Source organism: Carex rostrata, chromosome 31 (assembly GCF_964058835.1).
Source record: "Carex rostrata chromosome 31, lpCarRost1.2, whole genome shotgun sequence".
Classification (NCBI taxonomy): domain Eukaryota; kingdom Viridiplantae; phylum Streptophyta; class Magnoliopsida; order Poales; family Cyperaceae; genus Carex; species Carex rostrata.
The window spans coordinates 2,645,578-2,717,666 of record NC_135948.1 but is presented as its reverse complement, the minus strand read 5'-3'; the positions used below and the strand labels follow the sequence as shown (position 1 = coordinate 2,717,666).

The 72,089-nt window shown below is 34.3% G+C and overlaps 5 protein-coding genes and 1 pseudogene across 9 annotated transcripts in view; 3 read left to right on the top strand and 3 right to left on the bottom strand.

Moving 5' to 3' along the window:
• Positions 1-13,026: 13,026 nt before the first annotated feature.
• On the top strand, positions 13,027-22,134 carry LOC144547554 (alcohol dehydrogenase-like 4). Its single transcript, XM_078296230.1, has 10 exons — positions 13,027-13,231; positions 13,332-13,468; positions 13,565-13,614; positions 15,407-15,750; positions 19,155-19,237; positions 19,754-19,829; positions 20,236-20,297; positions 21,385-21,480; positions 21,604-21,765; positions 21,875-22,134. The coding sequence occupies exons 1-10, from the start codon at positions 13,183-13,185 to the stop codon at positions 21,989-21,991; spliced, it is 1,176 nt and encodes a 391-aa protein (XP_078152356.1). The 5' UTR covers positions 13,027-13,182; the 3' UTR covers positions 21,992-22,134.
• A 749-nt stretch (positions 22,135-22,883) lies between these two features.
• LOC144547451 (26.7 kDa heat shock protein, chloroplastic-like) lies at positions 22,884-24,055 on the top strand. Its single transcript, XM_078296104.1, has 2 exons — positions 22,884-23,219; positions 23,380-24,055. Exons 1-2 carry the CDS (start codon positions 22,970-22,972, stop codon positions 23,811-23,813), a joined length of 684 nt encoding a protein of 227 aa, XP_078152230.1. The 5' UTR covers positions 22,884-22,969; the 3' UTR covers positions 23,814-24,055.
• A 6,371-nt stretch (positions 24,056-30,426) lies between these two features.
• LOC144547332 (Galactose mutarotase-like superfamily protein) lies at positions 30,427-36,380 on the top strand. Of its 2 annotated transcripts, XM_078295952.1 has the most exons (6): positions 30,460-30,677; positions 30,811-30,860; positions 31,178-31,304; positions 31,432-31,536; positions 31,673-32,279; positions 36,233-36,380. In XM_078295952.1, exons 1-6 carry the CDS (start codon positions 30,581-30,583, stop codon positions 36,261-36,263), a joined length of 1,017 nt encoding a protein of 338 aa, XP_078152078.1. In that variant the 5' UTR covers positions 30,460-30,580; the 3' UTR covers positions 36,264-36,380. The 2 variants fall into 2 exon arrangements, with proteins under 2 accessions (XP_078152079.1, XP_078152078.1); XM_078295953.1 differs by lacking the exon at positions 36,233-36,380 and having other exon boundaries at positions 30,427-30,677; positions 31,673-32,434.
• LOC144547331 (UDP-glycosyltransferase 73C5-like) lies at positions 32,595-34,886 on the bottom strand (annotated as a pseudogene). The gene is made up of 2 exons (XR_013509070.1): positions 34,277-34,886; positions 32,595-33,720 (listed from the first exon to the last, which is right to left on the bottom strand). The product of XR_013509070.1 is annotated as a UDP-glycosyltransferase 73C5-like (transcript).
• A 1,300-nt stretch (positions 36,381-37,680) lies between the features above and the next one.
• Positions 37,681-40,422, bottom strand: LOC144547330 (UDP-glycosyltransferase 73C4-like). Its single transcript, XM_078295951.1, has 2 exons — positions 39,733-40,422; positions 37,681-38,852 (listed from the first exon to the last, which is right to left on the bottom strand). The coding sequence occupies exons 1-2, from the start codon at positions 40,215-40,217 to the stop codon at positions 37,856-37,858; spliced, it is 1,482 nt and encodes a 493-aa protein (XP_078152077.1). The 5' UTR covers positions 40,218-40,422; the 3' UTR covers positions 37,681-37,855.
• A 29,305-nt stretch (positions 40,423-69,727) lies between these two features.
• Positions 69,728-72,089, bottom strand: part of LOC144547536 (UDP-glycosyltransferase 73C3-like) — a 4,527-nt gene continuing 2,165 nt past the window's right edge. For 2 of the 3 annotated variants that reach the window (XM_078296208.1, XM_078296207.1), the window contains exons 2-3: positions 71,467-72,016; positions 69,728-70,834 (exon numbers count right to left, since the gene is read on the bottom strand). In XM_078296208.1, the coding sequence (XP_078152334.1) occupies positions 69,820-70,834; positions 71,467-71,945 (1,494 nt within the window). In that variant the 5' untranslated portion in view covers positions 71,946-72,016 and the 3' untranslated portion in view covers positions 69,728-69,819. Of the gene's footprint in view, positions 70,835-71,466; positions 72,017-72,083 lie in introns of all 3 variants that reach the window. The other variant, XM_078296206.1, reaches the window with a different exon arrangement.

Sequence of the window (72,089 nt, the reverse complement as noted above, 5' to 3'; positions counted from 1 at the left end):
TGATTTGATGAGTTTTAGAGTTAAGCTCACCAAAACTTTGATGAGCTTAAGAGCACCCTAGTTCTACTCCTATTTTATTATAATTTTGGAAATTAGTTCTTCAAAAAACTGTGGAATATAAAATATCAGTGATTGTCAAAATTAAATTAAAAAAATAGTAGTAAAAAGTTTAAAAAAAATTGATCTCCAAACAAAATTTAATATGAAAATCAGGTTGAGGATTTGAATTAATTTTTTGGACTTCAAAATAAAACACTCTCTTTACTTCAAGGTCACTTTCAATTATCTCGTCAATTGTGCGCTGGAGAAAGAAACTAAAAAAGCAGTTCAAATTGAAAGCCCAATCAGAAGAATTTATATATTCTTTGATTTTCTTTATTGAAAGAAAAGAACACGCATAATCTATTTCTGTTGAGTTGTTTTTTTAATGTTGTTACGTTACAAATTTGTCATCAACTTTTTTGTAGCATTATTTCTATTACAAATTTACAATAAAACCTCAAATCTTGATTTTTTTTACCATTAATCATTTGACATTGTCTGTCACATGAAACACTACAAAATTTCTGTTATATATATTTTTTGGGGTAAAAAAAAAATAATCTTAGTCGTTTGATTGATATGATGCGTGTGTCTTGAAACATATTGAATGACATATAGGATAAGGGCGTGTTCGGCTGCACATTTCCATCTGGGAATTACGTGGGTTTGGAATTGATGGGTTGAAATTTCTAACTGGGCGTTCGGCGACCCATTTTAGTCCCCGGAAATTCCGAATGGAACACCCCACTCGTTCCCTTCTCTTTGTAAAATTCTGGGATAAAAAACGCGAACTCCAACTTCATTTTTTTTTTCCCAATCTCTCTCTCTCCTGCTGGGACCCACGTCACCCAATTTTTATTTCATTTCCTGCCTCACCTCACCCACGTGGCTCTCTCATGTCTCTTCCATTTAACAGATCCATTTTCATGTATATATAAGACGAGAGGGGACCAATTCATTTCAATTGTGGGACTAATGAAATTGTCCGGACCGGCCTTGTCTATTTTTTTAATTACATATTTTAAATTATTGGTTGTTTATAAACATTTAATTTTTTAAAATGTTTCTAATTGTTGTTTTCTTATTTTTTAATAAATATTTTACAGATTTATTTGTTTTCTAATTTTTGTAATTACATATTTTTAAATATTTGTTTGTTTATAAATTTTTTTTTTAAATGTTTTTAAAAGTTTATTTTTTTGTAAATGTTTTTAATTACATATTTTAAATATTTGTTTTTTTTCTAATTTTTGTAATTACATAATTTAAATGTTTATTTTTTGTAAATGTTTTTAATTACATATTTTAAATGTTTGTTTGTTTTCTAATTTTTGTAATTACATAATTTAAATGTTTATTTTTTTGTGAAAGTTTTTTTTGTAAATGTTTTTAATTACATATTTTAAATATTTTTTGTAAAAGTTTTTTGTACCATTCTAGTAATATTTTTATTAGAAATGGTTCATTTTTTTAATATTATTATTTAATCAATTTTATTTAATTTCATTAATATAATTTAAAAAAAAATTATGTTTACCATTGGTTAACATCAATACAAAACAGAACGCTATACTATTCAAAAACAATAATTAAATAAAAAATTATTTATAACTAAATTAAACTAAACCAATTAAATAAATATACATATTTTAAAATAAATAGAACTTTCCCACAATTAATCCCATGATACAAACGAACACTCATTTTCTCATATTCCCATAATTAATCCCGTGCATTCCGTACCCGTGGGTTCCCACTTTTTCAAAAGTGAATTCCTATTCCCATTCCCATTCCCATTCCGTAATCCCGTGACATCCGAACACGCCCTAATTGTACGAGGACATTGAGTATTGCAGAAGCTTTAATTCTTTATCACTAATTTTATAGAGTATAGATTATTATTTAAACTCTTATATTAATTATTATTTAGCAATTAATGATGCGTTTATGATGGAATATTAAAGCCACTCTTTATTGGAGATATCCATGTAAACACACACACATATATATAGAGGAGGGTTCAAATGCACCCAAATGCACCATATCTTTCAAATCCTTTTTCTCCGTTTTCAAAGTCCGAATAGCCAATCCGAACCGTTAGATGCGATCTATATATTAAGATGTGTTTGAAGACCAAATTTTACATTTTTTAGAATTTTTTTACTATTTATTAAGCCACTTTGAAAATCGCTGATTTTACATTTTCTGGACCATTAGATCAGCGACTTTTCAAAGTGGCTTAATAAATAGTAAAAAAATTCCAAAAAATGTAAAATTTGGTCTCCAAGCACATCTTAATATATAGATCGCATCTAACGGTTCGGATTGACTATTCGGACTTTGAAAACGGAGAAAAAGGATAGGGTGCATTTGGGTGCATTTGAACCCTCCTCATATATATATATATATATATATAGAGTTAGGCTGGGGTGCTATGGATAGCATAGTGGCCTCTATGCTACGGCTCAATATTTGAGTTTTCAAAATCCAAACGGTCGATCCGAACCGTTCATCTTATTCTCCATATTAATATCTGCTTGGAGACCAAATTTTACATTTTTCTGAATTTTTTTACTATTTATTAAGTATTTTACAAAATTGTTGATCCAACGGTGGCTGCACAAAACAGTAAAACCGTTGGATTAGCGATTTTCAAAGTAGCTTAATAAATAGTAAAAAAAGAAAATTATAAAATTTGGTCTCCAAGCAGTTATTAATATGGAGATAAAGATGAACGGTTCGGATCGACCGTTTGGATTTTGAAAACTCGAATATTGAGCCGTAGCATAGAGGCCACTATGCTATCCATAGCACCCCAGCCTAACTCTCTCTCTCTATATATATATATATATAAGGAGGGTTCAAATGCACCCAAATTTTTGTGCACCCAAATGCACCCTATCTTTCAAATCCTTTTTCTCCGTTTTCAAAGTCCGAATAGTCAATCCGAACCATTAGATGCGATATATATATATTAAGATGTGCTTGGAGACCAAATTTTACATTTTTTGAAATTTTTTTACTATTTATTAAGCCACTTTGAAAATCACTGATTTTACATTTTCTGGATCATTGGATCAGCGATTTTTCAAAGTGGCTTAATAAATAGTAAAAAAATTCCAAAAAATGTAAAATTTGGTCTCCAAGCACATCTTAATATATAGATCACATTTAACGGATCGAATTGACTATTCAGACTTTGAAAACAGAGAAAAAGAATAAGGTGCATTTGGACCCTCCTCTCTCTCTCTCTCTATATATATATATATAGAGGTGGGCTACGGTGAGTTGCGAAGTAAAGCGACTATTTTACTTCACGCTCATATTTTACGATTTTAAAGTTCAAAATGTCGATCCGAACCGTTCATCTTGTTCTCCATATTAAAATGTGCTTGGAAACCAAATTTTATATTTTTTGGAATTTTTTTTTACTATTTATTAACCAATTTTGAAAGTCGCTGATCTGATGGTTCAGAAAATTTTACTGTTTTTTTACTGTTCACAGCAAAACAGCAATTTTCAAAAATGCTTAATAAATAGTAAAAAAATTCCAAAAAATGTAAAATTTGGTCTCCAAGCACATTTCAATATGGATTAAATATCTAACGGTTCGGATCGGTCGTTTGGACTTTCAAAATAAAAATACGGCATGAAGTAGAAACGCGTTTTACTTCGCAACTCACCGTAGCCCATCTCATATATATATATATATATATTGAATGTGAACATTTTTAAGTCTTTTGTAAATAGATAGTTAGGGGTGTGAACCAGATTAAGTGGAAATATTTTTATATCCTTATCCATTACATTAACGGAAAAAAAAAACTTTATCTTTATCGTATTTGATAAGCTTAATGAAAAAAAATCTTATCCGAATATGTAATGTTAAGAAATTTGCTGCTCTTAAAGTATATGTGTGTGTGTGTGGACATACTCTCTTATTTTGTATCTCTGAAAGAGCTTTTAGGAAATTCTATAGAAAAATCACATACACAATATATTTGAGAGTGTAAATAAATAAATAAATAAATATGTACGAAAGAAATCTAATGGAACGATCTCTGATGAGGAGAAACACTTCAATTGTGAAACAATGAAATTAATTTTGATATTTGAGTTTCTATATTTTGGAGAACTTTCGAACTAGGATGTAAATTGGTACAAAACGGATTAAATGCATGGAAACATTTTCATATTCATATTCATTATTATGTTAATAAAAAGATTTTTTTGTATATTTATACCTGATAAATTAAATAAAAATCTTTATTTATATTTATATTTATCTTATCAAATAAAATACAAATCGAGTAAATAAATTCTATTGACACTCCTAATCCGAACACATCGATTGAGAAAAGACAAAAGGAAACAAAAAATGCACGTCTCCCCACGATCGGTGACAATTATACTAATGAGTGACAATTATACTAATGAATGTGTTGCGTATTTCGAATATTTTCAACGTTGCTTTCTTTTTAATTTATGATATCCTTAATGATGAATTGACTCGAGAATTAATCAATGAAAATGCCTTTAGCAGCCGTTTGACTTTATATATCTATATTTTATATGAGTAAGGCTGGGGTGCTATGGATAGCATAGAGGGCTACGGTGCTACAACTCAATATTCAAGTTTTCAAAATCCTAACGGTCGATCCGAACCGTTCATCTTGTTCTCCATATTAATATGTGTTCGGAGACCAAGTTTTAAATTTTTTGAAAATTTTTTACTATTTTTTTAGATAGGTAGAAAATCAAATATCTGAATGGTGCAGAATTTTTTAGATCAAAAATAGTAAAAAAATTCCAAAAAATTTAAAATTTGGTCTCCAAACACATATTAATATGGAGAACAAGATGAACGGTTCGGATCGACCGTTAGAATTTTGAAAACTCGAATATTGAGCCGTAGCACCGTAGCCCTCTATACTATCCATAGCACCCAAGCCTTGTTCATTTTATACTAGTATCATACCCGTGCGTTGCAACGGAGACATATTATAAGAAACAAATATATCAATGAAAATAATAATTATCTAAAAATTAAAACACATGTTAATAGAAAATTTATATGATTATGTATTTTTAATTAACTTTAATCGTGATCTTTGATAACAATTTGATGATGTGATTATTTTTTTATTTTTAAGTACCAATGATATCAAATAATAGCTCGATTCAAATCTAATATCAAATATCATATAACAATTCAATATCAACATATAATATGATATCAAAAAACATAAATAAAAAGTGTTATCGTGTGTATGTATAGGATACACACACACACACACACATATTATAAGAAAAATATATATTTACACACACGTTCCAATTTATATTCTTCTTTGTTTCCAATTTAGAACACACACACACACATTGATATATTATATATCGGAAATATATTCTAAATTGCCCACACCAATATGTATAGAAACAAAGAAAGAGAAATAAGGAAATAAAAAAAAATGATTTCCATTGTGATCCGTATAGAAACGAAGAAGTAAGGAAATAATAAATAAGAAAATGGAAGGTGGAGTCTTCTCAATTGAAGAGGAGAAATATGGAAACAAAAAAAATAAGGAAATGGATAAATATATTGCTAAATTTCAGAATTTATTCAATTTTAATTGTAACATATCGTGTGACAATATATGTGGTGAGTATGTTTTTAACTAAATGTAGACTTCTATACATAAAACAGATGCATTTAATCAAAAGAAGACAAAATATGTAATTGGAGAGCTGAGATCAAATCCGAAGTTTCATCTCTCAATCGTAGCCGTTGGCGGATCGGACACCTAACGTGCTTAATAATAGAATAGAGATAATATAACTAGAGTGAGTCTATGGTACTATGCATATTACGATTTGGCACCGTGCTACGGCTCTATATTTGAGTTTTCAAATCCTAATGGTCGATCCGAACCGTTCATCTTGTTCTCCATATTAATATGTGTTTGGAGACCAAATTTTGCATTTTTTGAAATTTTTTTACTATTTTTTTAGATTTATTGAAAATCACTGTTTTTGGATGGTCCAGAATTTTCAGATCAAGTGATTTTCTAAATATCTAAGAAAATAGTAAAAAAATTTCAAAAAATTTAAAATTTGGTCTCCAAACACATATTAATATGGAGAACAAGATAAACGGTTTGGATCGACCGTTAGGATTTGAAAACTCAAATATAAAGCCGTAACACGATAACAAACCCGTGATATGCATAATACCATAGACTCACTCATATAACTATATAAGGTCATGCACGGGCCCAGATAATGTAATTAATTTCTTTCTTTTGTTTTTGATGTCAGGCTCAGAATTATAACTCTGTGGATATTTTGTCATGTGGCCTGTGACACCTGTCGTCTCTCAGATTTTACCAAGGATAAATAGTGAAAATGACAGACTAAGACCCGTTAAAACAGTTGACTTCAAATGATATATATATGAGATGAACTTGTTGTTCGTACAATAATCTTTTACGTCTATTTGACTAATTTGCAAAAACATACAATTATTGAATTTTACGATTTCTTCTATTTTTGAGAATATGTAGGTCCAAGAAGAGTAAGAACTGCTGTATAATATGCTTGGACTGAAGAAATCACGAAGATTTTTATCAAGAATACTAATTGTAAAATCAAAAGCTTGGTAAAGTATATATGAGGTTGATTAAATTGAGATAAAACGTTATGAACGTTTTCAAAACGTTGGTAACGTTTTATAATGATCAGAAGCTTCAAAAGAATCAAGTTATAACGTTATAACGATTATACAACCGTTGTAACGTTTTACAAACGTTATAACGGTTCACAAACGTTGTAACGTTTAACAGATACAGAACAACTGAAGAACTGCTGTTCAGTTCAAGTTATAACGTTATAACGATTATACAACCGTTGTAACGTTTTACAAACGTTATAACGGTTCACAAACGTTGTAACGTTTAACAGATACAGAACAACTGAAGAACTGCTGTTCAGTACAAACTATAAACGTTGTAACGTTTATAAATCGTTATAACGGTTTGGAAACGTTGTAACGGTTATAAAACGTTATGTAACGTTTTACTAAGCCGTCAGAGAATTAAAACCCTAAAACGCATTTGAATAAAACGTTAGTAACGTTTTACAAAACGTTGGTAACGTTTTATATCAAACAGCTCATTTTTGAGCTGCCACTATAAATAGACTGAGAGGATCACTTTTCAATATATCTCAGCCGACCCTAATTAATTCAAAAGTGATTTTCTGAGAGCTTAGCCTACTCCATTGTTGTGAGAGCTTAAAACTTCAAAATCTCTCAAGCAACCTCAAACCTACTTCACTAATCTTGTTATAGATTAGGTTAGAGTGATCTATTGAGTGTTTCTCTTGTGTTCCTAGACAATCGAGACCTTGTTCTCATCTCTTTGAGTTGGCCGTTTGACCTCCCGCTTGGTGTGTAAGGGCTCAACGGTTCACAAGTTGTAATCCTTTCGTATTGGGTAATAGGAAGGCGCATCTCACAAGGTTGCGAAGCCCCGGAGACGTAGGCCTTTGTTTTGCCGAACTCCGTTATCACCCCGCGTGTCAAATTTCTCTAAACTCATATCTTTACTTTCAATTGCAATTTAATTTCAGTTTTTGAGCAATTAGAGGTGCCCCTAAGGGCAACAGAACTGAGTTGTGAACTAAGAATTTTGTTTTACTTTATGTTTATATTTTTGTTTTTAAATATTAAATAGTCGTTTCGAACTGCTTAATATGACATCTATATTGAAAGTGCTTGAAGACTAAATTTTATATATTTTGAAAAACTTTTACTATTTTTTTTAAGGGATCGACTAACTATCTCCCAATCAATTTTCTCCATTCATCTCCAGTCAATAACTACATATGGGGACCGCTCATTAAGATACATATGCACGCAAGTGTTAATATATAATATATCAAGTATTCATATATAAGATACTAAGTATTTCAAAAAAAAATCTGAACACATCACACACTCATCTTTTACATGTTTTTAGAGGTGGATTTATTTTTCTCCGTTCAATCTCGCCAATATATCAGACGATCTGTGAGGAAATTTGTGAATCTAAAACTACGAACATCTTTTATGCAATTATCTCTTTCAAATGAGATCCATGATGATATACTTTTGAGTTGTTCGTCGCGCAAGTATTCATATCTCATAATGCAAGTATTCATACCTTGTTTAAATACCTTGTCGTGTAAGTATTCATATCTCGTCGAGCAAGTATTCATGCCTCATTGTGCAAGTATTCATGCCTCATTGTGCAAGTATTCATACCTCGTAATACAAGTGTAAATAATTCATGTCTGAAGTGTTTGTACATAACATATTTTATCATTTTTTTTTTCAATATGCCACTGGATGAAGTCTGAAAATATTAATACCAAGTATTGTAAGTATTCATACCTCGTCATAAAAGTATTTATACCTCGTAATGCGAGTGTAAATAATTTGTCTAAAGTGTTTGTACCTAACATATTTTATCAAAAAAAAAATTTATATGTTACTGGATGATGTATGAAAATATTAATATCAAGTATTGTACATCGTCATGCAAATGTAAATAATTCATATGTCAAGTGTTGTACCTAATATATTATATGAAATTTTAATTTTGTTTCAATATGTCACAAGTATTCATACCTCGTCGTGCGAGTAATAATAACTCGTAATCCAAGTGTAAATATTCTATGCGATTCGGAATTTTAATTCCAGGCCGCAAATATTCCGTACGGTTTGGACATTTTTATAAATTTTTGTAAAACCTGGTTATTTTTAATAAAATATTTATTTAAATGGGTAAAAATAAAAATCACGGTAATAAGCTGGTCTGATGCGACTCAAATCCGATATTTATCTGAATTCTGAACCAAAAAATAATCCGAATCTGACTAAATCCGATTCAAATATAACCCCACCTTACCATTTTTCAAGTCTACCAAACATGTTCTAACGCTAGCTGCAATGAACTAGAAATAGAAAAATTATATATAATTTTACAAATGAATTGTAACCCGCTACAAAGACCGCCACAATGTGGGAACTAAATCCTTGGCTGTCTTAGTTTATTTAATTTTCATGATTCTTGGATGTACCATATTAGCCATATTACAGATATTGAGAAAATTCCAGCTTAAACCACCAAGGAACCAATACGAAGAAAACTTGCAGGAAATGAGGCTAAATTGGGGTAAACACATCAAGTGGCCTGAGCTTTCTGGCCTCATATTTCAGGCATGATGTGTTATCTTATTTATTTTTAGAAATATTTGCAGCACAGTTCATACACTGATCAGTCCCTGCATTTTTTTTTTTTTTTTGAGAAATTGAAAGCCTTCCTACCGACAGTCAATATTGAACAAATTAAGGTAATAGTGTTTGTTTATACTTGTAGTAACAGTCAGCTATTGTTTAAAAGTTTTGATATTATAAAAAAATAAATATCCATTCAAAAGGTTTTTGACTTTAGGTGGTTCTTCAATATCTAAAAAGTGAAGCAAAAATCACAGGAGCGTTATTCTCAGTGCTTCAAATTTCACAAGGACTAGCTTCTTTTATTTTTTTTTTCCTCAAAGGATGATCATATGAGACAAGCCATAAATTTTATAAGATGAGGTAAAATTAAACTTATGATTACACGCATTTTTTTTTTAAAAGCTATACAATAAAAAAATTATAAATTTTTTTTGAATCAGCGTGGCAAGTGCCTTCCCTGTTACGATATGACTTCGCCCAACCTAATAATCTATTATATTGTCATTATTTTGGGGTTCACAAATCTAAAAAATATTATCATATAGCTAGAAAGCAATCATACCTAGAGTGTCATGAAAAAAATAATTAAAGTCGTATAAAATTTATTATTATAGTTACTTAGTCTCTTTCCTGTATTATTATTATTTATTTCTTTTGCGTATTTAATTTGGAATATTTTAGTAAGAATCCTACTAACACAGAATATAAAAAATACATGTTCTAATCCCACAAGGCTCTCATCCAATACTAAACTAAAGCCCAGAGTAGGCTGAATTGACGAATAAAACAAAACCTTTCCAGTCCATTTTCAAAGTCTCCTTCAATAAACTAAGGCCCATGTGATCACCCTCTTCTGTTATGTTATTATCCTGTTGCAACCAATTAATGTTACGTGGGAGAAATACAGAGGCTAAAAATATTAAAACATATCAAAGATATAAAATTTGTTTTGTTCACCGACTGCCAAGAGCAAGTTGCTCAGTGACACGGTAAGTCTCTGTTACCTAGATTTTTTTTTTTGTTGAGATTTGTTGACTAGAAATCAAGTAACAAATATGATAAGTTGGAGCTCCAATAATATATTTCTTTTTTTAGGAGAAAACTCCCTTAGGCTTGCCATTAATTAAACTAAAAGTTTCACATCCAATTACAAATCGAGCCTGTCTCATATTTGTGGTAAACACATGTACTAGAAAAAATCCCCTGATCTAAAATGTAAGCTATAACTTAACATCTCCAAACAAAGGGTAAGTACTCCTCATTAAGATCTCTTGAAAAATGGCAGCAGACGAAACTCGGATTCTTCTTAACAAGAGTTCAGCATTTGAAAGTTTCATCAAAGGCCTTCCAATCAGTTCCTAGTGTAGCCTGATACTCCATGCATGCCCTTGCCAGTGACTGATTAGCGGTAAGGAAGGTACATGAAATGATTTCGGATTTCAGCACATAGGACATACCTGCGAGCAGCGCCTTGTGCCTCCACCTGAAACGCATAACACGCTTCTGATTTGGCAGAACCATAAACCACCAATTCCATCACCTTTGAAAAAACGAAACCGGTTCGGCCCTGCTCTGCGCATGTATTCTGTGGCCCCGCTCTGCGCATTTAAAACCCCATCCTGCATCCCTTTTCCAGGGAGCGCATTTGCCAGTAAAGTTTCAGTCTTGATGGAGCTCCAGTAATTCTTTCTGGTAAAAGAAGAAAAATGATTTTATATAAGAATACGGTTACGGTACTATACACAGTGAATTAATTTGTATTATGGATTGAAACAATCGATTTGAACTGTTCAAATGATATTTATATTAAAATGTACTTATAAATCAAAATTTACAGTTTTTATAATTTCTTTTATTATCTTTTTAGATAAGTAGAAAATTATTTATGGAAATCATTCAAAAGTTCTATACCTATATAAAAAAAAATAGTAAAAGAATTCAAAAATATATAAAAATTAGTATGCAAGTACAGTTTTATATGAAAATTATGTTGAATGATTCATAATATCAACTATTTGAATTTTGACAACGAAAATAGTGATCTATAGTACAGATTAATTCGCACTATGCATAGTACCATAGCCCCACTCTTAACATTATATAAATTAATTATATCTTTTTTAGCCCTGCAGTCTCTTATACAAAGGATAACATTTTAACTGTCAATAACATTAGTCGGGGTTCTATAAACTAATTAGTTGTATTACGACATAGAAGATCCAAGACACTAGATATTTGGAAGGATTGATCAGAAAAGATCTCATATCTGGGCGCTATTAATTTTTATGGCTCTACCAGGCATATACCTACTAATGATTTGATTCTCCTATTTTCTTCCTTTTCTGGTCCTTGTTTCTTTCTTTCAAGATTATTACCAAATAGTGTATAGGCTGTAGTTTTTCTATTCTTAGCTCTCTGTGATCTATATATAGCTAGCAAAGCATGGATGTAAAATATAAGTTTCAAATGAAATAAAATAAGAAAGAGAGGATTGAGGGAGTGTGGTGTTAAATTTCTGTGATTGCTTGATTTCAACAAGTTGTTTAGCACAAGTAATTGTCAATCAATATAGCAATAGTAATATGAGAAGGGTTCAAATGCACCCAAATTTTTGTGCACCTAAATGCATCCCATCTTTCAAATCATTTTTCTCCGTTTTCAAAGTCTGAATAGTCAATCCGAACCGTTAGATGCGATCTATATATTAAGATGTGTTTGGAGACCAAATTTTATATTTTTTGGAATTTTTTTACTATTTATTAAACCACTTTGAAAATCGCTGATCCAATGGTCCAGAAAATGTAAAATCAGCGATTTTCAAAGTGGCTTAATAAATAGTAAAAAAATTCAAAAAATGTAAAATTTGGTCTCCAAGCACATCTTAATATATAGATCGCATCTAATGGTTCGGATTGACAAGATGTTGACAAGAGTTGAACAATTCCCCATAAATACAAGATGTTCACAAGAGTTGAGCAATTTGATGTTATGTCTCTCACATAATTATTTTCTATTCCAAAACATTTATTGCGACTGTGATAGTTTCTACTAATAATAATAGTAATACTAATAATAACAACTTATTTCTAAAATAAATAAATATAGAAAACGATCTCACCGTATTATTGGAGTTAAGAATAAGTCTAGGTCTATTATAGTATATCAGAAAAGTAGTATATTTAGATAGAATTACAGGTGTGCAAGGACTTCTAAAGAAGGATGCGATGGTATATATATAACCACGCCTTTTTTATTTTTATTATTATTTACTAGCGCATATAGGACTAGAAGGCTGTATTATATTTTAAACTTGGCTCAAAACCTTATTTTAAAAAAGAGGTGACTTTACAGAGTTAATTAAAGTCCATGCTCATATACAGTTACTATATTGAAAACATAGATTGTACGGAACATAGATTGTACCCAAAATCTGATCAGAATCTGAGCATGAATATTAAAGAATCCGTATATTCTATCTCGAACCGGATTGATCTGGATTTGATCGGATGGCCATGATTCAAACTCAAATTTTGGGTTACTTTATGGATCCGGCTCAATTGACCCCATTTTTGTGTATAATTTGATCATTATATTTATGTGAACCCAATTCGTGCTCGTTATTACCTCAAACGGCGATGCGGGTGCAAGTTGGGTTCACCTAACAGAACTAATTATAAAAAGAACACTTCTCTACCGCCTTGTTTTCCTCTTTCATTCTTTTCTCCTGTCCCAAGAAAAAGAAAACAGAGTTGACTCACCTCTGTTATCTCTACAAATACTTAAAACAACATCTCTTATAATCCTATACCATCAACTTATTGACTTCTATCCCTCCTTTATTCCCTTCTTATTCCCTTGCCATGGCATCCAACGGCTCTGTCACCACCGGCCATCCCATCACATGCAAAGGTAATACTATGAATGCTTCTCAATTCTCACCAATCTAAACCAAATTTAACACTCGAGTTTCTTCAATTTGAGCTCTTTCATTTCATTTTTGCATGTTTAGCGGCTATCGTATGGGGACCGAGCGAGCCGCTTGTTATACAAGAGGTACAGGTGGACCCGCCACGCCGAATGGAGGTTCGGCTGAAGGTTTTGTACACATCCATTTGCCACACGGATCTCAGTGCTTGGAAAGGAGAGGTTTGTTTTTGTGCTTTCTGATGATAAACATGTGTAATTCATTAAGGCACCAACTACTAATTTCTTTAAAGTCTGATTTTGTTTTATTATCTGTAGAATGAATTGCAACGTGCATATCCCCGGATTCTTGGCCATGAGGCTGCTGGGTATATCTCTCTCTTTAATCTCTTTGCTTATCTGTTTTTGTATGGAATGATGCTTTACTAGATTTTTTTTTTTTCTTCTGAATTTAAGGGAACTATTGATTCAAAATTTCAAATGAATAAAGAGAAATTTAGATATATACCCATCATAACTTCATTAATTAGATATTTACCCATCAAAACTTTAAATTTAGTTATTTCCCCATTCAAACTCATTTATTTTATTTATATACCCATTTTGTGATTTAACTAATTAAAAACACTACTTAACACTGATAATCAAATTAAATGACATTTTTGTCCTTATCCGACATTTGCTAATAACCGGCTCTCCTCTTTTCTCCATTACTCATTTCTTTTTGCAAAAGAAAAATGTCCTGAGTCACAATCAAATTCGAGACCCAATTAGCAACGTCAGTGTTGCTGATCGTGCTTGCATTTATCCAAAAGAGAAAGCTTCCCATTTTAAAAGAGTTCAATCAAGGTATAAAACAAAGAACCAAACAATGCCTATTTGAGTTCCATTTTATCTCCGATAACCCAATGCATGCCAAGTAGAAGAAATAGTGTGCTGACAAGTAGAATTTAAGATAAAGAAAAGGCTAAACTAGGATTTGGGTATTACTTGAAGCAAGGCGATATAATCCTAGTATCCATCAAAATGAGGTTATCCCTGTGGAAATAGCGACTGAGATAAAATCTTAGCATCTGTTCGATTTCAATCCAATAGGTCAAATCAAAATGGAGTTGCTCCTTGAAATAATTTCCTCCATTTCCATTGATGACCTGTGCCCTTCAGCTTATCATATATCAGTTTATCATGACATTGAAAGGGATGTGAGGATTCCAACCATGTGTTGATGTGTGACATTTTGAGGAGAACCGTTGATTAAATATTTTGGGCACATAGGCAAATATCATTCTCTCTTAGCTCTATAATTTAGCCACATTTTTTTATCCACTTCTGAAGTTCTTTTGCAAAAAAGAAATCAAAGAAATAACTAATGGAGAAGAAGAGGACCGGTTATAAGCAAAGGGAATGAAGAGATAAGGGCAAAATTGTAATTTTATTTTTCTATCAATATTAATTAGTGTTTTTGATTGATTAAATCACTGAATGGGGATATAAATAAATTAAATAGGTTTGAATGGGAAAATAACTAAATTTAAAATTTTAATGGGTAAATATCTAATTGATGAAGTTATGATGGGCATATATCTAAATTTCTCATGAATAAAAGTCCTTTTAGTTGTCAACGTACAAAGCGAAATCTTGAAAACAACTTCTAGTTTTATTATTTTAGTCAACGTACAAAGCGAAATCTTGAAAACAACTTCTAGTTTTATTATTTTAGTGAAAAGTTTGTTAAAAAAATTTGCACTAATATTATTTATAGGTCACACTGGTAGCTTTCTTTCCAGATTTCGGATACTATTCCAATTTTTGCTTTTCAAATAAAGATATAAGTATCTGAAAGTAAACAAGAGTGCCTCGTAACTTACAGTATATAATATTCTCATATATTGAGCTATACAAATTTAAGTTTTTCTTTTTTAGGTAATGTAAAATTAAGCTTTTTTTTTTTCATAAATTCATGATAATTGACACTCCGTCCTCACCAGATCCATTTAAAATCTTGTTGTAGACTGCTACAGTGATTGCCATATATTAAAATATCAATATTATAATTATTGATTGACAATACATGCATTGGTGTGCATGGCTTGGCTGGCCATCTTGTTTGTTATATCGTTTATTTATCTGTGACAATTATTTGTGCCTAATTGTGTGTAGAGTGGTAGAGAGTGTCGGAGAAGGCGTCGAAGACCTCAAAGCCGGTGATCATGTGGTGCCGATATTCACCGGCGAGTGTGGTAGTTGCAATAACTGCCAGTCTGACAAGACCAATCTCTGCGGGGAGTTCCGGGTCAACGCGTTCAAGAGCACCATGGTGGGCGACGGGAAGACCCGGTTCTCTGCAGTGGGACGTGCCGGCGGTGACCGTGTACCGGTGTACCACTTCCTCAACACGTCCACCTTTTCAGAGTACACCGTGCTTGACTCTGCTTGTGTGGTCAAGATCAACTCAGAGGCTCCTCTTGATAGAATGTGCTTGCTTAGTTGTGGGATCTCAACAGGTATTTATTTTTGCACTTTACCCATAATTAAGTTTCATTTTTTCAGAGTTATATTTTTCAATTCATAGATTTATCATCCAATATTGCGATTACAAATGCTAAATTATGAAAAACAAAAAACTTTAGCACTTAATAAGTACTTTAGAAGGGCTTAAACGTGAACTTTCCTATTTTTCTAGATTCTTGCTGATGCAAATATCTTTACTTTAGTAGAAAGCTATCATAATTATACGGATAATCATCTCCATTAACAAACACACTAGAATAACAAAGTCAATGGCGTCTCTGATTTCTGTGCAAAAGCTCGTCTGTCAACAATCAAGAGGTATTCAATTTGAAATAATAAAATGGTGATAATGATGGTACACGCATGTGCAACAATATATTAGACTGATTATAGGAATGGTAATAATGTTAGGTCCTTGTCAGGAAAATATTAACAGAAAAGGGATGAATTTGTAAAGAAAAATAACCTTTACAGTAAGTACCAGGAAATTTTAAAACACTGGTATAGCTAGTTACAAACTAAAATCATTGACAATCACTTGATTTAAATAATTTTGGTGATAATAAAGTGTAAAGTTTCTATTTGATATCTAATACTTTAGGTATATGAGCTCTATATAAGTATCCTATTTCTAATAAAATATTAAACCGATAGGAGCAGTTCCTGGTACAAATTAACAAGAGTCAAAAACCTGAATGAATAGAAATGATATTTTGGTTTTTATAATATCCCACGCTAAAATAATCTCTTCCCGGAAGCACGGTGATGCAAAAGAGCATCTCTGTTCCAAACTTCCAATGCAATTTGTCGGTTAGCTTATGTATTAGTTTATAATTTTCTCCTCCAGCTAATGAGGTCGTTTTCATATTATTGAGCGAATGATAGGAAATTAAACGCGATGCTAGCTGATCTTCTATAGCCTTACTTGTGTGTTAATCGGTATTGAACTGTTCTCTCTACCCCGTGATTAAATAAAGGAGCGACAACCAGTAATATTTCTTTGTTACTTAAGATTGCTAGGAAACCTTTCGTGAATTTTTAAATTTGTTTTCAATTTCTTTCCCGTAATTTCGACAAAACAAAAGAATGCCTAAGATATCTCATGAACAATTAAATCCTCTTTAAAGAAAATTTCTAGTGTACTTATTCAAACTTCCGAAATAGCCAGTTTTCTCATCAAAACGTTGAAATTTCTTATTTTTCCATTCTAAATTGAAATCTTTTCTAATATCCCATGTGTTGATTAAAGCTGAAAGTTTAAGATAAATTTTTAATTTAATTATGTTTTCAAGTTTAAATACCTATTTTACCCCTCTTCTAGTTCTAGAGATCTCATTTCTTCTTCTCCACCTCTATTTTGCTCCTTGGTTGCCATTAGCATGGAAATGATAAGATGTCAAACTAAAGGCAATACTGCAGCCCAAACTGCACAATAGGTCCATGGAGAAGCGGAGGAAGAACCTCCTAGTACTGTTTTTAATAAGATAATTAAAAATAGATTTTTTTTTCTTGAAAAACTACAGGAATTGGACAACCTCCTAATTTTTCCTGAAAATTTTTGAAAGTAGCGCAACTTCCAATAGACCAATCCATGTTTTGAATGGGTACACTAGAAATTTTCCCTATCTAGTAAATGTGAACTTTCTAGACAAATTTCTTTGTTTGTTGACCAGAGAAGACTAAGCATGGCACTATTCTCGTGTCTCACAATTCCCTGACTTGAAGACTGGACTCAAAAGTCATTCAACTGTACCTTCTCTTTCGCTGCAGTATTGCCATTAGCAATGGAGTGGGAAAGAAAGAAAGAAAATCTCAGTTTTAAAAAGGGCAAAATAGACATTTAAACTTAAAAACATAATTAAATTATAAATTTATCTTAAATTTTCAGCTTTAATCAACATATGGATATTAGAAAAGATTTCAATTTAGAATTGAGAAATAAGAAATTTCAATGTTTTGATGAAAAAATTAGCTATTTTAAAAGTTTGAATGGATACACTATAAATTTTCTCTTTTCTTTAAGAGCACCATTGTTGTGGACAATAAATGTTGCCCATACCATCGATGCTTCCTTGGTTTGGGGCCATTCGGGTCATGCAGTCTCTTGTCAGTCTTATAATGGAACTGTCAGTTGGACATAAGCTATCTGTTAATTTATTGCTACAAGAAATCATGGCATCCTTATTAGTCGATGCTCATACATCATGATATTAAATATTAGAAATTTCATGTATACTCCTAAAAAATCTTGAAATTTCGTATCCTCTTCTATAATTTCTAATATCATATTTATCCCTCTAAATTTCAAACACCCACAGTTTTACTCAATTTATTGCATTTTCTGTTAGAACTCATTTTAAAGTTATATATATAAAGTATCCATTTTACTCTTTATTTAAAAAGTTAGTATTATGTTTAAAAGAAATATTTAATCTTCTAATTACCGATTGTGATTGCAAATGATCAATTTTCTTATTCGATGGGCACATAAATGTATGCTTAAATGTAACTGTGTATACATTATAAGCTGAGAAATGAACCATGTGTTCTTGGAAATTGATAACTAGAAAAATGGACATTTTTCTTGAACAATTTTTTTTTTCAATAAAAGATAAAATTGGAACTTTATAAATTTAAAATAAGTTAAAAGAAAAAAACAATAAATTGGATAAACTTGTATTTTTATTAAATTTAGAGGGATAAATATGATATATGAATTTTAGAGGGGACGCACGTAATTTTGATATTTTTGAGAGGTAAAAACAAGAGGCAAGGAGAAAGAAGAGGCATTAAATAAGCATCATTTTGATTTCTAAAATTGTAAGAAGAAGAAACAAGAGAATTTCTAATAAGCAAATGAAGACAAGATTAACCAGCCCAAAATGTGACCTCAGCTATCATTAATCAATGAACCTCTGTGGATCCAAAATAGGCCACAGCGACATTGCATGGAAGTGTCTTTTGTGTTTGATTAATGTTTTATTGTCTTTTCTATAGATGTGGGTCCAATTGATCAGATATTTTTTTTTAATGCTTTTTGGGGGAAATCGTGAGTTCTATCATTAGTTTTATATTTAAATGAAAAAAAATCCTAACTCTTTACTCAAATCAGAAACACAATGCTTCTGTGATAATAAAAATGTTTCATAAATTAAGGGAAAGTTCATGTAATTGACCATTTAAAGTCTGGTCATGGCACTGCACTGCCAAGATTTTCAAAACAAAAAAAATTCTGGTCATGATTCATAGGGGAATTTTCAAATTTTACAGAGTATTTTGCAATTCAGACTGCATTTTCTATTTCAGGATGTCAAATAATAATGCATCATAAATTGCTGACTTTTCATACAGTGTGATTGAAAAGTTGAATTTTGAATTTTTTTGAATGTAAACATAGGTGTTGGAGCAGCATGGAATACAGCAAATGTGAAAGAAGGTTCAACTGTTGCAGTATTTGGACTTGGCGCTGTTGGCCTTGCGGTGAGAGCAATCCCCTCTTTTTGTAACATAAAATGAATGAAAAAAAGAAGAAGAAATAGAGCAAGAAATAAATGATAGAAAGGAAGAAAAATAAATAAATTGAAAATATAAAAAAATATTTTTTGGTCATAATTTTTAAAAAAATAAAAAATATGCTTATGTTAAAATAATTATACAATTAAGCCCCATCCTGATTGAAAACGAGCTTCGGTTGCAAGACTAATGGTTTTTTAGTTTAGTTATTTCATGTGTTTATTCGAGGATTTAGAGAAATTATGATTACAGTTACTATAAGAATATGTGAATATTCGCAAAATTAAAAGTGCTTAATAGGAATGGTATTTTCGCCATTAATAACGACACCTTCGAAAATAGCAATTTATATCATCTTGTACTCGACAGTAGTCATTTTTTATCCTCGGAAATACTCATATATTCTTTTAGATTAATTAATTGAATGAGTTGTGTGTGATCATTCAATTATTGCAGTAAATTGACCAATATACAAAAATGCAGGTAGCCGAGGGGTCCCGATTGAGAGGAGCTTCAAAAATTATTGGCGTTGATATTAATTCAGAAAAGTTTATTAAGGGTATATTATTTTTTTAATATATATTTTTTTTCTGTGTAAGAGATACATAGGCTCTTACACCTTGTGCGTGTTAAATTTTCTTTCAATTGGAAAAACATAAAAAAGAAAGACAATTGAAACAGCTTTCAGGTTAAAGATTACCTACCTTGCAATTCCCTAAAGAAATGAAAAGACCAAAAAAGTGTCAAATAAAATATCAGGGCTGATGCATGATTTGCCGGACTTCATAAATTAACTACTATTGGTAAAATGGTTGCAACTTGTTTCTGAAATTTGTTTTTCTAGATATTATTTATGCTCATGGTTTTAAATGAGGGTCCTACATAGATCCCAATTTGTAATTTTAAACCATCTACCCATATTGGTCATTTTTACTTGTTCATCTACTAAATTGACTAAAATGTAGGTGAGGAAATGGGAATTACATACTTCATCAATCCCAAGGAGTGTGGCAGACCAGTAAATGAGGTACATTTTCTTTAATTATATTAATTATTTTACCCTTTATGGTCATATTTGGTTGTGGAGTAAAGTTAAACCGGATTAAATTTCTTACTCCAAGCTAAACCGGAGTAAGTTAATCATGTTTGGTGAAGTAAGCTAAACCACTTCTTTAGGTGGTGTAATTACTCCGGTTTAGCTCAAATCTTACTCCATCTTAAACCTCCTATGTTGCTCCTTGTTTGGCTCCTTAAACGTGGAGTAAGGGATTTACTCCACCTCTTACTCCACAACCAAACATGGCCTATATTTTTACTGCTTAACAGACTATAAAAGAAGCCAGCGACTGAGTTGACTCTGATTTATTTGCATGCGGAGTAGCACTTGTGGTCCCATCTCATTGATAGAGATTTTTACATATTAAGTTGTTAACCCTGCTAATATTTACAATTTAACTATTCTAAGCTGATTCTTAACCAGCATTCAACTTGGAAGAATTAAAGACAAACAAAATTATTTTTTTCCTGGCCCAGCTACAGAACTACTGTTTATTTATTGAAAAGGGGTTTGATGGTTCTCTCTGTTTTTTTTTTTCTTTTCTTTATGATCCTTTTTAAAATCCTTATGTTGGGAACATATATCTATGGTTCGGTTGTGCTAAGTGCTTCAATACCCCAATATTTCATATTTGGATATTCTTTTCTGCAAATTGGTATGATTGTTATTTGGATTTAGAGTTTAGGGTTGTGCTGGTATGATTGTGACAGCCACCCACAATAACTACTTAGCTTAGCACAACCAATAATACCTATGGTTTAGTGTTGCGCAGCTTGTGCTAACTGAAACCACAATTCTGACAAAACTTTTGATACTGATACTAACTGGTATGATTGTGATTTGGATAAAAATAACCAATCAGGGCAGTAACTCATAGACACTATACTACCAAAATTATTATGGTCAGTTTAACATATTTTATATATCAATCAAGATTTGAGACCTTGTTGGTGAGACAGTAGCTGATAACATCATATCTCAGTTATATAACAATAGTTGATAACATATTTTATACATCATTCCAAATTTGAAATCTTGATGGTGGTGTTGCTTGCAGCTGATAAAAGAGATGACAAATGGAGGGGTAGATTACAGCTTTGAATGCTCTGGAAATTTAGATGTACTGAGAGAAGCCTTCATTTCAACTCATGATGTATGCATTTTCTTGTATAATTTTTTCAATACCTTTCTACTAATTATAATTGAGGACTACGAAGAAAAAGAAAAATGAAATTTGGTAAATACTGATGCTTGATAAAATAAATTTTGCATTTAGGGATGGGGATTGACTGTTGTTTTAGGCATCCATTCCACACCAAGACTGCTTCCCTTACACCCAATGGAGCTATTTGATGGCCGGCGCATCACTGGGTGCATTTTTGGGGACTTCAAGGGAAAGTCTCAATTGCCTGAAATTGTTGAAAAATGCATGAAAGGGGTTTGTTCTTTCTCTATCAGAAAAACCAAAATTCTGAATCAATATTTGTATATTACCCAATAAATCTTTAATAAGGTTTATCTTTAATTTTTCCAATTTTTGCATGCAGGAAATAAAAATCAATTTCGATGGATTTATAACACATGAATTACCATTTGAGGAGATAAACCAGGCCTTCAAGCTGCTGGTGGAAGGAAAATCCCTTAGATGCTTGCTTCACCTTTAAATGCTCTGTACAATTTATAAACTCAGAAACCAAATAATCTTGTTATATTTCACATCTCATTGCTATTGTAAAGATCAGACTGGTTATAATATAAACTTAAATCGATCTGTTCTTTAATTAATTCATGCTGCTTTTGTGTTGTATAATTAATGAATATTTTTTGGGTGTTTCATATATCTGTTGGAGAAAACTAAGCATTTTAACATGTATATACATTTGCAACACTGCAGTAGTTACAACTGACAGTGCTGTGCTGGGTATGTACCACATCTGTTATGATACATGAACATGTTGTACCTGTTTATATGATTTCTGCAGACATAAAAAAAAATGATAAACATATATAAAGTATAATTTTGCTCATGATCAATGCTGGCGTTTAAGATTTGTACAAATGCCTCAACCAGTGTTGTAAAAAACATCTGCATCCGTTTAGGCTGATTAATTGGCCAATTAGCTGTTGGCGGTGACCAAACTGTCACAGATTTTTCAGACTAATCGGCCGATTATCCCCCCACCCCCCACCCAAAAAAAAAAAAAAACCCTGAATTTAAAATAAAATGGGATTACAATTTGCTTAAAGAAGCCCGAGTAAAACAAACTTATTGTGTAGGCCCAAAATTCCCATTTTAGTATTTAGACCCGAAAATCACGTTAATGAAGCCCAGTTTAAGATTTGACCCATGCCATCGGTCGAATTAAGCCCATATCTCCCACGATCTAGTACTTTCCTGAAAATCACAGAAAGCACCGGATACCAATCCTCCTCCCTGAAGCTCCGAGCACTTTCTGTCCTTATCAAAACCGACACGTGTCACTCCGAAAACGGTCATGAACCTTCTTGATCCTTCTCTTCCAGCTCTATATAAAGTTCAGGTACTCACCTGTGCTCCATTGAAGAAGAAATTAAAAGAACGCTGAAGCAGTACTTCGACCACACTCAATCTTTAGTAACCAACTTAGTTTCCTTGCACAAAGATGGCAGTGGCATCTCCATGCGCCCTTGCAAGTCGTCTCACCTCACGTCTCATGGCACGGCCGATGGTAACACTTCCGAGAAGTTTTGGGAGTCGAGTTCGTGTCAGGCCTATGTCTGCAATTGCGGAGAAGCGTGAGGACTCGGCTTTGAATGTGCATGTCGATGAAAAAGCGGTTGAGAAAAAGGGTGGCAAGCAGGCCGTGCAGAGGCGGCCTCGCCGTGCTTCGCCTCTTGACATCTCTCCATTTGGTATGCAATTTTCCACCCTTCAATTGCTTTTACTTAATTCTATGAATGGTGTCATGGATAATAGTAATATTTAAGAAACACATACTGTAACTGACATTTTGCCACATTGTCTTACTGACAGTTCGTATTCTAATTTCTGAAATTTTGAAAAATCTTGCAGGGTTGATAGATCCATTTTCACCAATGAAGACGATGAGGCAAATGCTAAGTACAATGGACCGCCTATTTGAGGACACCATGACTAGGTCTCCAAGTGATGGAGGTCTTGAAGTCCGGGCACCATGGGACATCATGGAAGATGAAAAGGAGGTGAAAATGCGGTTTGACATGCCAGGTTTGTCCAAGGAAGAGGTGAAGGTATCAGTGGAAGACAATACCTTGGTCATAAAGGGAGAGCATACAAAGGAGGAAGGCAGTGAAGAGAAGGGTGAATGGTGGAAAGAGAGAAGCGCCAGTTCGTATGACATGCAATTGCTTTTGCCCGATGAATGTGACAAGAGTAACATTGTAGCCGAGTTCAAGAACGGGGTTTTGCTCGTGACAATTCCTAAGAGGCCAGTCGAGCGCAAGGTTGTTGATGTGGAGATCAAGTGAGGTTTTAATAGGTTAGACAATGTACATGTGCTGGTGTGTGTTGCCGAGGTTTTAGTTCAAAGTATATATATGGTTTTGGTTTGCCATGTAATATGTAGTTAATGAATAATAAGATCAGCTGGAGAAATGAAATGGAAATTTATCTGATTTTATTGAGCCATCTGTGCGTCTGGTCCAGTTTGTAAACATTTGCATTAGGATTTGTAATATACTTTTGTGATAGGGTTTTTCCTTAAATAAAATGCTTGGGCCCAGAACAAGTGAAGATTTAGACTGGTGTTGATTATTCTTCTTTTTTTTCTTTAGCTTTCTTAGTTATATATTAAGTCAATTAAATATCAGTTTCTTAGGTCTCCTTACAATTTAATCACAATGCGGGTTAAGAGATGTTGTCTAACAGACCCAAAGTGTCATAGCTAATACAATTGATCAGGTTGCATACGGGCTTTGGTTATTGCAAAAATAAAAATAAAAATACAATTGATCAAGTCGTGCTTCAGAGGTCGGGCTTCTGACTTATGTGGGCCTGTAACTTGGACCCACCATCAATTATCCTGCTCGGACTGTAAAACCCAAAATTTCAGTCTTGTTCGATCAATGAAACGCATTTATTTAAAATCAACCGATTATGATGCCATCTCAAACTATGGCAGCAGATTGGATTCGTTTAAATGGATCCGTCGTGTTGCATTGATGCATATCTATAGGGAAAATGGATAAAAAAAAAAAAAAAAAATTCTTTCCCGGTTCACTAACGCCAAACCGCTTGTAATTGCTAACGATTTGATTATTAGAAGGTACCTATATCCTAATCATCAATGTTTAACATAAAATTATACAAAAGAATCTGTTTAGGAGATGAGTTATTTTGTAAATGTAGAAATAGTTACAAGGATCATTTGATCCGAGTGACAAACATGTACATATTTTCTTATATCAATATATCTTAGTGGAAACTTTTCACTAACTTTCAAAAAAAAAAATTATACAAAAGAAAATTAAATTAACAATATTAACGGTTGATACGTTAAAAAACGATCTGACTATAATTGCTAATGAGTAATGATGCCTTTTAAAGCGGATATATAGTAATTTTTTTTTTGTTAGTTTATCCATGGACATGGATAAAGATAAGAATATAGGTAAATGTTATTTTATACCCGTTAATCTATAGAATAATTATATAAAATAAAACTATATGGTAGTGTTTAAGCAATAAATATAAAATAAAACTATATAATAGTGTTTGAGCAATAATTAGTGATGGTAAAAATTTATTTGTGTGATATTTCATATGATAATGTTTTAAACAATATTAGTAATATATCTTTGTTATTCAATGTATATTTTTTGCTATAAAAATGTTAAATATATTACTTTTATTTACATATTTTGTTATTTAATTAAATAATTGAATTTGTCTGCAGAGATTTTCGTATTTGAATTCTATTGCTTTTAAAAAAAATTAGTTGAATCGATTGCACCTTTATTTTTTTTTTCTTAGTAATGTATATGTGTAAAATGAATGAGTTTTGATATTCTATTTGTATAATATAATATAGTTAATTATTAAATTAGATTTATTCGTTATTCACCCCTTATTACGTTATCCGATAATTTTAACGTATAAAAGAAAAGTAAGATAAAGTTAATTCTTAATAAGTAAAGATAAAGTATGAATAAGGTAAATTCTTAGTCGGTATGCATATGAAAATGTTTCCATCCTATATGTATCATATTGATTGACACCCCTAGAATTGGATGAGCTTCAAATCCATTTTAGCTTGATTGGCAATCTGATTCTGCATCCTCTAAGGTAATTTAATATTTATTAAGTTTGAAGTCGGACTGTTTAATTAGAATTCGAACTAATCTGATCCAACTATGTACAAGGTCCTCTTAAGATCTGCGCTAGTATATAATGAGTGCATCAGATTCAAAAAAAAAAAAAAAAATGTTACCTCCGGTGATATGAATTCTTGCTCAATCTGAATTGTTCTATTTACGTTAAGATTCACACATTTGACATAAATTTACAAATTATTTATAATTTTAATTTTCAGCACAAATTTTGACTCGAATCAAACATACTAATAAATTTTTTGGTCCGATTAATCTTCTGTTTTATTATATAAATAAGTAAATAACCAACCACAATAAAACCGCTATTGACGAGTCGGTTCAGGACAAATACGCTGTGAGGTAACAAAATATTGAATCTGTACCGTATTTTTACAATTAGAAATAAACGGTATGTATTTAGTTCCAACTGAATTAAAAGAATCGGTACCTATTGTAGAAACAGAGTGAACGATCTGAATTTAAATAATTGAGATTACTTTTAGTTCGACTGAGACTGCTTTAATATTCGTCAAATTCGTATGAATTTGTCCTCCATCGATGAATTTCTTTTTAATAACTGTAATTAAAAAAAAATGAAATTTATTGAATCAATATGATTGTTTGATTTTTTACAGAAATTATACATACCGAGTAGCCTATTGGGTGTATAAAAAGAGACCTAATAATTTATTCGGTACAATTCATGTCACAATTTTTCTATAATATTATGCAGTGTTCTAAATAACGCGCTATAGCGTTTTTAGACTTTAAACGCTAAGCTATGGAATAAAAGTATGTTATTTCAGTTACGACCGCTATAGCGGTAATAGCAGTCTGCTATTTGGGCTACACACTATACTACATCGGCTTTATTTAAAGGTTCAAACAGAAATTTTATTTCAATGATCAATATTTTTCAAAATCGAGATTGCTTTTGTTTTTAAATGTTAAAAGATAAATAGTTTATGCTATGATACTTAGTATTTTTTTTAATATAAAATGATATAATTTATGTTATGATGCTTAGATCATTTTGAATAGAAAAAAATAGATAGTTTATGATATTATTAGAAATATTTCGAATAAATATTCTATTTTCTTAATCAATTTTGTATTACTTATTGCTCTATGACTTTAGATAACGTTGATAATTACTAAAAATATAAAATATATATTTTTAAATAAAAAAAATACTATGTAGGATAGCTTTTGTTATACCTATGCTATTCATGATAGCTTTTCTTTTTTTAGCCTTTTCGCGATGACGCGATAATCACTATTTAGAACCTTAGTATTATTTCAATAAAAGTTTGTTGGGCACTTAAAATTTTGATGAGTTTTCATGAGAAATTTTATTTCAAGAATCAATGTTTTTCAAGATCCAGATTGCTTTTGTTTTTAAATAGAAAAAGATAGATAGTTTATGCTATGATGCTTATTTTTTTTTAATAGAAATTGATATAGTTTATACCAAGGTTCTAAATAGCATTTATCGCGTCATAGCGGGAAGCATACAAAAAAAAACTATAGCGAAAGCTATGCTACATAGCATTTTTTTAATTTTTATAAAAATTATATCATATATTTGTACTAAATACCAGCATTATTTAAGTCTCATAGAACAATAAATAATATCAAATTAATTAAAAAATTGTAATATTCATATTGAACCAATACAAAGTCCAAATTGCGACTCAAAATATCCATAGTAATACTAATATCATAAACTATTGATCTTTTTCTATTCAAAATATATTCAGCATCATGACATAATCTATCTTTTTTCTATTTAAATTTCAAAATAATTTAGACATCATGGCATAATTAACTATCTTAATCTATTCAAAATATTCAAACTACTATATAGTAAGTATCATTTTGTTACTTCAAGAAATATCTTAATATATTCAATCTAAGCCTTTATTTAAAGTCCATAAAAATTGAAAAGAAAAGAAAAAACAGCTCATGTTGCATAGCTCGCTGTAGTTTCATTATTTTGATTTTGTTTGATGGATCTCTCATTAAATATTTAATAGTTTAATATAAAACTTAGTACGTCAATTGCAAAAAAAAAATCATGGATAAAATTCAATCTGAGTCTTTATTTAAAGCCCATATAAATTGAAAAGAAAAACAAAAACAGCTCATGTTGCATAGCGGGCACTATTTGCGCTACACACTAAGCGCTATAGCAGACTGCTATTACCGCTATAGCGTTCATAGCTCAAATAGCGCGTTATTATGTCATAGCTTAGCGTTTATGATCCAAAAACACCATCGCGCCGCTATAGTGCACTATTTAGAACATTGGTTTATACTATGATGCTTAGGTTATTTTGAATAGAAAAATATAGATAGTTTATGATATTATATATTAGGAATAGTTCGAATAGCAATTTGAACTTTGTACTGATTCAATATGAATATTCTAATTTCTTGTTCAATTTTGTATTACTTATTGCTATATGAGATTTTAAATAATGTTGATAATTACTAAAAAAAGTAAAAAGTAAAAATATAATTTTTTAAATAAAAAATACTATGTAGAATAGTTTTTGTTAAAGCTATGCTATTCACAATAGTTTTTTTTTTTTTTTTTAGTATTTTTGCGATGATGCGATAATCGCTATTTAAAACCTTAATATTATTTCAATAAAAATATGTTCGGTACTTCAATATTAAAATAAAAGTCTGTTCGGCACTTCAAATTTTGATGGGTTTTCATGAGAAATTTTTTTATGGGCACCTTCTTTTGATTCTCGTTCAGCAGTTAGTTTTCTTCCCATTTAAATTTCCAAGAATGATGCCACTAACATTTAAAAATAAAAATCCCAAAAATGTGTAGCTTTTCCTTTCCACCGGTCAACTTTTTTTTTATGAAAAATCAAATTCAATCCGAGCCTGGTTGAGCTCGCTAGAAGACAAAAAATTATCACTAAATTGAATATTTTTTTCATACTGTGGTGTGAAACACAGACATTTTTATTTTTACTCAAATTTTAAAATATTTTAATAAAAATAATAAAGTTTTTGAAAAAAATTTAAAAATTCGGGAGTGCAGAAAAATTCCGCACCCCGGAATAAAATTGTTTAGACCTTTGGATTAAATCCAGCACAGATCTTGAAGCACCCAATTAATCCTCTCTCCCTTCTCTCTTTCTCTCCTCTCCCTCCCTGTCCGTGATTTTCCCGACTCGATCGAATTGCTCGAACCGCCTCTAGATGACCTCCGTTATGATATTGGTAAAGGCACAAAATTTAAATAGAGGGATTATTGGTAAACTTAGATAATAAGGAGAGGTGTAATGCAAATAAACTTGAATTGTGTAAATTAATTAAGTAGAGGGGCCTCTATGCAAATCTGAAAATTTTGAGTTATTTGTTATATACTGAAATTTTAAATAAATATTAATCGTGCTAATTTAAAATTTTCACTCAAATTAAAATCTTACTAATTAAATCAAATGATCGTTTAGAAATTTTATTATCAATTTAAATGAATCTAAATTTTTTGAAATATAAATAAACTATGAAATTATGTATATTAAAATTTGAGATTTAAAAAAAATAAAAAAATAAAGTATAGTACCTATAATAATTTATAATTATCCACGAGATTCATAAATCGAAAATTTGTTACAAGTTCGTAAAATTTAATTTTATCAACTGAATTTTTATTCCGGGGTGTGGAATTTTTCCGCACTCCCGAATTTTTATTCCAGAGTGCGGAATTTTTTCGCACTTTGGGTATTTTTAAATTTTTTTCAAAAACTTGGTTATTTTTATTAAAATATTTTAAAATTTGAGTAAAAATAAAAATGTCGGTGTGAAACATACAAAAATTGAGCGGTTGTTGAATTAATTCATAAGATAACTTTTAATTTTGTTTTTCAATTAAATTTCTGATAGTGTTAAAATTTAATACATGAGAAAATTTATTTAAATAAATGAAATAAATTTACCGCACATTATTAGTCTGATTATTATTTTACAATTGGTTTTTTATTTTATATAGATAAGAAAATTTAAATAAATATAGATATTTTAAAATAAATTAAAAAAAATCACAACTATTCGCACGATACAACTAAACATTCAATTTCAACAATTTTCATATTTCATATGTACCCATATCCATAGATTTCTGTAAATGTAATAGTGAATTTTTATTTCCGTTTAATCTTATTCTGTTTAATTTTATGACAAACAAACGAATTTTTAAAATAATAAAATTAAAATATATCCAATAAAATTCTGTATCTACCATATAGACTACTCGCTACTAACAATTTTTATAAAAAAAATTCAAACAATCATGTTGCTCCAGTAAAATTCATTTTTCTTTTAATTAAGATTTGAGCTCTTTATTAATTATTTTGTTTTGGAAGTAGAGCCCTTTCTTTACGGATAAGATAAGGAGTAAGTTCCTATTCAATTTAGATGTCGAGCTCACAGCATGCCATCTGTCACACCATCCGTTCTATGAATTCGTATCCTCTGCATTATCTCCAAAAGGAATCTTTTGGGTCAATAAATCTTGATCATCCGATCTGTTTAACGATTCGTGTAAACTAGATCCGCAATAATATTAAAGGATCCTTATATCATAAGCAGGGACCGGATTGGCTCCGTTTAAAATCATTGACATTTATTAACTTAAAAGATTCCTTTTTGAGTTAATGCCAGAGGATATGCATTCCCGTTCTATCGCGTTCGTCGTCTTCGCAAAATAAGACAATTGCAATACACCATATTACACTTAAGCGTGGGACCCGCTTATTGTCTATTCTAACAAAATTTGTTTCGTCACTTCAGACTTCAGAGCTCCAACTTAGAAGAAACAGACAAAAATAGAGCCTCTTGTTCATCAACCGAAGAATAATCGTAGATCGAGAGTAGGGTTTTGAACCACGATTCATCCATTAATGGGGGAGATTTTCGAGCTCACCAATGGCATAATTACAGTCAAGGTCTGCAATTGGGGTGCCACCATCACTTCTCTCCTCGTGCCTGATTCGAAGGGTTTGTGTTTTGACTGCTTTCTCATTTTACAAACCTTGGGATTTAGAGTTGCAGAATTGGAATGCCGTAGCTCTAAGTTTGTTGATTGTTCATAAATTGGTGCGGTGATGAGTGATTTCTTTTGATGTAATAGGAAATGTGGCGGACGTTGTTCTTGGATTTGACACTATCGATCCATACATGGTAATATCTAGTATCAGTAGAATTTTGTATTAGTAATTTTTAAATTTAAAATATTTTTATTATATAATTGTATTTGTTATTGCCTATTGGTTTCGTTGTCAAATTAACCTGAAATTTAGATTTTTCTTCTGATGTTAGGCATAATGATTTTAAGTTTACTATAGAATGTTTTACCTGACCTTTACAGCTGTACATGCTGCATAGATTCTATAGGATTTTTGGTGTTAAATTCCTTAGCCATCACAAGTGCATGTATATTATTGTGGTTATAATTTGTTATTAGTAATTACTGATGAGTTTATTTGCATTTTGTTCAGCAAGGGGAGGCTCCATACTTTGGATGCATTGTTGGTCGGGTAGCAAATAGAATTAGAGACGGCAAATTTACACTTGATGCAGTTGAATACTCATTACCAATCAATAACCCACCCAATAGTCTCCATGGTTAAATTTATTTCCTAATCCGAATTAATACATTGATGAACTGCAAAATTGAATCAGCATAAGACTTCATCTTTTAACTGTCCTCTTTTTCCATTTCCTTATCTGTCTTTTTTGTTTTTACGTATAGGTGGAATTAAGGGATATGATAAAGTTCTGTGGGAAGTAGCTGAACAAAACAAAGGGGAAAAACCATCAATTACCTTCAAGTACCTTAGCAAGGATGGAGAGCAAGGTAAGAATTTGTTCCACCTTTTACTATTTACTTTCAAGTCCTTGCTATTTTCTTCTTTTGTGTTGCCTTTTCTTTCTTTTGTCCATCACCCAACAATATAACACCATTAATTTCTACCTAATTGATTTGCATGTAGGTTATCCAGGTGATGTCAGCATTACTGCAACATACTCCCTCCCTTCACCCAAAACCCTTCAACTTGAAATGGAGGCTGTACCAGAAAACAAACCCACCCCAATAAGCTTAGCTCAGCACACCTACTGGAACTTGGCAGGCCACAACTCAGGAACCATTCTAGACCATACTGCCCAAATATGGGCGCAACACATGACCCCTGTGGACCCCACCACCATACCGACCGGTGAAATAACCCCTGTCAAAGACACTCCATTTGACTTCACTACCGAGTACAAAATAGGGGCCCGTATTAACGAGGTTCCAGGAGGGTATGACCACAACTATGTGCTAGATTGTGGCGAGGAAAAAGATGGATTGAAAATGGCAGTTAAGTTGAAGGACCCGTTATCGGGTCGGGTTTTGAATCTATTCACCAATGCACCTGGGATGCAGTTTTACACTGGAAATTATGTGAATGGAGTTACAGGTAAGTCTGGAGCTGTTTATCAGAAACAGTCTGGGGTCTGTTTAGAAACTCAAGGTTTTCCAAATGCAATAAATGAACCCAAATTTCCTTCGATTGTGGTCCGACCTGGTGAGAAGTATAACCACACAATGTTGTTTGAGTTCTCAAAGGAGTAATAGAACATCTTCTGAGTAGAAACTGGGAATTGATTAAGGGTGACATTTGATTTTTGAATTTTTTTTTCTTGGTGTCTGTTGTGCAAATAAAGTACTGTTTTAATGTGAATTATATAACTAAAGTTTTTAGTATCAGCTCCTTTATATTTTCAGAACTTCAACTAAATTTATTTAAAGCTGGAAGTTGTTGGCTTTTTGCCGTAATTATGTATATGAATTCCCTTTACTTACTATAGGCCCAGTCTTGATCTGTCCTTGTAATTTGGTAGATTTTAATTCACCAAATCTAACATCAGTAATTGTACACCTGAGCACCAATTTAATACAAGAGGTTCATACATCCAGTCTCAATTAATTAAAACTGAGAGCACATAGCCTAATGCGACTGATTGAGTAATAGCTTTTTTACCACTACCAATTTATTTCTCATAATCCTTAGCATTCTTTCTTGTACCAATTGAATGAGCAACTCTATATTCTTGTAAGAAGAGCCCCCTTCTTCCATGGCCTTCTTTGCCTTGTTGCCAAGCTCTCTAGCTCTAACCCTTCTCACCATTCCTTCCTTCTCTTCATCCATCAACTCTAACACCTTTCTCTCCACATCATCTTTCCTAACCATAACCTCATCACTCTTCTCACTCCCCCAAACAATAGACTTGTCAACACCGATTCTGATGCCTATTTTCAAAACATCCACTATAAGTATCTCATTTAGAAATTGATCTCCAAAGTGAGGCCATGTTATCATAGGCACACCGTTACATATGCTTTCTATGGTTGAGTTCCATCCACTATGTGTCAAGAATCCGCCAATAGCTCTGTGAGATAGGATCATGAGTTGTGGGGCCCATCCTTTTATAATGAGACCTCTATCTTTTACTCTTTCTTCAAATTTCTCTTCGATCAGCCATGGCTCGATTTCCGGCAATTTATCCTCTGCTTTTATTACCCATATGAAGGGTATTTTTGAGGCCTCTAAACCTAATCCTATCTCCATGAGCTGTAAAGGAACACTTCTGGCTAGACTACCAAAATTCACAAACAAAACGGATGCATTTTGCATTGAATCAAGCCACTTTAGGCACCTCTCTTCATCTATGGATGCTCTGTTACCTCTTGAGGTCATTTGTTTCACCTTTGTTGTACAAACACATTGGCCCAATTGCCCATACTTTCTTTTCTAAAAACTTCTCGTAAAAATCTATGTAAAGAGATTCTAGCTCTTGGAAGGAACTCACTATTACTCCGACGGATTTTGAATTTTCTTCTATCATCTTTGCACCAATCTTTTCAAAACCTGGTGCAGAGAAGCTCAGAATAGACTTGTTCTTTGGTACTTCAAGTGGGTGGGGAAACCCAGGAACCGGTACAGGTTCATTTTCATCTGGGACATTATCATACATCTTATGGAGGTTTGTTATATCCCTGATATTGCAAAACCAACATGTGAGGAAACAACAGAAATAGATAATTACTCGATGGCTACTTATAGGGAGACTACAATTTTCTTATGTTGGGGCTAAGCCACTATAATATTATTCAAATTGAAGAGAAGTATGATATATAGGTACTAAGATTTAATTTTGAAGTTTATCATCATTAGAGAATAAGGGATATGTTAATCTAGATTTGCTAATCCATGACAGTATGCTGCAACGGTACTAAATAAGAATCATCATGATAGCTAAATGGATTTTTCATTCTGAAATCTTTGAATGGGAGTAGGGCAATTTGGTTGGAAAAATTCACTTTGTCGCATTTAGATTTGAAGTGTTGAATTTGGCTTCAAACTGCTCAATATACAATATGCATGTTGATTACTTTAATAGGTACTAATGCGGTACAAACTAATAGTAATAATTCCATTTATTTTATATGAATATTAAGCAAATATTTATTTGATAGGAATAAGCAAATATAAAGATGCAGAATCCTATATATCTAATGCTAAAACACAAAATATGCACCAATTGAACAGTACCCACAAAGAGAAGCAAATGCCGATACAGGCATAAAAAAAAGCCTCGGTATCCCGAACTCTCTTGCTACTTCACCCGTCCATGGTAGAGTCACGTCAGATATCACACAACTCGGTGGCGTTTCGTGCTCACTGAGATATGAAATAAGAGGATCCTTATTCAAGAAGCACACTTCCATGAAGGCTGTAAATTCTTGCAAGCCGGTACGTAGGGTGTCTAAATTTTCGGATCCTTCGGGCAAACCGGCCTTGGCACAGTTGAAGGGCAGAGACAGAAACTGGATTGGGAGCTGTGAATCCTTGGCATGTTGTATGATGGATTCGATGCGGGAGGCGTTTAGAGGGGTTGTGATGAATGTGACGAGCACCCCGTAGCTAGCTAGGAGGTGGGCCATGTCTATCATGGGTATGGTGTGGCCTTGTGCCATGAGTGGGACCAGCACAAAGTGTGGTTGCTTTGATTGAGAACCATGGCTGAAGCTATTCATGGCTGATCGACTGTTGGAAGTTATTCATTGGGTTGGGTGGTAGAGAGGCTTGATAAGAGGAAACAATTACAAGAGAGTAGCAAAATCAGGGGCGGAGGGAGATAGAGGGCAAGGGAGACTTAAGTCCCCTCGAATTTTATATTTTTTCTTTTAAAATTTCTAAGCAAAATAATTAATACCCATTAATCACCGCCCTTGCCATCCATGCTGCTTTCTGGGGGCAATGTTGTAGATAGGGTTTGGCAAAGCAAGAGGTGGTTTGGAGGGAATTCGGATCACTCCAGGTGGAGTGGTAAAAACGAGCCGTGTCGTGCCGTGATTAAGTTAATTTTTCACATGTTGTGCCGTACCGTGATCAAAATATTAAGAGGTGGTTACGGCACGCGAATGGTCACATCGTGCTCAAACGTGCTATGTCTAAACGTGACTCGAGTGACCATTTGATTATAATTTATGATTAGTTTATTTAAGATTCACCATTTGATCAAATAACAGTTCTAATTACACGTCTCGCGTGACTATATGTCGTGTTGTGACTAGATCTTTCGCGTGCCGTGCCAAATATTTCTAAAGATGATCACGGCACGTAACTGACACGCATGCTGTGTCGTTTTGTACTGTTCCGTGAAAGAGTCGACTCCGCCTTGTCATTTTTCCCACTCTAACCCTAGGTACCTGACCGAAGCAAATTACAAACGGACAATTCTTCTTTTAACTTGCACGAATCTCAAAACGTACTAGGTACTAGATTGATTTTGGCCCGAGTGGGATTAATATGGACTGTCCGTTTGTAATGTAATTTGCTTCAGTCAGAGATCCAGTGGCTTAGTCCGCACGGATCTTAAAGCGGATGGACGGTCCAAATGTATTAATCCAAAAGATTTTTTTTGAGTTAATGTAGAAGATACGAATTCCTGGTGGATACCAATACCATTCTCTAAAAGCAAAAAGCTTAACCCAGCACACCTACTGGAACTTGGAAGAATGGAAGGCCACAACTCGGGTACCATTCTAGACCATACTGCCCAAATCTGGGCGCAGGCGCAGCACATGACCCCTGCAGACTCCACCACTGTACCAACTACCAACCGGTGAAATAATCCAAGATACTCCATTTGATTCACTATGAAGTACAAAATAGGGTCCCGCATTAACGAGGTTCAAAGAGGTTATGACCAGAACTCCTTGCTAGATTGTGGTGAGGAAAAAAAAATGGCAGTTAAGTTGAAGGACCTGTTATCGGGTCGGGTTTTGAATCTGTTCACCAACGCACCTGGTATGCAGTTTTACACTGGAAATTATATGTGAATGGAGTTACAGGTAAATCGGGAGCTGTTTATCAGAAACAGAAACAGTCATGGGTCTGTTTGGAAACTCAAATTATGTTTTCCAAATGCAATGAATGAACCCAAATTTCCTTCGATTGTGGCTCGACCTGGTGAGAAGTATATCCGCACAATACTGTTTAGAGTTCACAAATGAGTAATAGATACGTCTTCTGAGTAGAATTTGGGAACTTGGTTAAATAAGGCTGGCATTTGATTTTTCAATTTTTTTTTCTTGGTGCCTGTTGTGCGAATAAAGGACTGTTTTGATGTGAATTATATAAATAAATAATTTAGAGTAAGGCATGGGTGCTATGGATAACATAAGACCGTCCGTGCTACGGCCTCAAAAATTTATCGTATAAATTTCAAACTTCGATTTAAATAGCTCAATAAATTGATTATATAATAAACTTGTAGAATACTAATTTTTTTTTTTTTAATTTTTTTTACTATTTTTTATAATTTATGAAAGATGATCAAAAATGATTTTAAAATAAAAAAATAGTCAACTTTTTATGTTATTTCTTGTCATCTTTCATAAATCATAAAAAATAGTAAAAAAAATTCAAAAATAGTAAAAATTAATATTCTTCAAGTTTATTATATAACCAATAGATTGAGCTACTTAAATCAAAGTTTGAAGTTTATATAGTAGTTTTTTGATACTGCAGCATGGATGACCTTATGCTATTTATAGCACCCAAGCCTTACTCAATAATTTAATATCAGATCCTTTATATTTTCAGAATTTTTGCTTCAATTAAATTTATTTTAAGATGGTATTTGTTGGTTTTGTTGCTGTAACGTTGTATTTGAATTTCCTTTGATCTGTCCTTGTAAATTGAGTTTCAAAATTCCCCAAATCTATATCAGTAGTCGTACACCTGAGCAATAATTTAGGGTAAATTTCGCTGGAGGTCACTAAACTTTGTTATTTGTCACGAATTGGTCACGAATTGGTCACTGAAGTTTGATTTGTCACTTTTGAGTCACTCAAATTTGTTATTTGTCCCAATCAAGTCCTTTTATACTTTTTCATCCAAAAATTTAACGGAATATTCCTATTCCGTCCAAAAAATTAACAGAATATATTCATTCCCTCCAAAATACTAACGGAATTAGCATATTCCGTTAAATTTTTGGATGGAAAAAATAGAGGGACTTGATTGGGACAAATAACAAAATTGAGTGACTCAAAAGGGACAAATCAAACTTGAGTGACCAATTCGTGACAAATAACAAAATTTAGTGACCTAGAGCGAAATTTACCCAATAATTTAATACAAGAGGTTCATACATCCAATATCAATTAACTAAAACTGAAAGCACTTACCCTGATGCTGCGGCTGATTGAGTTTTACCACTACCAATTTATTTCTCATAATCCAAGTAAGAGGCGGAGCTAGGATTTTCGACACGGGAGGCAAAAAAATATCAAATTGGGTTTAAATAGCTTATCGGATTTAAAACTCATTAACTAATTGGGTACTCGACAAAAAAACAATGTTTTGACTTATATTTTCTAATGCTCTGACTTGTAATTTCTAATGTTTTAACTTAAAATTATAATTACCAATCATAATTCAAAAAATTTATTTTGATTTTAACACTAAATTTAACTTGAATTACAAATCAAACATTCAGGGGGGGGCAAAAAAATTTCCAAAGAAGAGCAAAGTCGATCAGTATCGATAGATCACCACTAAAACTCAAAATCCGGAAGGAGAGCGGCTGCCTCCCCCGGTCTATGCTGGGTCCGCCCGTGCTTACTTGAGCATTCTTTCTTGTACCACTTGAATGAGCAATTCTATCTTCTTGTAAGAAGAGCCCCCTTCTTCCATGGCCTTCTTTGCCTTGTCACCAAGCTCTCTAGCTCTAACCTTTCTCTCCATTCCTTCCTTCTCTTCATCCATCAACTCTAGCACCTTTCTCTCCACATCATCTCTTCTAACCATGATCTCATCACTCTTCTCACTCCCCCAAACAATAGACTTGTCAACACCGATTCTGATGCCTATTTTCAAAACATCCACTACAAATATCTCATTTAGAAATTGATCTCCAAAGTGAGGCCATGTTATCATAGGCACACCGTTACATATGCTTTCTATGGTTGAGTTCCATCCACTGTGTGTCAAGAATCCGCCAATAGCTCTGTGAGATAGGATCATGACTTGTGGGGCCCATCCTTTTATAATGAGACCTCTATCTTTTACTCTTTCTTCAAATTTCTCTTCAATCAGCCATTGTTCGATCTCCGGCATTTTCTCCCCTGCTTTTATAACCCATATGAAGTGTTTTCTTGAGGCCTCTAATCCTAATCCTATTTCTATGAGTTGTAAAGGAGCACTTCTGGTGATACTGCCGAAATTCACAAACAAAACCGACCCATCTTGCATTGAATCAAGCCAATTTAGGCACCTCTCTTCATCAATGGATGCTCTGTTACCTCTAAAAGCCATTTGTTTCAAAGTTTTGTTGTACAAACACATTGGCCCAATTGCCCATACTTTCTTTCCGAAAAGCTTCTTGTAAGAATCTATGTAAGGAGATTCTAGCTCTTGGAAGGTGTTTGTTATTAGTCCGACAGATTTTGAATCTTCTTCCTTCATCTTTTCACGAATATTTTCCAAACCTGGTGGAGAGAAGCTCAGAACAGACCGGTTTTTTGGTACTTCAAGTGGGTGGGGAAACCCAGGAACCGGTACAGGTTCATTTTCATCTGTGACATTATCATATATCTTATGGACAACGGTTATTTCCCTGATATTTCAAAAACCAACATGTGAGGAAACAATAGAAACAGAGACTTATAGGATTACTATTTATAGAAAGACTACTATTTTCTTATGTTGGGGCTAAGTAAGAATATTAAATTCAAGAGAAGTATGATATATAGTTACACTGATTTAATTGGAAGTGTAACAGCATGAGAGAAACTGGTATAGTTAATCCATGGGACCATGGCATTATATATACTGCAACAGTACTAAATAAATTAATTGTCAGAAATTACTGTGAAACATTCTAGCGATCATAAATAAGAATCATCATACCTTCTTATGATAATAATAATTTATATTGATATTGAAAATTGAATACTTTGTTATATCTTACAATGAGCTTTACTGGTTCTATTTATAACCTTTCAATCAATGGTATAATTTCTAATGGTAAAAAACATGGAACCAACTCTGTTGCTCTCCAAATAGGAGAGCAGGACCCTGTTATTCAAAATCTAACCGTTCATCTGTGTTGAGAGTCGTGCATGAAAAAATTCAACGGTTAGATTTTGAATAACACAATAGGAGAGCAGCGGAGTCGGATCCAAAAAATATGACGGCTAGTTTGTTTGTTTTCCCATCTGGATCTTCTGTGACTTAAATTCTTCTCAACATAGCTCAATGGATTTTTCATTCTGAAATATTTGAATGGAAGTAGGGCATTTTGGTTTGAAAATTTCATATTATCATATTTAGATTTGGAGTGTTGATTTGGCTTCAAACTGCTAAATTCACAATATTCATTTGGATTACTTAAATAGGTACTAATGCGGTACAAACTAAAAGGAACAATTCCATTAAATTGATACCAAAAAGCTAATGCTAAAACTTCAAAAGAAAATGCATCCACTGAGCAGTACCTGCAAAGAGAAGCAAATGCCGAGAAACCTATAAAACAAAGCCTTGGTATCCCGAACTCCCTCGCTACTTCACCCGTCCATGGTTGAGTCGTGTCAGATATGACACAACTCGGCGGCGTTTTGTGCTCCCTGAGATATGAAATAAGAGGATCCTTATTCAAGAAACATGCTTCCAAGAAGGCTTTGAATTCGTGCAAACCGGTACGTAGGGTGTCTAAGTTTTCGGATCCTTCGGGTAAACCGGCCTTGGCACAGTTGAAGGGTAGAGGGAGAAACTGGATTGGGAGCTGTGAATCCTTGGCATGTTGTATAATGGATTCGATGCGGGAGGCATTTAGAGGGGTCGTGACGAATGTGACGAGAGCACCGTGGCTCGCTAGGAGGTGAGCCATGTCGATCATGGGTATGGTGTGGCCTTGTGCCATGAGTGGGACAAGCACAAAGTGTGGTTGCTTTGATTGGGAACCATGGTTGAAGCCATTCATGACTGTTGGAGGTCCTTGATATTTGCGTGGAAGAGAGCGAATATAGGAAAGTTGGAGAGGAAATTCTATGGAGGCGAAGAGAGTACTCTGTTGTGGTGATTTCTTTAATTTTTTCTTTTTTGTAGGATGTAATACAATTTTATATATAGTGGAAACAATTACAAGAGAGGAGCAAATCTGCAAAACGATACAGAAAAGAAAATAAAGGGAAAGAAAGAAATTAAGGTAGAGAATACAAATACAAATTGTAGAAATGTGAAATGAACACGGGCCAACCAAGGGAAAGAAACAAAATGAAAATAAAGCTGAATTAATTCTGGCTGCCACCAGTGACAAAACTGAATGCAGGCTCTGTGTTGTCAGATTTTATGGAAATTCAAAGTTTTAAATATTTTACGTCACCGAGGAATTTCAGTGCCACCGAGGATACTGGTAAATAGGATAGTAGAGGAGTGCAATCTATGGGAAAAGTTCTGTTAACGGGAGTGTTTTTTGAGGCGGGGGGTTATTTGCAAATTTACATTTCATTCAGTTGAGGGGCTCGTAATGGCCACCTGATTGTACACGACTTTGACTTCATCAGTCAAATTTTCAAAAAAAAAAAAAATATTTTACGTCGATTTTTTTTTTCTATGCACCGCAGAAGTTGATTTACTTCCATCTTTTACGTAAATTCACTGCATCAATGCTGAATAAATTCACTGGATCATTATTATTGAATAAAATATTGATATGCATATGATATAGATAACTATTAAATAATCTAAAATGATTTGAATATATAGATATAGATACATGTTGTTAAGTAGAGATACTATATTGAAACTAGTTTTATTACTCATTTAAACTGTTTTTACACCAATTTTTCTCCTACTCAATATTTTTTACATCTCTACTAAATATTTTCTACACCTCCAATTTACTATTACTCTTAGTTAGAAGAGTAATTTCTTAATTTGCTTGAATACAAAATAGAGAATAAGAGTTTCTATTTGTACTAGCTAATGGAGTATTATAGATACTAGATATTTATTTATTTTATCTATATTTTAATTGAACCGATTGCATATGGCTAAAGGTAAAAATGAAAGAAAAAATGTCCTCATTATGAGAGAAAAAAAAAAGTATCTTGTCATTTTGCGTGTTATGGTAAAAATGTATAAATTTACAGCTGAATGTTTTTTTTTACCCTCTTTAAAAAAAACCCAATATATACCTTTTTGAGAAAATTTCATTATTATCAAGTCCACAAATATAATATAAGCAACCATAAGGTATATCTGCAGCCCATATAATTAAGAAATTTTTCTAAAAAAAATAGTTATTTGATTTATTATTTTTAAAAGATGGTAAATACGGAATATTCTTGTCAATTTACTATTTTGCGTGTCCTCAATCCGTATATTTCTCATAAAAATAATCTTCTCAAAATTAAAAAAAAAAAAATGTTCTCAATCCGTACCCTTCCTCTCATAAAAAGTAGTGTGACGGATTAACATTATCAGAGCGGATTTATGTGGAGAGGAAGACCAAATTGAATTTTTCTTAATTTTGTCTTTTAAATTTTTTAACTTTTATTAAAAAACATACTATTAATTTCTCATAAATTAAAATTATAATTATACTCTCCTAAAATAAATTACAGAATACATATGTATCCAGATTTTTTATCTCAATTTTCTGATTCCCAAACAATAGCCCCCATAGATTGTTCACGTGGCTCTCATTTGAACCATAAGTTGGTCCTGAACTTCTGATTGAATATGCAATTTTGCGTGGGGAGTGGAATCACTCTTTATCAGAGAATTGAATCGGGGAATATTATTTCAGGAAATAGAAGAATTTTAGAGAAAATAATGTTAGAGAATGTTATTCTAAAGAATGTGTTATTATCATGTTTGACTTGTGCATTGCTTTAGCATTTCCAAAAATGCGTTATTACCATGTTTGAAAAATTCTCCGCAACACTAGTGATTTCCTGTTTAATTATTTGTCAATCAAAATTGGGCTGGCCTTGCTTTTGGCGGTGTTGATTTCAACAATACAGATAATTAATACTTGCTTAAGAAATGTGAATATTTTATTTGCAATTGATGTATGGCTATTTCTAATGGGAATATATATCTGTACATTTATTATCTATATATTACAGTGTTCTAAATAGCGCACTATAGCGTTTTTGGACTCTAAACGCTAAGCTATGGTATCAAAAGCACGCTATTTGAGCTACGGACGTTATAGCGCATAGCGTGTAGCGCAAATAGCGCGCAATATGCAACATGAGCTGTTTTTTTTCTTTCTTTTCAATTTATATGGGCTTTAAATAAAGACTCATATTAGATTTTAACCGTTTTTTTTTTTTTTTTGCAATTGACGTATTAAGCTTTATATTAAACTATTAATTATTAAATGAGAGATCCATCAAACGAAATCAAATAAGGAAGTTATAGCGCGCTATGTAACATGAGTTTTTTTTTTCAATTTATATGAGTTTTAAATAAAGGCTCAGATTGAATATATTTTGATATTTCTTGAAGTAACAAAATGATACTTACTATATGGTAGTTTGAATATTTTGAATAGATTAAGATAGTTAATTATGCCATGATGTCTAGGTTATTTTGAAATTTAAATAGATAAAATAGATTATGTCATGATGTTGAATATATTTTGAATATAAAAAGATCGATAGTTTATAATAATAGTTACTATGGATATTTTGAGTGTCAATTTGGACTTTGTATTGGTTTAATATGAATATTATAATTTTTTAATCAATTTGATGTTATGTATTGTTCTATGAGACTTAGATAATATTGATATTTAGTACAAATATATGATATAATTTTTATAAAAATAAAAAAAACGCTATGTAGCATAGCGACGCTATTCACTATAGTTTTTTTTGTAGGCTTTCCGCTTAGAGGTGCTACTTTTACCCGATTACCCGGATCCGATCCGGAACCGACCCAGATCTGATTAATTTGGATAGGGTATGGTTTAAAAAATATAACCGATTAAATTATGGATATGGGTACAAAATTAATAATTTAATATCCGACCCGGATCCGAACCGGAACCGATACTGTAATGGGTAGGATATGGGTATCATTTAATTATCCGACCCATAACCGGACCCGACCCGATACCCGTATAAATACCCGATAAAATATATATTAATAACTCTGGATCAAGTTTTTGTGTTAGATAATATATTTCAGCTGAGTTATAATTTGATAAAACTTAACCAAATTTATGCTACTGTTTTACACTACCCTTTAATTGCATCCTTAACTAGCCCTTTAATTACGCCCTTTAATTTTTGTTCTATATTATACACATGTGACACATGACACATGATTGTCAAATTTATTCTTCCATAACCAGCTTATTTTATACATTTTTTCTTCTATTACATTCAATTCATAGATTTTTTTGAATTATAGAAAAAGAAATCATCATCTCTAATATTTTACTTTCTAAAAATTATATCTCCTCCATCCTCCTGAATTCAAAAGCTATTAACAAAAAACTGAATTCAATATTTTTTGTTACACCATGAGTACTCCAAACAACCAACAACCAACTAATAATTTAGAGTTATTATTTTTATTTTGCTATGTAGCATGATATATTTTATTATTTATAAACATGATTAATAGTATAATTTTTATTTTGCAGTAGTTTTTAATTTATATTGTAATGATTTATTATATGAGATGTTTAAGAAATTATAATTATATTTAAATGTAAATAATTTCTCGAATACTTTGGAGTTGTGACCTATACCCGCTCTGGATCCGGAACCGCCCCGTATCCGAATCGGACCCGATAATCCACAAACAAGTTACGGGTATCTATCTACCCGGAACCGAAAGACTGGACCCGAAATATCTATGGGTAGATAGGTATCCGGATCCGGACCCGACCCGATTTGAAACAAATAAGTATATGGATCGAAATTTGGACCCGAACACTTTTAGGGTCCGGGTCCAAATATAATAGTACCCGGACCCGACCCGACCCGATAGCACCTCTACCGCTATGACGTGATAAACGCTATTCAGAACCTTGATATATTACTAATATAGTATATGCACGTATGTTATTTGTTTTGTAATTTTAAAATTTAATATTATTTGTTGTAAAATGTTTTTTTTTAATTCCTACTAAGTACTATCTGACAATTTTTTTTATATGTATTAATATTCAAATTTGTATTCATTTTTTTACATGAAGACCATGTTGAATGGTTCAGATCAATTGCTCAAGTACCGATTAATGTGTGCATTGCAAAGTACCATAACCTTGTTCAAAATTAAAGAGTGAATCTATGGTACTTTGCAATGTGCAAATTAAATCGCACTAAACAATAGATTCAAACTACTCAACATATTCTCCATATGAAAATACACTTGGAGATAGGGGTGCAAACGGATCGGATACGGATCGGATAGTGGTAAAACCATATCCATATCCGTTTTTATTTTCCGGATATGGATACAAATCGGATATTAGACAGATACGGATACAAATCGGATATTAACCAGATACGGATACGGATATCCGCTTTTTATAATAGTGAATGACATATTTTTTTTCAAAATGCATATTAAATTATATAATATATATCTACTATTCGGATACGGATAATTAAAATTCAAAACCATATCCGTATCCGTATCCGCACGGATATTCGGATATCGGATATCCGTATTAAATTTTTGGATACGGAGTCGAATACGGTTGGGTAACATCCAACCCGTTTGCACCCCTACTTGGAGACCATATTTTTTTTCTTAAATTTATTATGTTTTTGAGATAGGTAGAAAATTACTACTTTGGATGGTTCAAGATTTTTATATAAGGTGGTTTTCTACTTATTTTAGAAAATAGTAAAAAAAAATTTTAAAGATGTAAATTTTGATCTCGTAATACGTTTTTATATGAAGATTATATTGAACTGTTAAAATTAATTGTTTAGACTTTAAAAATAAAAATATGAATTCATATTATCAATTGGCGTGTGCATTGCAAAGTAACATAGCAGTATTCGTTAAGTATAAGTTTCAGAAATTGAAGTTGTATCTGTCAATTGTCAATTTCGTATTAAGTTTCGACAATATTTATATAAATATTAATTTATATCTAATGAAGATATCAATGAATATACCAAAAATTAAATATACGTTAGACTTATATTATTCATATTTTGTAAAGAAAATTCTACTAATTTTTACTATTAGAAAAATGATAACGACCAGTTTATATTGTTTGTATTCGTAATAAATAACAAAAATATATAAAATATGTGAGTATTTTAATAAAAAGAAATATAATAATAGAAGACATTCAACATACAAATACAAATGTTGGTGATTCAAATGTCCAAAATTTTCAAAAATTATAAACTATATGAAACTAAGAATACAAGATACAAATAATATAATTAAGATATGTAATTTTCTTACAATAATTGTGCGAATATGGACAGTACTACAGTAGGGAACAGGTACATTTTTGTTCAGTTTACTCCATTGTTAGCCGAGTCTGCATCGTCTGCATTAACTCAAAAAAGTATCTTTTGAGTTAATACATATCGGCCGTCTGATTATAAACAAAGTTCATTCAATCCCCACCTAAAATATAGGGAGTCTTTATTATTAGTACGGAACTAATTTGCACGAATTTTGAAACTCCAAATGCATTAAAGATTCATTTTTGAGTTAATGCAGAGGATACGAATTCCTGTTAGCCTACTGATCAATATACATTATCTCGCTGATCTCACGAGGGATATCACATCCAACACAATCAGAGTTATTTTATCTTAGTTAAAACAAAAGGTGAAAAGAAAGAATTTTTTTGGAAGCGACTAATTTTACCTAACGAGTTGTACTTAGTTTTTACTCAAAAAAGCTGTCATTTCACTTGCGCGAATACTGTAACACTCCATATTCTATACTGTATATCTAAATAACAAATCATATATAATACGTAATTAAAAATTCTAATAACCAGCGACCCTTGCAAGTAGTCCAGAGTTTGTTGCTAACTGTTTGCAACTTGCATAGCTTGTTAAACTGCCTGTACTTTCTTCAAAACCACTTGTTGTACTTTCAGAGGGACATCTTCTAGAAGATTTCAAAACCGGACCACTTCTCAAACTTGCAGTTATTTTCAAATAACACCTAAAAATTATGTAAAATTATTTTTTTCGATTTTTTTAATTTGTTTTATTTTTTATTTTTAAAAGAATTAATTTTTTCATACTTTTATTTTCTTCAATTATTCATATTTATATACACATATATATTATGTAAAATAATACTATATATATATTGTAAAACAAATCTATGTATATTATAATCAGAAAATAGATATTCAAAAGTGAAATATATCATGAATACTGTAAAATTAACACCCGAAACTATAAAACTAAGATATACAAACTATAAAACTTCAATACTGTAAAACTGACATATGTAAACTATAAAACAAATCTATGTATACTATAACCAGAAAATGGATATTGAAAAATGAAATAAAACACAAAAACTCTAATACTAATATATACAAACTATAAAACTCCCATACTGTAAAGCTGACAGATGTAAACTATAAAACCAACATATGCAAACTATAAAACAACAATACTATAAAGCACATAGTTCAACATAAATAACTGTTCACAAGTATAAAATGTCACAAGTCACAACCATAATGTTCAACAGTAGTACACAAACAACACTCATGCAAATGAGACACTATCAAAGAAGAAAAATACGTAAGTATATAAGTAATAGGGCTAGATAAGGAAAAGAGTAGAGAATTACCATGTGTAGGAAGAATTTTCTGGAAGAAGGTGCTAATTCCATAACTTGGAAACTTCTCATACATGATAATTGGCAAAGGACCTCTCGGCATTTCCATTACTACATCCTCAGTACGTAGAAGCAAGCCAGGCATACCTCACATTTTAATTTCCACGCGAGTTCTTGACCTTCTCCACTTTCTATTCAAAAATCTCACTCAACACACAAACACATCTGTTCCAAACAAGCCAACATACAAAGTTTTTATTACTTCATAACCCTTTGGTGAAAATTATTTGGATGAGTGAGAAACTTCATAACTAGAACAACACGTTCTTTTGAAATAATATCCTGCAAAAAAATAAAATAAACAAGGTTATAAATTATGTCATATATACTATAAACTGTGTCATATATCATGTAAAACAATGACATATATCATGTAGAATAATCTACATAACATTTAAACCTGATTCATATATCATGTAAAATATTGTATGAAACTTGTAAACTTGTTTTACATACTGTAAATCAATGGCATATATACTGTAAACTGTGTCATATATCATGTAAAACAATGACATATATCTTGTAGAATAATCTACATAACATTTAAATCTAATTCATATATCATGTAAAATACTGTATGGAACATGTAAACTTGTTTTACATACTATAAATCAATAACATATATATTGTAAACGATGTCATATATCATGTAGAATACTCTATATAATATTTAAACCTGATTAATACATGACATATATCCTATATGGAACATGTAAATTTGTTAGATAAATACTAGAAATTTAAATCAGTAGATATGTACAAACATACAATGTAATATTGCATATATCCTGTAAACTATTACATATATATTCTGTAAAACTGTTAAACAAATCCTGCAAAAAAAAAATACAATGCATAGATCATGTACAAATATTTGGTATATCATGTAAAAGGTTACCTAACTGAAACTTTTAACCTAACTGATAAATCCTGAAAAATACTGTATAGAACCTGTAAACTTATTAGATAAATACTATAAATTTAAATCAGTAAATATGTGACAACATACCCTGTCAATGTTGCATATATTTTGTAAACTGTTAAATATATATATCGTGTAAAACAATTATATATGTATTACAAAATTGTTACATGAACAGAGATTGATAAAATATCATCAAAGTTCATCGGAGAATACAAATTCTGATGAACTTACAACAAACAATTGAAATCGAATATTGTAAAACAAATAACGAATCCTGTTATTACTTACATCAGACAATTCAAAACAACGACATTAAAAATGACATATGTAATTTTGATTTCACAAATCAAATTGTAAATACAAATTCAAATCAGACATTCAAATAATGAGAGATCCATCATTGAACATTAAACAAAACAATTAAAATTCAAATCAAAGTTCAAATAATGCTAGATCCGTTAATGCATCAGTTAAAAAAAATCAATATAAATCAGTAAATAACTCACTCGATTTTAATTTTGTTGTGCTCTTCAATGCTATCTCTTTGATCAAAAACGAGATAAGTAAATAAGCAACAATGACCACTTCTCTTCTATCGTAAGCCACACCTAAAACTTCTGCTGAGCTCCTGTATAAAAAACGAGATCATGTCAGTAATATAAAGGAAATCGTGAAGGAAAAAAAAAAAGGAAAGAGAGACTAGAAATACAAAATCGGAAGGAAATCGCCAAAAAATCGCCTCAGGAAGGAAAGAAATAGATCGCTTTTAAAATCAAGTTCAAAAAAGAAAATATGTGTGCGGAAAGAAGGTTTTAAAGGCAAAGATGCGTGGCGGTTAATTAGTGGGGACCGTCGGTAATTGACCAGGAAGTTAATGATAGTTAAATTCGAGGCCCTGTTCGACTGTCAGGCGGAAACAGAAATGAAAACGGAAACAGAAATGAAAACGAAAACATATCTAATTTGAATGGCCGAAATAATGTGTGCTTGGAGTAAAAAATTCACTCAACAGAAATAGTGAATGGCCGAAAGGTAGGGGTGTAAACGGATCGGATAATATTCGATTTCGTCCGAATTCGAATCCGGAAAAGTACTTAAATTATCCGATCCATATCCGTATCCAAAAAATTATAACGGATACGGATATGGTAAGGCATTTTACTATCCGTATCCGACCGTTTATATTTTAAACCACAACAAATGTGATATATGTTTTTAAATTGATTTATTAAATTGTATATTGTACGGATAATTTATTAAATTGCATATAAATATATATTTTGATGAACAATATAATACTATGACATAATTAGTGACTAATATTTTAATAATATAATAGATGTTTTGTAACTAACAAGTTAATTATGAAAAATATCTGTATCTGTCTGATATCCGATCCGTATCCGTAACATTTAATATCCGATCCGTATCCGTATCCCAGACTATCCGTATCCATATCCGTATCCAAAAAATTATAACGGATACGAATACGGTAAGACCACTGTCCGATTCATATCCGACCGTTTACACTCCTACCGAAAGGGGCTGAAGGAATTAGCTTTTTATTAAATTGTATATTGTACGGATAATTTATTAAATTGCATATAAATATATATTTTGATGAACAATATAATACTATGACATAATTAGTGACTAATATTTTAATAATATAATAGATGTTTTGTAACTAATAAGTTAATTATGAAAAATATCTGTATCTGTCTGATATCCGATCCGTATCCGTAACATTTAATATCCGATCCGTATCCGTATCCCAGACTATCCGTATCCATATCCGTATCCAAAAAATTATAACGGATACGAATACGGTAAGACCACTGTCCGATTCATATCCGACCGTTTACACTCCTACCGAAAGGGGCTGAAGGAATTAGCGCTGGCTAAAAAGCGGGAACAACTAGCTGGGTAAGGTCTTGGTAGTCACTACCAAGTTTTCAAAAAAAAACTAGCTGGGTAAGGAAACTTTTTTTTTAAAGAAAATAAAAGAAAGAAAATTGGTTGGATATACATGTACATTATTGTTTAAAAAAAAGAAAGTTGGTTGGATGTACATGTACATTATTGTTTTTATCCGATTGCCATAGGTTGCCTACTTTCCCTAGAAAAAAAAATGACGTGAGCACATGCCTCAGCCTTTTTGTCCACCGCATGTGACTCCGAAATTTTTATTAATAAAAAATTAATAAAATAAATATCAATAATGAAAAATGAATCTGAGTTTTTTTGAGAAATAAAAAAAATGTAATAGTTTATAATATTTTCTGAACGTTATAGAATATCATGATCTGATTAGTGATAAATTAATTATCGCACTTACTAATTAATTTTTAAAAAAAAATTATTGGACGTGATAGAGTATCACGTTCAGACACTTTCATGAAATTTCCAATTGGGGCCACTTATTTGTTTGATCCCTATGTAGTTGCAGGGTCTGGAATGCATTTCTCTGGACGTGATTAACCATCACGTCCATTTTTTTAATTAATTAATAAGTGTGGTAATTAGTTTATCGCTAATCAGGCTGTGATAGTCTATAACGTTCAGAGGACGTTATATCTTATTACATTTTCCTATATCTCGAAAAAACTCATATTCGTTATCCATTATCGATATTTATTTAATTAATTTCCTATTAATAAAAATTTCGGCATGTGACTGGTCAGATTTTCTAACGTAATTTAGATTTTGAGTTTGAATCTTAATTGCCCGATCACAATTCGAACTCGGATTAATCCGTTATCCATTTTTTTTTTTTTTAATAATCGTGTGGATTCTAACCGCACAGTTCAAATTCAAACTCAAAAGTTTGAGTTAGCTTAAAGGATCCGAATTGTGTAACTGCCTTGATTTTTGTCTTTTTAAATTATTTTAACATCATTCTCTTTCAAGAAAACGAGGGGACTGTATCTTTTATCAGTTCATCGCCAAAACAATATTTTTTAGGAAAATTCGTTTTGAACAATGGTTTAAATAGCGTTTATCGCGAAATAGCGTACGGGTTAAAAAAATCGCGCTATGCTCAAATAGCGGCGCTATAGCGCGGAATAGCGCGCTATAGCGGCGCTATTTGGGCATAGCGCCATAGCTTTTTTGGTTGGAAAACGCTATAGCGGCGCTATAGCGCGCTATTTAAAACACTGGTTTTGAATGAAACGTCGTACGGAAGGTTTAAGAGCAAGCATTTCCATCATACGAGATTAACGAAAAAAAGAAAGAATAAAAAAAATATATTTCAAAGAAGCTACGATCGAGAGATCACAAAAATTACTATTTTGCAATACACAAATTACTCTTCTGTCGAGATTTTGAATTTATTATCTCTCACATAAAAAATATTGCACTCAATATGTTACTAGACCAAAAACTGTTTCTCCTACACAAACAATTTTATTTAAAATAATAAAAATATTTTTTTAAAGCATGCTAAATAACAAGTCTATTACATTATAATAAATGATGGAGGTTTGAAGTTTTTTCTCTATGCAAAAAAAGGGGTCAGAATTTATTGGCAAAATATTAGTTTAACAATCTTGACAATGTTAAAACAATTTATAATTTTTACAATGAAAAAATTTAATGTTAGTATTTTTTTTCATCAAAAGACATAAGTTTTACAACAATTCTTATATTTATAACGAAATTTCATGAAACATTAAAATATTAAATAATATTGAAATTGCTGATACACAACTAATCTACAAGTAAAAAAAAAGATGTTTATGATTTTTTGTATAATTTAATTTTTGTTGATGCTATTTCAATAAGTTGTCAAGGTTGTTAAGATAATTTTTTTTATGTCATGCATGTTCATAATTAATATGTTCTCATGAGAACTCTTAATTTATTTAAGAACAGTTGAAGATCAAGTCTTGTTCTCTAAGATAGTGATTCGTACATTGCCACTCAATTAATTTTAATGAATAAAATGAAATTAAGTTTTTCATCTTTAAATATTTATAAAGAATTTTCATTCCAATTTTAAATCTACAATTTTTTACATAAAAGAGATTATTTTAATCATTAGATTAAAGACTGATTCTTAAAATATGAAAGAGCTAACTTTAAAATTAGAATGAAACTTCTTTTTATCAATATATAAAATTTGTAGGTTGAATATGTAAGAAAAAAAAAGAGAGATAAATTCTAACATACAAGAAAAAAGGAAAAAAGGAAAAAAAAGGAAAAAAGGAAAAAAAAAGGAAAAGAAAAAAAGAAAGAAAAAAGAAAAAAAAAAAAAAAAAAAAAAAAAAGGAAAAAAGAAAAGAAAAAAGAAAACAGAATCTTCAAATTTGCGTGGAAGAAAGTGAGAAATTCCACTCATATTCCAACAAAAATATCAGAATAATGAGATGCGTGTTCGAGCGTTCTTTGTGATAGAATTCCGTCGCCATCTTTGACCCAGATGCTACTATGTCTCTTATGCAACGCCTTTGAAACACACGGCGGTGTCACTGAACTTATTTGTTTTACTAGCAACCGAATATATTCGTTTTGCAAGTTTAATTTTCTTTAGTTTGATATATTTCATAATTTCTATTTTCTAACTTAATCTTGTATGACTCTAATTTGCTTACCTTACCTGTACCAATTGATCCATGTTTAAATTATCGCTTGGAAACTAACAAACAATAAAAATCTAATACGACCTGATTTGTCATTATAATCAACGGAGGACCTTTCAGGGACGTCTTTCGGTGATGTCAAGCATAAAAGGAGCCTAAATAAATACTGATTGGAAATGATTCAATTCTAATTTATAGTAGTGCAAATGTGCAATGAATGAGAAATTGACAAGAAGCGACTAGTCATAGAAGCTTACTAAAATATTTTTATGATACACTTTCTGTCACATATATATTGAAGTAATATACACTTCTATGACTTTTATGATACACTTTTTGTATTATATTGAAGTAATAAAAATTGAAACTATTGCAATTTTCTTTGCTCTGTTTTTTTTTTTTTTTTTTTTTTTTTTTTGCAGTACAATTAAATTAGAGTAAGAGTTGAGTGCTATGGATAGCATAAGGTAATCCGTACAACAACTTTAAAAATTATCGTATAAATTTCAAACTTCGATTAATTCAGTAAATTGGTTATATGAACTCGTAGAATGCTAATTTTTACTATTTTTGAAACTTTTTTACTATACAGTTTTTTCATTAAACTTATTAGATTAGTTGATGTCAAACCAAAAAAAAAATTAACCATACTTAAGCCATCAAAATCTAATCAAACAAGAAATTGTTTAAAATATGACATAATTTTAAACCTCAATCAAACAAGCTGACCTAAGTGAGAATAATCAATTTAGTTCTCAACTTTAGGTCTCAACCAAACACCACCATAGACAATAAAAAAAATGAGAAGTACCTAAAAAGCTATGAAATTTTTATTGATGGAAAGACAATAATTTAAGATAAATATCTGTCAAAATAAATAAAAAATAGTTCCGGACAGCATTTCAGATGGAAAACCGGATAAAAATAGAAATAAATAAATAAATAATACACCAGATGCCACCTGAAATGGCATCCAAGTGATTTGCATATTTATCATTCAATCTTTTGTCTTGACAATTGAATTGTTTTTACGAATTAGGCTCAACTTTAAATGCAAAGTTGTAAGCATGGTAACAAGATTTATAAATTATTAGCAAGTTAAATTGGAATAATTTGTTTGTTTAGTGATGTTAAACTGAATGTCAAATTATTTAGTTGACTTAATTTTAACTGAATTAAACCCGAATAATTTATGAATTTTACAAATTTTATGATTTTTTTCCGAATTTTTTCCAGAACATTTTTTTTTCCTCTTTTGCAGGACTGAGATCTCTGGACCGGATAATTCTAAATTATTTTGAATTATACCCGAATTATTCTCGAATTACAAATTTTTGACCTGGCAGAACCGAACCCAAATAATTCATTTATCACTATGGTTGTAAGTACCCATCTGTACGAATTTATGTTGGCAATTTGTTTTTCAATTGAAGAATTTCAACTTGATGTAAATTTGTAAAAAAAATATTTTGCTAACATGTTTACCCCGGGTCCGCACAGTTTTGTCTCGGTTTTGGGGTCGATCCAGCATGAGTTCATACGTTTTGGCCTGGTTTCTATGGTTTTGGTTCGGGTCCTCACAGTTTTGGTCCGGTTGATACGGTTTTGGTCTGGTTTACATGATTTTTAGTCCGAGTTGCTACGGTTTTGCCCAGTCCGATCTGATCCGGTTTTGCTACAGTACAGGTTACCACGGTCCACGGATCTACTGGAAAAAACCGTACAAGATCTGGATTTAACAACAGTCCAGTTCACCACGAATTTGAACCCTGATTCGAACTGGTCCGGATCCGACCCATGATTCATCCAATCCGAACCTGAACCATCCGATTTTATTTTTAATAAAGATGAAACTTTACGGGCTATTGCAATTTGCACCCAACAAGCTGCAGATCATGTAAATTAATTACATTAATATTTCTTTTCTCATGAACGCCATTCCACTCCATTTTAGATGGTGTCTTATATATTTTGTTTCCGTTATTTATTCGGACCTCCGTCTAACAGCATCTACATCTCTAAAACTATTAGAATTTCTAATTTAATGTAGATGTGAGAGAGTTTTTTTTTATTTAAGAAACTATTTTATCAACTCTATACTAGTCAAATGATTAGCTGAAATTGTTTCTCCTTTTTAATTTGTTGCTGACGTGACTTAATATAGAAATTCTAAAATTAATTTCAGAGATGTGAGAAGAGTTAGAAATTTTAAATACCTTAATTTCTAAAAAGTAAACAGTTATTTAGAAACTCATTTAAGTTGCTAGGACGATATCCAAGTCTATTTTTTTATATATATTTTTTAGGAGAGACCATCTTTAATAACGTTCAAACGTCATTTCAGATGGTTGTCTTCCTATTTTTTAAATTTCTCGAAATAATTTCTCCTTTTTTATATTTTATTTTTTTATTTACCATCAGTAAAAGACTGGTACCCGTCTACTCCGATTTTTTTATTAATAGAAAATAAATAAATAAAATATTAAAATAAGAGATTGTTTCTGAATTTTTTCGAGATATAAGTAGACCGGGACCAATTATCCCGTCCAAGGGACGAGACTAAATATCCCGTCCGGTTTATCCATTGCTAATTCTCCACCAAATAAACCTTAATCAAGTTAGCGGTGGAAAAAAAAAAGCGGACAGTACAATCAAACCTGTGCGGATAAAAAAAAAAATTGCGGACAGATTTCTTTATCCCGTCCAGTTCCTTCATTGAAAGCAGTCCATTGCCACATGGACGCTTTTAATAAATTTGCAAAAGAAAGGGGCCTGCCTCCCATAAATGAAGGAAATACATAGTGCTGTGATTCTAAAGAATCGCAGGCTCCTACAATTCCAGATCTTACAATTCATTTTTTGGAATCTACGAATCTCAAGAGAAGTTATTTTCTGTACACGAATCTCAAAGCAAATGAAAGGGTAGATGTAGAATTGCAGGATCCCTGTGATTCTTTGAAATCGCAGCAGATTTGGTTCCATAAAAGAAGATTGGTTTTTTTTTCTAAGCCGCGGACGGGATTATTCTTACCGTCCCGCGTTTTTTTTTTTTTTTTGGGTTTGTGTCGGACAGGATGTTTCCTACCATCCCGTTTAATTAACGTCGCCGTAAAATTAGTAAATCGGACGGGATAAGTAGTCCCGTCCTTTGGGATAGTTATTTTTAATCTACCTATATCTCAAAAAAATCCAGAAACAATCTCCTATTTCAATATTTTATTTATTTATTTTCTATTATTAAAAAAATCGGCCCGTCTACCATCAACTTGATGTTGAGTAAATCTGCCGTTTTATTTTTATGTACCACCGTGATAAATCAGAATTAAATCAATACCACCCGTTAATTCCGAATTCAGATTCCGCCACGTTCGCACAGTAGATCTGCGAACGGGTCGCTACCCGTTCGCGTAATGGATAAGCGGACTGACCCGTTCCCGACGACCGGTGCGCGTAACGGATCTGCGGACGGACCCGTGCGCGACCTGACCCGTTCCCGACGACCCGTTCGCACTATAGATATGCGTACGTGGTGGATCCGGATATAAGCCCCTCCGCAGTGGTTTAAACCGCCTGTCCCTGTCTCCGCACTGTCGCGTCCAGCACAGTAAAAAGGTAAATTTTTTTTTTATTAGTTTAATTTTGTTAAATAATTTAATTTAATTTAGTTATTAAGTAGTTTAGTTTTATTAGATAGTATATATTAGTTAGGTACCAAAATAGTTGTATATTATAAATTAGATTAATTTTTTTTCTAGTTTTAGGTAGTTTATTTTTGTTAGGTACCATCCAAATAAGCCAACCAAGCAGGATTTCGCCTCCCGATTGCATCAAGTCCTTCTTGCAATCTTCTTGTCTTCTTCTTTTTAACCATAACCTTGAAAAAAGTGGAAGCCACCTTATCCTTAGTGTGCTTTCCAAAATTCTCAAACACATGTTGAGAGCAGTAGCGGTGAGCACACTCTCCTTTCTCCTCACACCAACCCAAATCATCTTGAATAAACACCTTTTTTATGCTCTTGTGTCGGTCAGATACCACACACATGTATCTATTTCGCCCAATTACAAACTCCCGCACCCACTTTATGAACCATCCCCAATTCTCAAAATCCTCGTTCTCTACCAGTCCAAATGCTAACGGGATTAACTGATTCTCTGCATCATATCCGGTTACAATTAACAGCTTACCCTTGTATCTGCCAGACAAGAAACAAACATCGATACTGATGACGGGTCTGAGGTGACCGACTGCGGCAATACATGGTCCCCATGCCCATGCTGCTCTCATGAAAAAATGATACCCTGGCTTAGTCGTTGGCTTTGAAACAATTTTATATTGGGTTCCCGGATTTGACCTTTTTATTGCCTCCAACAAAGGGACAATCAGCCCGTAAGACCCCTCCCAACTACCAAAGGCCCGAGCAATTGCTAACTCTCTACCACGCCATAATTTGTTGTACTTTGGAACGATGCCCTCGTACCTTTCAGCGCATAAGTCAGCGACTGCCCGGATAGAAATATCAGCATTTTTTTCCAATGACAATTTTATACAGTTGGCGACCATAGCGGACGTCAACTGTGCATGATCTAACCTGGATGCCGATGCGTGACATGTGTTCTTAGCCACATTCTTCGTGATGGCCCAAGTATTACCAAAGCCTGTAGCCCTCGCAACCAACGCCCACCTGCACCGGGCGCTAACACACTTGTACCTCAACCTAGTGGTATCGCTGTGTGTATTTTTAATCTCCCTATTTTGTTTGATGTGCCAGTGGTTAATTGTATCTTTCATCTTATCCTTGTTGTCATATGTCATCCCCTCAGACAATTCATGTCTTTCTCCCTTTTATTGTACAAAAGAAACAACAAAAATTAAACAACATCAATTTAATAACAACATTTTAATAATTAAATTAAAATTAAATATAAATTAACAAACATACCTCACAAGTCGCAAAAAAGAGCTATCGGCCTCTCCAAACCCTGATGTGTCATGAAATTGCTCAAACGGATGTCTTTCCCCACGATCCACTATAGGCCACTTTCGTCTACCAAGCACAGGAATACCAGTATCCTCATCACTGTGATCTGATACCCCACCGTCTCCATTATCATCCCAATTAGCCTCTGCCTCCATTTCTTCAGGATCATCGTCCGTATTGTCAGCATAATAAAGCCGTTCAGGGGTTTCAGATCGCTCCCTCTCAGATTGGACTCGGCTAGAGGACGAGGATGGAATCTGAGATCGACCCTTGTCAGATTGGACCCTACTAGGGCCCGCTACACATGGGGCCCGACTAGGACCCACTACAGATGGGGCCCGGCTAGGACCCGTTACAGATTACTCGAGCCCCAAATCCTGAGTCAACTGCAACAATTGCCTAGAATTCTGTCTGGAGTTATTGTTACGTTATGAAATTTTTACAATTAAATTCGAATGATTTAAAAGAAAGAATCGATAAATCATGTTAATAAAATGGAAGTTTAAACCTTAATTAAGGTTCCCCTAAATAAGTAAGTTAATTGTGAATTGAAACCGCGTCGAAATTTCGAGATTTCGGAATTTTATAGCCCCAGTGCGGATTAGGTTGACCGCAGTGCGGGTGGAAGCCATCCGCAGTGGCTCAGGCTTTTTCTGGAATTTTGCCAAAAAAATGACTAAGTAGTGAGTGCGGGTGAGGGATCCGCAGTGCGGATGAGTTTAGCCGCACTCATGAATTTCTGTATTGCACTGAATTTTCCTGAAATCGGCTAAGTAGTGAGTGCGGATGAGGGTGAACCGCAGTGCGGATCAGGTTCATCCGCAGTAGGCTCGGACTTTTCCTGGATTCGGCTGACAACCGACTAAGTCTCGAGTGCGGATTAGGTAACCCGCAGTGCGGATTGGCTAATCCGCATTCAGGGTAATTTTAACCCTAAAACCCAAATTAAACCTTCTCTCTCTCTCACTTCACCATTTTCCCCATTTTCAAGTGAATTTCGGTTAAGAGAGAAGGAAAAGATCCCGTGAGTTTCCGTTTCGTTCAGACTCCCGATTGTTGCGAGAAATCGAGTCTGGAACCGAGAAAGCAGCCGAGGATCTCTCCGAACCCTTCTAATTGGTATTTCTTTCTCTCCTTGTTACTTTCGAAACCTCGAATTTTCTCGATTTCTCGGATTCTCGTTTTAAACCCGAGATTTTTGTTCGAATTGCTCAAGGACTAGTTCCTCTACACTTCTTACTAGTTTGTTTGTCAATCTTTTTCCCGATTTCTCCCGATTTATGAAATCTGATTTCTAGGGTTTCGTGCCAAAATTGAAAGTTGGCATAATCGTGATTTGATTTGTTTAACCCGACCAATTAGACTTGTAATCGGTAGGGTTGCCTCCTGATCGTGAATTTTTAGAACATTTAACGGCTGATTTGAGGTTTTGACCAAATTAGGGTTAACCAAACGGTGGATTGAATTGAACCGAGAACCAAAGTAGTGAAACGGTGATTGATGGTTACCAAATGGAGAGTTTGTATGGTCCAGAGGACCTAGATGAGATCTTGTGTGGTTTTAGAGGATTTTGGTAAGAAATAAGGAACCGAACGAATTGATACCAAAAACATAGGAATTGATTAGAGAAGGTATAAGCCCTAGAGGTAACTCGAGTAAACCTCTCGATCCTGAACCAATGTTAAACCAAGTATACGTATAATATAGGTGTAGGCTCGGTCGAGCAAGAACTTGCGAGACAATACGAGACGTCCGATCCTTAAATTAAGCGGTACGCTCGGCATACTAAGGTGCGGGATTCTTGGACTTGTTTGATACTTTATTTTCAGGAATTAAACTGTGTTTTCGTTTGTCATGTTGAATATCATTGATTTCATCACTGAATTGCGTAGAGCATTTGCATAGCCCAATCAAATTAAACTCGAATTGATCTGAATTGAATGATTTGCATACTGGTATGGTTATAGGTTATGTCGATCTATTGTGATCTGATTTTGATTTAAAGTCACCACGAGTGGAATTGATATGTGTGTGAATGGATTTACGAAGTTAAGCACTTGGATCCAATTAATTTGCCAAGTCGGGCTGTATGCTGACTTGGATTCCCAGGATCCTAAATGGCCTTAGGTGAACGGCCCTCGATATTCCCAGTACCGGTTGGGACGAGGGAGGGTGATTATGTTATGAGATGTGTGATTGGAAATCGTGGTTGACTTGTGTAACGTCTATGGCTCGGTAGCATTTTCCTACGTGTTAATGCATTTGAACGGTCGATTGAATATGACGAATATTGGAAACGATTCTAAAGTGGATTTTCTTTACATGATTTGAACCAGACCTTAATAAACTGTTAAGCCAAGCGGTTGCAGATGGGTGTCAGATAAAGGGTCCAGCGGTTGGCCATCTGTAGGTGTCAGTAACCCTACAGATGTGGGTTTGATAAAGGTTCAGCTCGAAAGAACATCTGTAATTGCTACAAGCCCTACTGATCTGAGTTAGGAATCGAGTTAAGCCGAAATATATGTTGTGTTTGAGATTCATCTTGGAAATTTCGTAAACTGTGTTTCAGGTTGATTAACTGTTGTCGAGTAGTGGCATTCTGTTATTTATGTTTTCTTATATAACTGTTTGCATTGTTGTTGTTTGGGTTTCATTATTGAATATAGAGTTTGATTGCAAGTCCAATAATCTAAACTGTGGCAAATTCGCACTGAGAATTTATTCTCACCCCCACCTTCCCCGTTATTTTACAGGTATTGGTGCGACTGATTCCGGAGAGGCACGAGAGTAGTAGGCCTTAGTAGCTTACCAGTATATGACCCTAGATATCTTTTGTTGTATAGATTTAGGGTAGGCCTCGTGGTTGGTATCCGGATGAGATACTTTTGTTGTATTATATGCTGACCAGACTGTGTACTCTGATATATATATTAGAAACTTGTTTGAATTGCTTGTTGTTTGGTTTGAAATGTGAGTAGCCTTGTAAGCATACACGGCGTTGTATGCTTACGGCGGGGGACTGTTACGACCCGTGGCCGCGGGGTGTGACAGCTCTCTTCGGTGGTATCAGAGCTCAAGGTTTAAACCCTAACCAGACTGATAGGATACGTGAGTGGGGTACGTTATACTTCGGGTCGTCACGGCTAATGACTTGTTCGTTCTATGAGATAAGTATATGCAAATCTAATGACTATTTTCTTCTTATTTAAGAATTATGGAAGGACGTCGAGGTAGGGGACGACCTAGAACCAGGAACCCACTGAACGAACCGATCATTAATGCGAGCGAGGCCGGATCTGCAGGGCCTGAGGTCCAGAGAGTTGATCTTGGACCTGGAGGTGCGCAGAACCGGGACCGAGATCTAGACGATAGGTTGATCGCGGCTTACGAGAGAGGTCGCCAAGCAGAAAGACGTGAGGTGGCACCGGAGGCTCCCCGAGGAGGTCCGGAAGATTTTAGGAGGTTATACGACTCCTTTATGCGCCTTAATCCACCTCGGTTTAATGGCACTGGTGAGTATGCCGCTGCTGAAGAATGGCTCGCGAGCGTGAGTGCGAAGCTAGTTCTATGTAGAGCACCAGAACAAGATATGGTGGAGCTGGCAGAGCAGCAGTTAGAGGAGGGTGCGAGGTTCTGGTGGGATGGAGCCCGACGTAGTTATGTCGGGGAGGAGGCCAAGATTCCGTGGGAGTGGTTTGAACTGCAGTTCACTCGACGGTTTTTTAGTAACATCCAGCGAGAGGCGCTGCGGAGGAAGTTCCTAGACTTAAAGCAGAGTGGGCGAGCAGTGGCGGAGTATAACAATGAGTTCCTTGCCTTGTCCAGGTACGCGATTGATGTGCAGACTGATGTGGTGAGATACCATAGGCAGTACCTGGATGGACTGGATGGAGGGATATCGATGATTGTGGATACCCCTATGGCTACTGAGTTGCAGGCCATGATGGATCACGCTGAGCAAGTGGAGTTGCACAGCAAGAGAAGGAGGTCGGAGATGACAGAGAGGAATGTCAAGCAGAGGGAGGACCAAAACCGACGGTTTAGGTCAAGGGGAGGACCGTCGACAGCTAGACCACCCCCGAGACAGTTTATGGCACCTAGACCCCCTCCGAGGCAGATAGCAGCACCGGTACTCCGGCCGGGCTTCGTTTCTGTGTGGTGCCGTTCATGCAACCAAGCACACTCTGAGATCGATTGCAGACGCCGCAACCAAGCGTGTTACACCTGCGGCAGCATGGAGCATTGGGCAAGAGAGTGCCCGAATGCGGCACTAGGGTTCCAGAGGAACGGCGGTGGCAGAGGGCCCATGGGACGTGGATCTGGTAGACCACCATTCCGTGGTCGAGGTGCGTCACAGACCAGCGGAGGCAGGATTGGAGGTCGAGTGGCTGCCCACGCACTCGGCATAGCAGATGTTGCATATGACGCAACGAGGGCTCTGGAGGAAGGTGAAGGCTCGCAACCATCTGATTCTCGAGCTGATGTGATGACAGGTATACTTTCTATCTCGGATGAGAGTGCCTATTGTTTGATAGATACTGGGTGTAGCCATTCCATTGTATCGAAGGCTTGGGTAGAAAAGTATAACTGGTCAACTGAAACCAATAACCAAGTCCTGAGTGTCCAAACCCCTTTCGGTTCGACTGACCGAAAAATAACCATATGCCGAAACCAAAAAGTCAGAGTTGATGGAAGGGATCTCGAGATAGACCTGTTGGTTATGGAGATCACGGGTTACGATGTTCTATTGGGGATGGATTGGTTAACAAGACATGCCGCAACGATCGACTGTCCGCACCGCAGGATTTGTTTTGTGACCGCAAAAGGTGGTATGTCGTGCATGCTGAACTGTAGGAAGGTTGGAGGGTTGATACCGTGCATCTCGGCTGTGGAAGTTAGGCACCTGATCGATTCAGGGTGCACTGCATATCTGGCAGCAATAGTGTACACTGATACGGAAGTTCCTGAGATGAATACGATTCCAGTGGTGTCGGAGTTCGTGGATGTGTTTCCGGAAGAAATAGTCGGATTACCACCGGAACGAGAAGTGGAGTTTGGCATAGAAGTGGTACCAGGTACGACACCAATTTCAAAGAGTCCGTATCGTATGGCTCCTGCAGAATTGAAGGAACTCAAGGCCCAATTAGAAGAGATGCTGGAAAGCGGGTTTATTAGACCGAGCACATCTCCATGGGGTGCTCCGGTGCTGTTTGTGAAGAAGAAGGATGGTACCTTGCGGTTATGTATCGACTACCGTGAATTGAACAAGGTGACCGTCAAGAATAGATACCCGTTACCCCGAATCGATGACTTGTTTGATCAGCTGCAAGGATCTTCGATCTACTCCAAGATAGACTTGAGAACGGGGTACCACCAGCTGAGAATACGTCCGACTGATGTGGAAAAGACAGCCTTCCGAACGCGCTATGGGCATTACGAATATATGGTGATGCCGTTCGGGCTAACGAACGCTCCGGCTGCATTTATGGACATGATGCAGCGAGTGTTTCACGACCTATTGGATTCAACTGTGGTGGTGTTCATCGATGACATCCTGATATATTCAAGGTCACGTGAGGAGCATGAGGTACATCTGCGGATAGTGTTACAGAGATTGAGGGATCATCAACTATTCGCAAAGTTTTCGAAGTGTGAGTTCTGGCTTGAGAAAGTGGCCTTCCTTGGGCACGTGATATCAGGTGAAGGGTTGGCCGTGGATTCAGAAAAGATTCGGGCGGTGACCGATTGGAAGAGGCCAGAAACAGTTACGGAGATTCGCAGTTTTCTGGGGCTAGTCGGATATTATAGAAGGTTCGTACTTGGATTCTCACAGTTAGTTGCTCCCCTTACGAAGCTTTTGCATAAAGGTGTGAAGTTTGAGTGGGGTGCCACTCAAGATCAAAGTTTTGAGGAGTTGAAGAGTCGGTTGGTAACTGCACCGGTTCTTGCCATGCCCATCACCGACGAGGAGTATACCGTCTACACCGACGCATCCGGATCTGGTTTGGGATGTGTATTGATGCAGAAGGACCATGTTATAGCATATGCTTCTCGGCAGTTACGATCACACGAACAGAATTATCCGACCCATGATCTGGAGCTAGCTGCAGTGATCTTCGCTTTAAAGATTTGGCGGCATTACCTGTATGGAGTGAAGTGCCGTATCTTCACGGATCACCAAAGCTTGAAGTATATCTTCACTCAAAGGGAGTTGAATTTGAGGCAGAGGAGATGGTTGGAGCTGATGAAGGACTACGATCTGGATATCCAGTATCATGCCGGAAAGGCAAACGTGGTAGCAGATGCGCTAAGCAGGAAGAGTCAGATCAATCTGGCATCGATTATCACCAGCGAGACACACCTCCTCGAAGAAATGAGAAGAATGAATCTGCACGTGGGTGCATCCCGTGAGTTTGCATTGGAAACCTCATCTCGATTGATTGGAGCGAGCAATAGTGCAGGTACAGCTACAGTTGCCTCGATTATCTTGGCTGCGGTCGAGGTTCGACCAGAGTTACACGAGCAGATTCGAGCAGCACAACAAGAGGACCTAAAGTGCCAGAAATTTCGACAACATTTCGAGTCAAAGGCAGACTCGCCATTTCAACTCCACGAAGATGGTATTCTGCGGTTCCATAACCGCATATGCGTTCCGAATGACTCAGAACTGAAGAATCTGATTCTGTCAGAAGCACATGACTCGGGGTATACCATTCACCCTGGTGAAGTCAAGATGTATCAAGATCTAAAGCGATATTTCTGGTGGCCAAAGATGAAAAGGAACGTACAAGGCTATGTTGAGAAATGTCAGATCTGTCAGCAAGTCAAAGCGGATAGACGAAAGAGGGCGGGACTGCTAAGACCTTTGGAGATACCCATGCGGAAATTCGAGTCTATCACTATGGACTTCGTGACTGGATTTCCGAGAACCGTTGGACGATATGATGCCATATGGGTGATAGTGGATCGGCTGACGAAGATTGCACACTTCATTCCACTCCGGATCGAGACATCCGGAAGAGAGTTGGCTGACCTGTTCTTGCAATACCAATTTAAATACCATGGATGTTCACGGCACATTGTCTCTGACCGAGACACTCGATTTACGTCTCACTTTTGGGGAAGCTTTCAAGAAGCCATGGGCACGAAACTGAGATTCAGTACAGCCCATCATCCGCAAACCGACGGTCAATCCGAACGAACAATCCAAACATTGGAGGACATGCTTCGATCCCGTGCTTTAAGTTTCCGAGAATCTTGGATCAACCACTTGTACTTGGTAGAGTTTGCGTACAACAATAGCTACCATTCAAGTATCAGAATGTCACCACAAGAGGCACTTACAGGACAGCAGTGTCGCACACCGCTGTGGTGGGGACCCGCAGGTACGTATTCACCTACCGGGCCTCAGATGTTAGAAGAGATTGCTGAAACGACGAAAGTCGTTTTGAGTCGGCTTAAGTCGGCCCAAGAGCGACAAAAGAAATATGCGGATGTGCATAGAAGACCGTTGGAGTTTCAAGAAGGGGATCACGTGTGGCTTCGAGTTTCACCCGTCAGGGGTGTACACCGATTTGGCGTATCAGGCAAGTTAAGTCCTAGATATATTGGACCGTTTCAGATTTTGAGGCGAATGGGACCGGTGGCATATGAGCTTGCATTGCCACCAGCATTGGACCGGGTTCATCCGGTGTTTCATGTGTCACAATTGCGCCGATACGTACGAGATCCATCTCATTGCATTGATCACTCGGACCTGCATGTCCAAGGTGACTTGTCCTATCAAGAAGAGCCAATGCAGATATTGGACCGAAAAGAACAGCAACTTCGGAGCAAAACGATTAAGCTTGTCCTGGTCAAATGGGGACGCCATTCGACTAAGGAAGCAACGTGGGAACATGAGGAAACCATTCGTGAGAAGTACCCGGAACTATTCAACGACCAAGGTACGCAATTTAGTTCAGAGGACTGAACTCTATTTTAAGGGGGGGAGAAATGTTACGTTATGAAATTTTTACAATTAAATTCGAATGATTTAAAAGAAAGAATCGATAAATCATGTTAATAAAATGGAAGTTTAAACCTTAATTAAGGTTCCCCTAAATAAGTAAGTTAATTGTGAATTGAAACCGCGTCGAAATTTCGAGATTTCGGAATTTTATAGCCCCAGTGCGGATTAGGTTGACCGCAGTGCGGGTGGAAGCCATCCGCAGTGGCTCAGGCTTTTTCTGGAATTTTGCCAAAAAAATGACTAAGTAGTGAGTGCGGGTGAGGGATCCGCAGTGCGGATGAGTTTAGCCGCACTCATGAATTTCTGTATTGCACTGAATTTTCCTGAAATCGGCTAAGTAGTGAGTGCGGATGAGGGTGAACCGCAGTGCGGATCAGGTTCATCCGCAGTAGGCTCGGACTTTTCCTGGATTCGGCTGACAACCGACTAAGTCTCGAGTGCGGATTAGGTAACCCGCAGTGCGGATTGGCTAATCCGCATTCAGGGTAATTTTAACCCTAAAACCCAAATTAAACCTTCTCTCTCTCTCACTTCACCATTTTCCCCATTTTCAAGTGAATTTCGGTTAAGAGAGAAGGAAAAGATCCCGTGAGTTTCCGTTTCGTTCAGACTCCCGATTGTTGCGAGAAATCGAGTCTGGAACCGAGAAAGCAGCCGAGGATCTCTCCGAACCCTTCTAATTGGTATTTCTTTCTCTCCTTGTTACTTTCGAAACCTCGAATTTTCTCGATTTCTCGGATTCTCGTTTTAAACCCGAGATTTTTGTTCGAATTGCTCAAGGACTAGTTCCTCTACACTTCTTACTAGTTTGTTTGTCAATCTTTTTCCCGATTTCTCCCGATTTATGAAATCTGATTTCTAGGGTTTCGTGCCAAAATTGAAAGTTGGCATAATCGTGATTTGATTTGTTTAACCCGACCAATTAGACTTGTAATCGGTAGGGTTGCCTCCTGATCGTGAATTTTTAGAACATTTAACGGCTGATTTGAGGTTTTGACCAAATTAGGGTTAACCAAACGGTGGATTGAATTGAACCGAGAACCAAAGTAGTGAAACGGTGATTGATGGTTACCAAATGGAGAGTTTGTATGGTCCAGAGGACCTAGATGAGATCTTGTGTGGTTTTAGAGGATTTTGGTAAGAAATAAGGAACCGAACGAATTGATACCAAAAACATAGGAATTGATTAGAGAAGGTATAAGCCCTAGAGGTAACTCGAGTAAACCTCTCGATCCTGAACCAATGTTAAACCAAGTATACGTATAATATAGGTGTAGGCTCGGTCGAGCAAGAACTTGCGAGACAATACGAGACGTCCGATCCTTAAATTAAGCGGTACGCTCGGCATACTAAGGTGCGGGATTCTTGGACTTGTTTGATACTTTATTTTCAGGAATTAAACTGTGTTTTCGTTTGTCATGTTGAATATCATTGATTTCATCACTGAATTGCGTAGAGCATTTGCATAGCCCAATCAAATTAAACTCGAATTGATCTGAATTGAATGATTTGCATACTGGTATGGTTATAGGTTATGTCGATCTATTGTGATCTGATTTTGATTTAAAGTCACCACGAGTGGAATTGATATGTGTGTGAATGGATTTACGAAGTTAAGCACTTGGATCCAATTAATTTGCCAAGTCGGGCTGTATGCTGACTTGGATTCCCAGGATCCTAAATGGCCTTAGGTGAACGGCCCTCGATATTCCCAGTACCGGTTGGGACGAGGGAGGGTGATTATGTTATGAGATGTGTGATTGGAAATCGTGGTTGACTTGTGTAACGTCTATGGCTCGGTAGCATTTTCCTACGTGTTAATGCATTTGAACGGTCGATTGAATATGACGAATATTGGAAACGATTCTAAAGTGGATTTTCTTTACATGATTTGAACCAGACCTTAATAAACTGTTAAGCCAAGCGGTTGCAGATGGGTGTCAGATAAAGGGTCCAGCGGTTGGCCATCTGTAGGTGTCAGTAACCCTACAGATGTGGGTTTGATAAAGGTTCAGCTCGAAAGAACATCTGTAATTGCTACAAGCCCTACTGATCTGAGTTAGGAATCGAGTTAAGCCGAAATATATGTTGTGTTTGAGATTCATCTTGGAAATTTCGTAAACTGTGTTTCAGGTTGATTAACTGTTGTCGAGTAGTGGCATTCTGTTATTTATGTTTTCTTATATAACTGTTTGCATTGTTGTTGTTTGGGTTTCATTATTGAATATAGAGTTTGATTGCAAGTCCAATAATCTAAACTGTGGCAAATTCGCACTGAGAATTTATTCTCACCCCCACCTTCCCCGTTATTTTACAGGTATTGGTGCGACTGATTCCGGAGAGGCACGAGAGTAGTAGGCCTTAGTAGCTTACCAGTATATGACCCTAGATATCTTTTGTTGTATAGATTTAGGGTAGGCCTCGTGGTTGGTATCCGGATGAGATACTTTTGTTGTATTATATGCTGACCAGACTGTGTACTCTGATATATATATTAGAAACTTGTTTGAATTGCTTGTTGTTTGGTTTGAAATGTGAGTAGCCTTGTAAGCATACACGGCGTTGTATGCTTACGGCGGGGGACTGTTACGACCCGTGGCCGCGGGGTGTGACAGTTATGTCTAGAGTTTTGTCTGGGGTTGGCTACAACATATAACTCCAGGAACTTGAAAGTCATATTCATTGTCATTTGGACATATAACTCCCAACTGCTATCGTCTTGTACCGGTAGCTGTTGGAACCATGTTTGATTGCCTTGGCCAATATTGATTCTTGCGGTAATTATCAGTTCATAATTACGGTGGTCAATACCGAGTTGTTGGTACACTTCCCTATTTAAACCTCTAAAATCCAAACCAAGCCGGATATTGAACATTTTCGACACTTGATGGCTATAATAAGCACCATTTGGTCCTTGTAATACTTCACCATCAAAATAACAAGCAATTTCAATCATAATTGGTTGAATAAACCTAATAATAAAAAATAACTAAATTAAAAAAACTACAAAAAATAATTTTTTTTAAAAAAAGGATGAAAAAGAAAAAAAACGTACCTATGCAGCAGCACCTTCGGTGAAAATGAGGGTGTAAAATGCTCTGCGAATATCTATATAGGGAGAAGGTGCCACGTGCGCAGATCAACAATGCGAACGGGTCTGTCCGCAGATCTGTAACGCGCACGGGTCATCCGTCCGCAGATCTGTTTTGCGCACGGGTCGTCGGGAACGGGTCGTCAGGAACGGGTCATCGGGAACGGGTCAGTCCGCATATCCATTGCGCGAACGGGTAGCGACCCGTTCGCAGATCCAGTGTGCGAACGTGGCGGAATCTGAATTCGGAATTAACGGGTGGTATTGATTTAATTCTTATTTATTAGGGTGGTACATAAAAAAAAAACGGGTAAATCTGAAACAGAACTTGGCTGCGAAAATGAAATAAAAAGTCGCTTATGCTTTGTACCTACTCCGCAGTCGCGCACATGTTAGATTCGTTAGTGTGATTTAAGAGTGAAATCCCTTCTCTTCTCTGTGTCAAACTCCAAAATTCAAACTAAAAAATTCGGCCGTGCAATAATTTGTTGTATGTGTTCGTGACAAGAAGAAGATAAAGTTGTTTTAAATTTTTTTTTTTTTTTTGTACTACTCTTTGTGTTTATCATAAGATGATGTAACTCATTGTACAAAGAAATGGAATTCTTTTCCAGCTCGTGGTGCACGACTGGCGACATGAACGGATTAACAAGTTGGTTCGACTAAATTCAGATTTGATTCGACTTGTTCTGACATAAATCAAATTTAAACTTTATCTAGCTCGACACGCAAAGCCGCGCACACTAATGGAGTGGCTAGTTTTTATTATACTGCAATTTACTTAATCTCACTTTGTTCCCTTAAAATACTGCATTTACTTTTCTAATATCAGCGTTGTACATTTAAGCTTTGATAGGAAAAGGTGAGGATGAAATAATGAAGCTCAGAGTTCATTTTGGGTCTGCAAAATTGTAAAAATTCTAAACCAAACAAACAGATTACACAACGCGATTGTATAGGGAGTCTTTCTTCAATAGCTAGCAAATTCTTGGAAGAAACATGAAGTACTAAACATTCAAAATTCAAAAACTTAATCATCAATTCGAAAAATTCTTTCAGGTAATCAAATTTTGAACAAGCAATTTATAATATTAACAAAGCTCAAGTGCTAAATAAAAAATAAACTCTTTCATGTGTACACCTTGTCTCTGCTCCCATGCATTCTCTCTTTTATCTCATGAATTAACAATTTGATATTATTGTACGATGATCCACCTTCTTCCATTGACATTTTAGCCATTTTACCAAGTTCTCTTGCCCTGAGCCTTCTCTCCATCCCTTTTTTTTCTTCACTCAACAATTCCAATACCTTTTTCTCTACTTCATTTCTCTTTACCATAATCTCATCACTCTTCTCACTACCCCAAGTTATAGAACTCACAACACCGATTCTTATACCAATTTCTAAAACATCTACTGCGAATACTTCATTCAAGAACTGCTCTGCAAAGTGGGGCCATGTTAACATAGAAACACCAGCACATATCCCTTCTATAGTCGAGTTCCATCCACAATGTGTGAGAAATCCACCAATAGCTTTATGAGATAAGATCATGACTTGTGGGGCCCATCCTCTTATAATGAGGCCCCTGTCTTTTACCCTCTCTTCAAAATTCTCTTCTAACAGCCATTGTTCAATCTCAGACATCTTTTCTCCTGCTTTTATCACCCATATAAAAGGTTTATTTGAGGCTTCCAACCCTAACCCTATTTCTATGAGTTGCAAAGGCAAACTACGTACAAGGCTACCAAAACTGACATAGATAACTGACCCATTTTGCATGGAATCAAGCCAGCATAAGCATCTATCTACATCTATTGATGCCTTCTCACCTCTTGAAACTACTGGTTCCATATCTTTGTTAAATAAGCACACAGGCCCAATCGACCATACCTTTTTTTCCATAGCACTCTCATAGGATTTTATGTAGAGAGGCTCTAGGTCTTGAAATGTGTTTACTATGACACCAATGTTCTTTGATTCCTCCTCTTTTACCATGTTGACGATCTTCTCTCCTGAAGCGTAGAAGCTCAAGGTTGATCGAGTCTTTGGTATCTCAAGAGGGTGTGGGAAACCCGGTATGGAAACAGGCTCATGATCGTCCATTACATTGTCGTATACCTTGTGGCGGTTGATTAGGTATCTGCCATTCAAAATCAACATTTCAGAAAGCACAAAATTAGTTGTGTTAAAAAAAATTAAAAGTATCATCGATATAAATGTTTAAAGTTAAGACAATTGCCTGAGTGCCCAAATGACAGAAATATGTATCTGTTGAAACAATTTACAAATAGCACAATGTGATGTCTTTTTCTAAAGAGGAGGGTTCAAATGCCTCTATTTTTTAAACATTAATAACTTAAATTTAAAACTCAAATGTCAAAATAAAACTGTAAGATTTGATCATTTTCTTTATGACATATAAAATACGACATTTCGACTTTGTTTTCATTGATATTAAGAGCTTGCAAAAATACATTGATATGATTAAATTTTGGACGTTAATTTTTCAACTTATTGATTCATATAAAAACAAATTTGAAAAGTGATAATTTTTTGTATAAATGTAGAGAAATAATATAGATGACATCTAACGGTTTTATTTTGACATATAAGTTTAAAAAAAAATTGTTATTAGAAAATTGCAAAGTGGAGGATTGATGGAGGCACAAAAAATGGAGGCATTTGAACCCTCTTCTTTTCTAAAATAGATAACTCCAAAACTCACTTGGAACCAAACAGATCCTTAACTCTTTAAATCTGAAAGTTTGACACCTGGAAAGGGAAGAGAAGGCAGAAAATCCGATGAAACTAAGCCTCGGTATTCCAAACTCTCTTGCAACTGCACCTGTCCACGGATGGGTCATGTCGGATATCACGCAACTTGGTGGTGGATCATTTTCTCGGAGATAAGATATCAGTGGGTCCCGCAATTGTAGAGATGCCTCCACAAAGGCATTTAACTGTTTCAATCCCAATGGGAGGGAATCTACACTTTCGCATCCTTCAGGCAAACCAACCTCAGCTCCTTTGAAAAGCAACGGCACAAACCGGATTGGTAACTGGGAATCCCTAGCATGTTGAATGATGGATTCGATGCGTGCTGCGTTCCGAGGGGTTGTGACAAAGGTGACCACTGCGCCATGATTGGCTAGGATGTGAGCCATGTCTATCATGGGGATGGTATGGCCTTGTGCCATTTGTGGGACCAGTACGAAGTGGGGTTGCTGTGTCAAAGGAACATGACCGTCCATGTTGCTTTCTGGGGCAATGTTGTGTAGAGTTTGGCAATGATGCAAGAGGAGGTTGGAGGTGGGTGTAAGATCTGCATTTTATTATTCAAATCTGAAGAGGATTAAACAAATCTGCAAAAAGTCAGAACTTTGTAATACTTCCAA

Bases quoted from the DNA above. Each gene is read 5' to 3' on its own strand.
- LOC144547451 (XM_078296104.1), top strand. From the start codon at position 22,970: ATGGCAGTGGCATCTCCATGCGCCCTTGCAAGTCGTCTCACCTCACGT. The intron at 23,220-23,379 runs GTATGCAATTTT...AAAATCTTGCAG, and splicing joins TCTTGACATCTCTCCATTTG to GGTTGATAGATCCATTTTCA.
- LOC144547332 (XM_078295952.1), top strand. From the start codon at position 30,581: ATGGGGGAGATTTTCGAGCTCACCAATGGCATAATTACAGTCAAGGTC. The intron at 30,861-31,177 runs GTAATATCTAGT...CATTTTGTTCAG, and splicing joins ACACTATCGATCCATACATG to CAAGGGGAGGCTCCATACTT. The intron at 31,537-31,672 runs GTAAGAATTTGT...ATTTGCATGTAG, and splicing joins TAGCAAGGATGGAGAGCAAG to GTTATCCAGGTGATGTCAGC.
- LOC144547330 (XM_078295951.1), bottom strand. From the start codon at position 40,217: ATGAATGGCTTCAACCATGGTTCCCAATCAAAGCAACCACACTTTGTG. The intron at 38,853-39,732 runs GTACTGCTCAGT...TTGAAATATCAG, and splicing joins GCATTTGCTTCTCTTTGCAG to GGAAATAACCGTTGTCCATA.
- LOC144547554 (XM_078296230.1), top strand. From the start codon at position 13,183: ATGGCATCCAACGGCTCTGTCACCACCGGCCATCCCATCACATGCAAA. The intron at 13,615-15,406 runs GTATATCTCTCT...AATTGTGTGTAG, and splicing joins CTTGGCCATGAGGCTGCTGG to AGTGGTAGAGAGTGTCGGAG. The intron at 19,238-19,753 runs GTGAGAGCAATC...ACAAAAATGCAG, and splicing joins TTGGCGCTGTTGGCCTTGCG to GTAGCCGAGGGGTCCCGATT.